Genomic DNA, 72,089 nt, shown 5'->3' with positions numbered 1-72,089 from the left:
CTAGTTTTATCAAGAAAAAACATTAATACAGAATAACTTATAAAATGTATTTTAAAAAAAGTCCCCATTTTTCATTTCTTTTTTTCTTTTATTTATTTTTTTTCCTTCTTTAATTTCACTTATCTTCAAGAGGAACTTATGACGCTTTGCTCACAAGAAAAATGAAGTAGAAACTTAATAGAAACCTAAGTTCAAAAGCAATCAAGAATGTCTCGAGGGCATATATTTCTATTAAGATTGAAAGGAGAAACATTTTTTCCCCTCAAATAGCTAGGGAAGGATGTAATTTTATGAGAATTCTTGTGGAAATTGAATTTATATATTTTACGAGTCTAAAAGGTATCTGTGCAGTTACTGTTCAGAAAACTCATTGCGACATATTCTTGGTTTGCACTTTCATTTAAACTGTCAGAATATTAGTTCTTAAAACATTAATTTTTTTTCTGATTGTTTCGAAGTTCCCGTTTTATGCGTGTTTTATTTCAGAGCGAAAAATTTCATCTGATTTTTTACTTTCCATTATTTTTTTAATGCAAATATGTAGTTAAAGTTAAAGAAAAAAACTAAATAAAAAACCAAAAATATTTCATTTTGGATTTTTTACACGTTTTTTTTTTTTTTTTCTCAACATGACCGAAAACTTTCACTATTATATTTTTTAATTACACTAATGGGAAACGTATACTTTTTCTCCCGGTTTTGCTCGTCATAGATTCATTTTATAAAGTACAAAAGTTTCCGCTATCAAATAGTTTACGTTATTTGTAGACGCATTTAACCCATTATTAGCTTTTAAACCACTTTTTAAGTGGATTTTTTTAAAGTACTGTTTTTACTTTTATTTTGCATTCCTACAGTATGTATTACCAATTGAGTTCCTACTAAAGAAGAAGAAACATAATAGTTAGTCAATTGTAGTTAAGTTTTTTGGTATTGCAGTTTAGAGGGGAGAAAAACAAAGAATATATTATCTTTCAAGAAAAAAACTTAAACGGATTAAAAGCTGTAATTCACTGTTGAAAAAACATAAAAAATATAGTTGAAAAGTTTTTTAGTAATTTCGTTCATCACGTTACTGTTCTTTGGTTACTCAGGTTAAGAGCTACATCTACTTTGATACTTTTGATTAATATTCCGTTTTCAAAAATGAAAATATTATATATTATACTCATGTACGTGCAAAATGTTTAGGAAAATATTTAGTTTTAACTTTTAATTAGCAGTTCTAGTTAAACTTTTTAGAGAATGATGCTAAGAATAAAATAGGCAGTGCCTGATCAATCTGCTACTTTTAAACGCTTAGTTTTCTTTAATTATTAGATTTTACATGTCCACAACTAAACCATGAAAAGTATAACAGTTCCATGAATTTAAAGAAGTACACTTTTAATAGTGCATACGTTAGGATACACAAAAAGTTAATAAAAATAAAACTGTATCATGTGTATTAAAATGCTCTTTTTGAAACATACAAACATGTAAAAACAACTCATAAGCCATAAACATAGAAGTATAACAATTTTCGCTTTCCGCAACTTCGCAGTTTTCTACCTAGGGGTATGTCCACTGTGACTGATGTTACAATTTGTCTATATTTTAAACTTATAAATTCAGCACTGTCTTGAAATTAAATTTATTTCTTCTGAAATTGATCTAAAATATCATGATATGGTACATCACTGCCCCTACACTGGTTTTCAGACTTGAGGAATGTTTTTAATGAAATTAAGAGGAATAAAAAAACGTGACTGATGTTACGCTGAAGAGACATTGAGAAAAGTGACTTATGTATAATTTAAAATTCTCTTCAAACTAATAACGTAAAACCTAAACAAATTTCTTCCCCTTAAAATAGAGATTTTAGGCTTGCTGAAAACACTTTGCGTTATTGAAATAACTTAAAAACTAAAAGTATAAAAATTATTTAACAACCGTGACTGATGATACAAAGATTTTGTGACATGTTACATTTTTAATGAATTGTTGTAATTATAAATTATTTCTCCTTGAAAATAAAATTAGCATTTATAATTGTAAAAGTGTATTTAAAATACTAGAAAAGTTTATTTATAAAGTTTTAAAAGTTATATTTTTGAAGTAGTTTATAAAATAAAAAGTCATCTTGCCTTTACTACATCTAGTGTGCTAAATATTTTATTCCTTTCTCATGTGAATAATAAGTTTCATCCACATTGACAGGCTATTTCCAATGTCTTACTGCTTGAATCTTGGCAGTTAATAAATACTCCTAGTTTTCAGTTTCAACGCATCTAACTTCTCGTGATACAATTGTTTGTTACATTCTTCAAGAACCCGTTCTCCAGTTGCAGTCAACAGTTTTGGAACATGTTCTTCTGGAAGTGATTCCATCCTTAACTAAAAAAAAGGATCTTTGCTAAACACCTATTACAGATTTTGAATTTAAAAAAAAAAGTATCACTCGAATATAACTCTTTATAACATGACTGCAAGTCGGATGGTGTTAGCTCTGAAATTTGCATAAAGCTGTGACATTTAGAAAATTCAAACGTAATGCATGAAGAACTAGGAGTATTTGTTTAACAAATTTCATGCTAGAAAATTTTTTACAGAAGCTGTTTTCTTTTGTGAAGATATAACAAAGAGCGCTTTGAATGACTAACAGATTTTACCAAGGTTTCATTATTTTAAAGTAGGGCAATTCAGCACCTAATTTAAACCTGGGACTTCAATACTTTAAATTTGTTATATGCTTGTTCTATTTCTTCACCTAATTTCCCTTTTTAATTTTATTCTAAACCAACTTTGGTAATTATACTAGATTTTTTAAAATTATTTGATTTATTTTTTATCATCCGCTCTTTTCAGTTTCTACTTTGTTTTACTTTTTGTGATTTTCATGTTTTCCTTTATTTTTTAATTTATATCGCCTCCTTTTTTGCCTTTATGTAGCAGTCAATACCATTTGTGCAAAATGTTTGGGGTTATTTTACGAAAAGAGAAATGTGACTGATGTTACATACTTTAAATAAGTTTTAAATAATTAAACTCAACTATTTCTAAATATTTAAGGGATTAATAGTAAAGATATCATCATAAATGAAGAGAATATGACAGTTGAAAAACTTGGGCCTGTTTTTGCTTAAGCAATGCAAACTTTTATACAATTTTGTGACTGATGTTACATTAGCATGAGCCCTGATTAAAAAACAATTGCTACAAGACAATTATAAAGTTATACAATTATAACAGACAATTATTAAGTTTCGTTGTTGATCTTATCTCTTCCTTATATAAACCACATTTCAATAAAATTAAGATTGTAGACATAGCAATTAATTTTCTAAGTGAAAAAAAAAAAAGAGTAACTTTTAGAATCGCTAATGCAACGACACATGGGCACTGAGTAGTGTTGTCGAAATTTGGCTATAAAACTTACAAAAAATGTGCTGATAATCTTTTTCGCATAGTCTTATGAAAATAAAGTCTTTTTTACCTCATATGAAAGAAAAAAAATTGCTGATACAAGGAAGGTTTTTTTTTGTTATTACTATTATTACTGTGATGTCCCTAGTTTCATGGAATTGCCCCTAGATTTTTATTACCTGCTACGCACAAGTTAGATAAAACAAAAATTGATTGGAAACTAACTTCAAAAGCAGCAAAGAAACTCTCAGGGGTATAAACTTTTATTGGTTGAGATGAAGGAACACATTTACTTCAATTTGTTGTAGACGGATGTAATTTTATGAGAATTCTTGTGGAAAACAAAGTCACCCATTTTACAATTATTGAAGTTGTGATTGAGCCCATATTGTTTCGGAGACCAGTTGCGGAAACTTTTTGATTTACTCTTTGATCAAGGATGTCAGGATATTAGTTCTTTTTTTACAATCACCATTCTTTTCTTTCTTTCTTTTCTTTTCCTTTTTTTTTTTTTTTTTTGGTAACATTTTCTTGTACTTGATATTTGTTATCTTGCTTTTCACTTCTGCTTGGAAGTTGGTAGTTTTGTTCAATAAATGAATTCTTTTCCTCTCTTGCAGAGGCGATACTCAATTCGAGGCCCATATCTTTACTTTTTTTTAATAACTGCAGGAAAACGAGGCTGTGAAATTAATGCTGGAGATTTAGCTTTTATTAGACTGATTAGAGCTTTAAATTTTAGTGTGCAATGAGTTTTAAATAAATAATGAGATATTTAACTGATCTTTCATTTTAATGATAAATTGAAAGTGCTGTACAAGGAAAGAAACTTTGACGAAGACTGCAAAAAAGAAAAAAAAAACAGACAGAAAAGCATTATAATGAGTACGGAAACAGTTAAATTTTTATTTACAAATCGGATTGGTGTTTTATGTCCGAATACTTGGTCACAGGGATTCAACCAAGTTGGTGAAATTGCGGAAAGCGAAGATTAGCATGACATCAATATGATAGTTCCTGCAACACTCTGCTCAACATGTTACTTTCAACCTTAGGAATAGCAGGTGTTTTCTTTGCATACTCGTTTTAAGCCTACTTTCAAAGTAAAAGCCAAAAAAAAAAATAGTATTAAAGAAGGCTTAATGCATCTTAAAAATATTGAAAAAAAACAAAAATAAGACAAAAATACGTAAAACAATTAAATAAATATCGAAAAATTAAAAAAATGGAAAACAATGAATTAGGAAGTACAATGTTTAATAGAACGATGTTTAGTCGAGTACGTTTCTTTTCCGAAATATTATTAATAATACTTGGTTTTAAAAGTTTGATTCGTTTTATTGTTACGCCAAGAAAAAAAAAACTATCGTGTTCTTCAGAAACGCCAAAAAAGGTACTTTTTGTATTGCTCATCGTTGATACAATTTTTACCTGAGTATTAAATTTCAAACTAATAAACATAATTGATAAAATTCGATTTATAAACCATTTCACTGTGAATTAAAAGAGAGATGATGTTTTCCTTTGCTTTGCCAAAAATTGTGTAACTTGTTTAAAAACTGATTATATTCTACATTTTAAAATAAAATAATTAGACTAAATTTACAGTTGAACGTACTAAAGTTTTCACGTTCTTGATTCCTTTGGCCAAATTTATATATTTGTATTCATAACAGATCAATATTCTTTTAGCAATGACTCTAAATTATTGATAGTTCGTACATCAAAAGTTGGTGACTCTACTAATTCCTTTGTCTAACAGCGCGAAACTAGTTTCTTTTCCCGTACAAATATTTACTTATATTGTGATTTTTAAGGTTCATTTTCTCGTCCAAGAGTGAAATTTTGTAGTCCCCCCCCCCCACACAAATGTAACTTATTCTCTAACAATTATCATTTCAGCATATTGATTCTACAATTATATTATGAAAATCGTTACCGACTTAAAAAGGAATACTCTTATTACAGAATAAATACAAACTAATCATGTTTTTGCCTTAAGTTGTTTCATTAATTCATTAATTCGAAAAAGCATCCATAGTTTTTTACAAAAGAAAAGAAGAATATTATATTGTTTTTTTTTCTAATATAAAGGAATTAACAAATTTGAAAGTAAGTTCTATTTTTCAAAACAAATTCATTTTATGATTAAAAGTGGTTGCACATAAAGAGTAAAAAATAGACGGATCTTTACTAAGTGAAAATATTTATTCATAGATTTTCTTATAATTATTTGAACTTTAATTTTCTAATAATAAATTGAAATAGTTTCTTAGTACTAAAGTTATGTCAGAAAAAACTCGCCAATAATACGGGATATTTTTAACAAAATATTTACCCTCCAGCATAAGCGTTAATTCTAGGGAATGATTTTCGGGGACACGGTTATTACGATTTAGATCAAATAAAATGTATTTTGCTCTCGTGTTTCGAGTTGACAGATCTAGTCACTACTTCCTCATAAAATCATAAAAAATTCAGTAATAATTTTTCACTTTAAACTTGTAGTCCGATATTTTGTTTGAGTTGTCTGAGGTCCTTTCTTTCTTTCTTTCTTTTTTTTTTTTTTTTTTTTTTTTCAAGGAATAAAAATATTCCAAAATACTCCTTGGTGTTTCTTAAAGGAGTGAATTTCGATTTGGGAACTTGAAAATATTAAAACGGTTAAGAGCATTATAATAGTGATCAGTTTCACATAAACTAGATTTCTAAAAATGGAATGACACAAATCAGTAGGGCGATATGTGGTAAAGTGTTAAGAGTTTGCTGCGCCACCTATCTGTTAGTATTTTAATTATGTTATTAAAAAGTATGTGATTTATTCCAGTCAAAAACAAGCAAAAATTAATTTCGTTATCATAACACGATAAAGTTCTTGTTATTAACATATCAGATACTAATTGAGATCGACTGATGTTTACCGCAGTATTTTTAAATTATATTTTGCGCTTGTTTTTTATTTTTAAACAGCTAAAGCAAAATGTCAAGTCGATTAGAGCAAATTGAATTAAGTCATCTGAAATAGTTTATTTTATTTATGTGTTTGTTTATTCATTAAATCAGTTACGTATTCATTAATTAACTACTATAATTTCATTCATCCATTTATTCGTTCCCTTATTTTCTTATCTATTCACTATTTTATTAACCCCATCATTTGCTCATTAATTAATTCATTGATTTAATTGCTCATTTTTTCCTTCAGTTAATTTTTAATTTGTTTGAAGAAAAACAATTTCAACAAATAAAAATAGCAAGAAAGAGTTTCGTTAGAAAAATATTTTAATTATCATTTCGCCCCATATTTGGGAAAAAGTGATAATAGTCCACTTTTATTTGAATGCACAAATATATCACCAAATATGGAAGATAACATTTCAATACAAAACTTATTCTAAAGTGCATTGTTCTTTTGAGAACTATGTTTTTCCATTCAAATTTATAATTTGCACGTTATGGAAAAATGAAAGGTAACAATTTAATACAAAATTTATAACAAAATGTACGAGTATTTATCTCTCTTTGAATAAATTTGACTAACGACGATAATTTTCAGAACAAGTTTATAATTTGCTAATTTGGAAATAAATGAAAGATAACGTTTCAAAACAAAATTTATTATAAAATGCATTATTCTCTCTTTGAGTACTATAATGTTCAAAGCAAGTTTTTAATTTTTTCATTTTGAAAAATGTAAGTTATCGTAACTATTTCACTTTACCCACATTTTCCTACTGCTTTGGTTTTCGACATTACAACGCCTGTTTTTTGAGCAATCACGACTGCTTATTGTTCTCATTTGACGGTCCTTGGCGTTGTAGTTCCTTTTTCAGCTTGGATCAGGGGCCTCTGCAGCACCACCGTCCACCAGCCTCCGGTCCTGAGCACCCCCCTTTAGTCGCTTCTCCTCGGCGGTGGCGTTCATGTGCTACACACACACACACACATCGTTACGCACATACACACTCCCACACACAAGCCGTTACACACATAGACACACGCCTAAGTGCATACACACAGGTCTACGCACACACACAAGCCTACACATACACACACAAGCCAATACATACACACACAGGCCTATACATACACGCACGTGCGCTTGCACACACAACTATACGCACGTAACAGCCCAGAAGGAGAGACAGGCTTGGAGGGACAGGAGCCGTTTCTAGAAACAATAACTCCAATGAGTAGGATCCTGTCGTGATTGCGAAAAACATAATTTGAATTCAAAATTTCAGAACTCAAATGAATTAATTTCATTCTTTTTTTTATAACAAAACTTTCAAAGGGAATATTTTTAAAAATCACTTTTTTTCCCCCGCTTATCCTACGATGCTATTTTTTTATTAAAACACAAAGTGTGAATGCAATGTGATCTAAATACAGCCGAAATTTTTACTTATAGAAAACAAAATAGGCTCATTAAGATGTTTTAAAGCTAATATTTATTCAAAATAAGATCCACTAAACTCAATAAAACGTTTTGAACGGTCAACCAATTTATTCATAGACATTTCAAACTTAGTTTCGTGACTGTTAGTTCCGGGAACATACAACAGATTTGTGTCCTCGATCACCCTCCGTAGTAGTCTGATCTATCAACGTGTGAATAGTGTTGCCGAAACTGTAAATTGCAAAGAAAGGAACTTTTTTGGATTGTGTTCCAATAAATCAAGCAGCCGTGTCACGGGCGATAAATAAAATCCCAAAACCGAGTTTAAAAAGGCTATAGATAAGTTAGTTGGCTGTTCAAAACGTTGTATTAAAATTAATAGATCCTAATTTGAATAAAGGTTAGCTTATAAACATATTGCCACGCTTATTTTATTACATCACTAAAACGTTTATTTATTTTTGGATTAAGCTATATAGAGGAATGTGGGCAAAGTGAACTTTTACTTTATTTCAAAACGAACAATTTGGAAATTTGTTCACAAACTTGTGGTAGATAAAGAAAGAACAATATACTTTTCAATAAAACGTGAATTGAAACATTATTTTAATATTTTTGGCAGTAATTTTGTACCTCAAAAAAAAAAAAAAAGAAAAAAATGACATTTTTCTTTTCTTTTCTTTTTTTTTCCATGGCGCAAAGTGAAAAATAAAGTATTTTTCTAAAGATGCATTTTCTATTGTATCATTTAAGATATTTTTGATCGAAGAAATAGGTAAATAAAGCAATGAATGAATAAAATGAAAAGGAAATGTAAGAAACAAAAAATATATAATTTAGTGAATGAAGAAGAAAATAAGTTAATGAATGAATAAATAAGGGAATTATGAAATGAAGGAATGTAAATGAACTAATTAATAAATGATTACTTTAGTAATTTGATAAAGGACTAAATAAGTAAATGAAATGAACTATATCACTTAGCCCCATCCACTTTACCCCGCATGGCTTAATTGTACAAAGCATTTACATTAAAACCAAGCTTAAAATTAAACAAATAAATACTACACTGAATATTAGTAGATGCTAATTAATATTTCAAATTTTAATAACAAGAGCTTTATGATGCAATAATACCAAAAAAAAAATTGAATAATAAAAACACTGTCACAACATGAGTATCAATTTTTTTTTTAAATTGCTTGTACAGTAAAACCTGTAAAGTTGACCACCTTTGTAAGTTGACCACCTGTCTAAGTTGACCGCTTTTGTCAGGAACGGAATTAGTCATATCTTATATAATGAAGGAAAACCTCTGTAACTTGACAACCTCTCTATCTTGACCACCTGTCTATCTTGACCACTAAATACACCAGCTTTGATTTGGAGTATTGTAAAAAACACTTTGTAAGTTGACCACTAGGCAAAATCATTAGATTGTACTAAAAGTTTCATCAGTTATGCCTCAAATAAGTAACAAGACATTTTAGAAAAACCTATGAATATTTGTTTCCATCGAAAAACATTGGGCTAAAGTTAAATCCCAGAAAATGAGCCAAACTTCAATAAAGAGTTATTTTGTTGAAAAGTAGATTATCATGGTTACAAATGGTCAAGAAAAAAAATCAAATGAAGATTTTGAATCACTTTTAACTTGTTATGAATGTTTAGGAATTGTTAATACCAAGTAAGTAGTTTTTCATAAGCAATGAGGCTTTTTTTTTTCATCAATTCACAGAAATTTTAAATTCGTATGATACTTTACACGTCATTCTGGTAAATAATCTCTAAAAATATTTAAGCAACATTTTCTCTTGTTGTTTTAAAGTAATGTTAAACAATGAAAGTGAGTTTAAAGTGTTCCAATTAGTTAAAAAATGAGTGCATAGGACAAGAAATGAATAAAAAAAAATAAATAAATAAATAAAGTTTTCATTATTACCCTCTATAAGTTGAACACCAAAGTACTGCACCGCAAGTGGTCAACTTACACAGGTTTCACTGTAGTTGTAAAAAAGCAGTCGAAAACTTTGTACTGTGGAATGAGTAAAACGACAACAACGTGCATAAAGTACAAATAAAGTAATAAAATCGAGTTATAAACTCAGCAAACAGCTGTTTCGGGGCTGTCAAATGCAAGTCCCTTCATCAGTGCATAAAAGAAGAACGAAAAGTTCACACAGTGTAGACCGAACGACAATTGTAGTATCATATTCTTTGGTTTCCAGGGCTAATTTTTTCTTGACTGAAATAGACTACGCGTATTATTACACGGTTAAAATATCACTAGATTGATTGCGATAAAAGGGAGAGTAAATATTTCACCATTTCACTTTACTCCACTATTTTACTTTGCCCCACATTCCTCTACTTGACTAAGTTTTTATATTTCGATTTTCAGTGAGTAAAATACTCTTGTTGTGATGGTAAAAATATCTCTGCTTACGGGTACTGTTTAAAAACCAATTAACCACCAATGCGAGATTTCTCAAGAATTGGCAATTTAAGTATGTTACAAGTAATGAATTATTGAACAAGCGTTTTACAAGAGATTTTTTCGCTCAAGAGAAAACTTGTTGACTAAGTCAGGATTGCAGCATTTCGAGAACTTTCAGAGACTTCTTTTGCGCAACATATGTTTCAGGATATTAGTTTTTCGACAAAGCTTTCTTGGGATTATTTCCGGAACCCAGATGTAATATACCTTTTAGAAGTTTCAACTCCAAGTGCCTTGCTCAACACGTGTTTCATTTCTCCTCTTCTAAAAGCGAGTAAAAAACTTTTGGAAAAGGAATACAGGAAATATGGTTCTAACTTTTTTCTTTTTATTATTTATGCAGAAAAAAGTTGGGTGTCTCTGACAGGATTTCAGAACAGGTTGCGAAGCTGAAAAGATCCCGCGTTTCTCAGAAGGGATCCCATAAAGTAAAGTCTAACAGTTTTTTGCAGGCCATATTCAACTGTACAACTTTTTAATGTTTTTTTGTTTTTCAAAAATGTATTGTAGTATGATACATTTTCTCAGAAATGATATTATGTAAAAAATTAGTTCAAAGGGTAAAAATAGTGAAACCTATAACGTTAACCATCTAGTATGTTGACCACTTTCATCACGCACGGAATTACTCCTTTTTGATATAATAAAGTTCAAATTTTGTAACTTGACCATCTTTCTATCTTGACCACCTTTCTATCTTGACCACCAGTTGGTCTTGATCACTCCATTACACCAAATTTGCTTTGAGTACTGCAAAACACCATTGTAACTTTAGCGATTGGTTAAGTTTTTTATGTACTTTTTTTATAAAGAAAAAAATCTCTTGGAATAATTAACCTTTGATATTTTTTATTTTTTTTTCTATAGCAGATATATAGGAAAAAGTATGGGATTTCTTACCATTTCCGAATTTTGAAGAAGGAAGGTGCTACTTTTTGTGAGGTGTGATGAAGTGATTTTGACCATTTTTAGAAAATGTGTGTGTGTGTGGGTCTGTATGTGTATCTGCGTGACTGGTTTTCTACGGCTGCCGCAGCACAAAAACTACTGCATGAACGCCAACGAAATTCGGTACACATATGTTCTTCCACGTGAATTGGTGCTGATTAGTTTTTTGGCCCCAAAAATTGGTGCACAGCTATACCTCAAAATGTCCGGACCCGCTTAAGGTATTGGGAGGCCCTAAGTCACAATTTTTCAGGGCCCCCTTCGGAATCAAACCTTTCAATTTTAGCCCTTGACTAAAGCAGTTTTAGCAATGCTTGGACCCCTTCAAAGTAGGGGCCTAGGCCACAGTCTAGTTTGCGTACTCAGTAATCAAGCCCTGCAAAAGGTAAAAATGCTTTTATGATTTTAATCTCAATGGATCAAAAGAGTATCAAAATTGAACGATTTTTCTCGTTTTTTGTGACTGTTATATCTTAAGAGGCAAAGCAAGTATTCAAATCAGTTTTGATATGCATGTAGGCTTTGAATGAGAGAGCTGATGATTAAATTTTGATTGCAAATAGCGCAAAGGAGAGGGGATGAAATATAACTTTCTGTTTTGTTCATCGTGACTTCTATGTCTCTTAAAGTAATATGGTAATTTAGATAAAATTTGGAATAAATGTAAACCTAGACGGAAAGAGGCACTGCTTCAGTTTTGACTACAATAGCTCCAAAGGGGCTGCTTTTTATAGTCAGCTTAATAAAATCATGGATGTGAAAGACTAATTAAATTAAAAGGTGTTTCCCTACGAATTCTTCAAAAAGGGTTAAATAACGAAGTAAATGTCAAAAATTTGGAAATTTGGCAAAGATTTTGTTGAGCCCAGAACTTTAACTGCCAGAAATATAAATTAAAAACAAAACTATCATTCTTTCATGATTTTCATGACGAAAACATGCTCGCACATTTAAAATATCGGTACCAGACATAAATAGCTGATTTATTTATTTATTATTTTTATTTATATTTATTCATTTTTTAATTTTAATTTTAATTTTTTTTATTTTTTTATTTATTTATTTTTTGTGTAGTCATAATGTTTACCTTTTTTAACATGCTTTTATTAGCTTCACCTGTATGTATGTATGTATGTATGTATGTATGTATGTGTATATGTATGTATGTATGTATGTATCTTGTAACGGAATCTTGCAGCTCAAATTTCGCCCACTTCCTGCAATCGGATTCTTTTGAAAGTTGGCACGCGACCTCAGACCCGATGACAATGCAATATTCTACAATCAAAGTAATTAATTAACTCTTTTAATTTTTAGTTTCCTCCAATTTTAATCAATATTTCGGCATAAATCCAACAATGTGAAAAAGGAAAAATTTAAAAAAAAAATTAAAAAATGCTCGCAAAAATTATTTAAAAATATCTACAAAAACCTTTAATTTTTCTGCATCAGACAAAATTTTTTCCAATGTTCCAAGGTAATTAGAACATGAAATATAATTCAGTAAGTTACCGCCCTATAGCCAGGGATAAGCAGAAATACATCGCCAGCTCAGTCAATTTCAGCCGAGGACTGCAGTTTCGTGCTTATTAGCACTCATCAGCCCGGCATAGGAGTGACTGAGCTGGAGGTGGAAAACCTCTTAAGGAAGCCAAGAGTGCCAAACAAACTGGTAGCTAATACAGAATTAGCACTGACCAGACGAGTGACCGAAACAATGGTTCGGTTCAACTCTAATTTTGAAGGCAAAGACAGGTATATTAGTTTGCTGACTGCAGTTTCTTTCTTTTGACTGCAGTTTCGTGCAGGACTGCACGAAACTGCAGTCCTCGGCTGGAATTGACTGAGCTGGAGGTGTATTTCATGTATTTCTGCCTTAGCCATGGCTATAGGGAGGTAACTTACTGAATGTACAGTCATAGAAAAAAAAAACGAAACACTCGATCGTATTCAAAGACTATTGATACTAGAGACACGTGTAAGGTGTCATTGTTTCAGGAATAAAAAGTTCTACATAATTATGGTAAAAAATTGTTGTTAAGGGGTCGTCTTCATATTAAAACGAGCATCAACTTCAAAATTTTCAATGAGAACCCCCTTTTTTTATCACATATTTGTAATCAGCATCTTTTTTTAACTTTGTATACAAAGTTTTGTTTAATTCGATCCAGCCGTTACTTCAGAATCGAGTTTTGAAAAATTCCTCTCGTAATGTTAAAACGTATTTTGATATTTTTACTCATAACACAAAAACTAGATTAGGCACGGCAAAGATTGTTTTTTTGTATCAAAATATGAATCGACCCAATAATAAAAACATCATTTATAACGCCCAAAATGTAATTTTAGTTTTTTTATGAATTATTTTAATATTTTTTGAAAAAAATATGATCTGAAACCATATTAAATTTTAACAGAAAAACAATCTAGAAGAGCTTTTATGAGGGAATCCAAAATTTGAGCTCAAAATATTCAGTAGTTTTTGCGCTATGCTTAAAAATTCCTTTTTTCCTACTTTAGGGGACCGTATACTTTTTTAAAACAGAAATTATGAAAGTTGGTTTCTTCGTAAAAAAAGAAAAAAATTGTTCAACAAACTAAGCAAACCAATTATAACGTGGTTTTTCTACATTAGAGTTACGCCTATGAATTTTTTAAATGCATAAATTTATTCGCTGTCTCTGCAGAAGAACAACACAATATTGCAACCGTCAGTTTTTTGTAGATATCGTTCAGACGTCAATGTGTAAATAATGCGAAACACTACTTCATTGTCTAATAAAAGAATATTTTATAGAACTTTTTAAATCAAAAGCTATACTTTAAATACTTCTGTTTTTTTTTTTTTTTATTTATTTATTTTTATTTTTTATTTTTTCTGAGTTTAGCCATTGCCTTTTGTAAAACAATAACTCAAATAATATATATATATATATATATATATATATATATATATATATATATATATATATATATATATATATATATATATATATATATATATATATATATATATATATATATATATATATATAAATTTGAATTTTTGGCATCTTGAACTCAAATAATGTTTTTCGCAATCACGAGCCGTGTATGTGTATGTATGCGCGTGTGTGTTTGTGCAAGCGCATGCGTGTGGGTGCGTGTGTGTGTATGTATGCATGTGCGTGCGTGTAGGCGTTCGTGTGTGTGTGTGTACGCGCGTGTGCGTGTAGGCGTTCGTATGTGTGAGTATACGCGCGTGTGTGTAGTAGGGTGTGTCTTATAATGCACTTTTTAAAAAAGTTTTGAATTTCTTATGGGGCACCCCTTTAATTGCTTCCTTTTGATGAAAAAATACACACATAAAAGTTTCATAGAATTTGAACATAATTTAGGGGGTGCTACCAGTGATTAAAATCACATTCATTGTGAAAAAATGGTGTAAAAACCAACTCCCCAATATATCTTGTCACATTTTTAATCAACATGAAATTAGATTGGTTGGGTTTAATATAACACAAATATCTATTTCATATATATACAAGAAAACAATAAGCATTTCATGGTTGTCATTTTATGTAATAATGTCAGAAAAGCATCCGAAAGTTCGGTAATGCCATTCATATCATAGGTTTACACTTTCGGTCTTTTACATTCAGGAATATTGTAATTTTTCTCTTTGTTACTTCCATGTGACAATACAAACTTTTCACTGATTGCTACTTACTATGCAGACTAAATAAATAAATTTAAAAAAAATAAAAAGAGAGAGAGTTGACAAATTTTGCAGCAGTGGTAGCACCCTCTAAATATTATTCAATTTTTATTTTTCAGGTATGAGATTTTTTTTTCGTCCAAAGGAACAAAATGAGAGGGTGCCTCATGAAAAAATAACACCTTTAAAAATAAGACGCACCCTAGTGTGTAGGCGTTCGTGTGTGTGTGTATGTAGGCATGAGTGTTTGTGTCTGTGCAGGCATGAGTGTGTGTATGTGTGTGTGTAGGAGTGCGTGTATGTGTGTGTGTAGGAGTGCGTGTATGTGTGTGTAGGAGTGCGTGTATGTGTGTGTGTAGGATATTGACGCGACCTGGAGACGGTTTTCGCCAGAGGAGCAGCATCGTGAGGCGGCCGGCCGACGATGGTGCTGCGGAGGGTGCTGGTGGGAAAATAAAATGATATCACATTAAAACAGTCAAATGAAAGCAATAAGCAATCGTGATTGCTCAAAAAAATTAACATGCACAACTTTTTCACAGAAACATACAACAAAACCCCAGTGTCTTGCCAGTCATGTTGCAATAGAGTGTAGAATTAGTGGCTCTTCCCGGTGATAATTTGCTAAAAGGAAAAATTATTGCCTTGTCTAATTCGGGAAAAAGTACTCGAAAAATTGCCGACAGTGTGAAGTTTCTCCTTTAACAGTATCCAAATGGGTCAAAAAATAATAATTGCTCTCAGATAAGTTTACTGGTTTTTAGGAATTATTTTTTTTTTGTATAGAGTTTGAATAATTTTCAATGTGTTAGGATCTAGGAGAGGAAATCTCAATCGCACTAGTGGGCCGCGTGCTTTGAGCTGTATTCAGCACAAAAGTAGTAGTTGTGGCTAATTGTGAACTTTTTTTTTTTTTGACTTCGTCACAGATTTAACAAAACATTAATTTGCGTGTTAGATTAAGTTGAGTTTTTGTCTATTCTTAATTATAATTTAAATACTATTTTTCTATTTACTTTCTCGGTCATTGGCGTGCATTTCACATTAGAATAATTCTCGCAAGACAATGATAAAATTTCAAAATATTTTCTTCTCTTTTGAACAACATGGAAAAATATCGTCAAAGAAAGAAAGTGAAAAAAAATATTGTTATCAACTAATGGGTGCCTATTTTATTAAATGTATCTTTTTCAGAATCCAATATCTGGATATTCGGCTCCAACTTTGTGACACTGGAACTAATTCCACTTCCTGTTCGTATTCTTTGAACACACAACGGGCCACATGGACCAACGTCGCGGGCTGAATGCGGCCCGCGTCTTCACTGCGAATTGGTTTTCCCATTCCATGGCTGCTGTGAGTCCTAATATTGAACACAACAGCCCTGAACGAGATTTAACCGAACAACGTAGCAGGTGTCATGTCATTGAAGCCGAGAGTGCCTAAAAACTGGTGGATGAAGAAAATTTATCTCACCAGTGAGATGCCGTAAACATACAGCAGATAAATTTACTTTGCCTACCAGTTTATTCGCACTCTCAGCTTCAATAAGATGACTTCCGCATCCCACACGCTTAGTTCCGATTCCAGTCTCCGAAATATGAAGCGAGGACGAAATCGTAGCTTCTGGATAGTTCAACCCGCCTGTCGGGTATGCTGCCTATAGAATTGCTATAGGTGCGCCAGCCTGATGCTGTAGACAATGCTAGTGTGCAAGTATATAGTGCGCGAAACAAGATCAAATAAAGCTAAGTTTTGTTTGTAATGTTAGAAAATCGGAGAAATGACAAGAAGTCAGATTTCCGTTCACCTTGGTTAAAATTAAAATGACTTTTTTTTTTTTTTAATTACGGGTTGAACCATCTCGAATCTCGTTGCTAGAAACAGCATTGGGAAATTACTTTCCTAAATTGGTTTTAAGAGATGTTACATGTTTAACTAAAACCGCCGATTGTGTTATGTCTTTTTAATAATACCACGCATTATGATCTTTCGCATAAATTAGGATTTGAAACAAATTCTCTTTTTTTGATCACAAAAAAACCTCTAGAACAATTACTGTGTTTGTCCACTGGGTTAATTCAAATAACCAAATTTTTCCTAAATAAAGTTCGAGTATAAAGGGTTTGCTCATTAACGGGTATTTATATTCTCCTGTTTCTGCTGTATTTTTTAGATTGATACTTCGTTCATTTTATGTATTTAGAGCAAGTTTTCACGGAATAAATGGACCTTGCTTCGCTCGAGTCTCCAATCTATTTAATGCTGCGTCTTCCCACGTTGTGCGGTATATTTTTTATATTTTTGTGTGCGATGGCTCAAACTTCTGCCGATGTTCTGCGAAATTAAAAACGCGCAATTCCATTTTACAATCAAAGACTTTTTATTCATTCCAAAATAAACCTGTAACATAGGTGCAACATTTATAAAACATATTCACATCATGTTTCTAGGTATGAAGTTGAATATTTACATTTCTATGAGGCTTGAATGGTTATATGAGCAATCCAATAGGTTTATATTAGGAAAAGTCAAAAAGTTCCATTACTTTTAATTTGTCATTATTCGGTTTACTAAAGAACGATCTATACGATGGACTAACCAAACCTCATCCGTCTTTCTTAGGTTAATGCAGATAGACAAAAATCAGTAAATATTTTTACTTTTTTTTTTCAAAAAAAAAAAAAAAAAAAAAAAAAAACGACCGTAAATCGCTTTTTGCCGCAACATAATCGGCTAAAAAGTATCGGATTACGGAAGAAAAGAGAACTTCAAAAAAGCATGAGTTGAGCTGGATAATCTCGATCTTTTCATTGTTCACCTTCCGTTACTTGATAAACCGTGACCTTGAAAGAAGCGTTTTCAATGTGGGGATGGTCCCTAAAACGTTTTTCGTTAATAACTCCTGTTCTACTGCACGGAATGCAGTGAAATTTCGTATCCTGGCTGTATTTTGCGGTCTAAACATAATTATGTAGCAAAAATTAGGGGTTCCCATTTGAAAATCAAGAGTTGGTGCTCATTTTGCTTTGTATATGGTCCCTTATCAAAATTTTACCTACGTAGTTTTAAAGAAGACTTTAAACTAAGTCGGATGACACCTTTTTTTCCTTTCTAGCATGAAAAATGGCCGAATAATTAAAAGTGTTTCGTTTTTTTTTTCTATGACTGTACCTGCCTTTGTCTTCAAAATTCGAGTTGAACCGAACAATTGTTTCGGTCACTCGTCTGGTCAGTGCTAATTCTGTATTAGCTACCAGTTTGCTTGGCACTCTTGCCTTCCTTAAGAGGTTTTTCCACCTCCAGCTCAGTCACTCCTATGTCGGGCTGATGATTGCTAATAAGCACGAAACTGCAGTCCTCGGCTGGAATTGACTGAGCTGGCGGTGTATTTCATGCATGAAATATAATTTTTTTAAACTAATTTCATGCCAAAATTTAGGTGAGTCTTCAATTGGAAATTCATTGCTGATCAGACCATTGTTGAACAAAACTTTTATTCAAATGCATCTCAAATTTTCAAAGTAATGTAGCTATGATTTCCGCACACATACATCGATGACTGAGATGGATTAGCTGGATTAGACAATTACTCCACAGGCAATTTATCAGCGAAGTTGAGTGTTTTTAGAGCTCGGCTATTACACTTTAATGGTTACAGTTGCTCTTTATGGAGTGCGAGAGACCATGTTTCGAATGCTACCCGAGACCTTTAGTCGCTTTTTTGGGGCAAATTTCATGAATATAAAAGATTTTGAACAATGTTGAAATGAATATTTTTTCGTAAAACAAGTTAAACCAAAAAGATGAAAATAAAATAATAGTTTAAAAAACTAAAAAACCATGCTTTCGTAGCAAAATGAATTAAAAAGTGAAAAATAATCTTTGGATGATAGTAGTTGACCAATCACTTAATTTTAATGTAGTACAAAAAAGCGTGGGGGGCTTTTTATCAGTTGTCTTGAATTTCTTCCATTTATTGTCCATGCAAAAATGTAAATAGACAGCACCTCACGGTTTTTCGTATTACATTAAAAATAAGTGATTGGTCAACTACTATCATCTAAAGATTATTTTTCACTTTTTAGTTCATTTTGCTACAAAAGCGTGTTTTTTTTAGTTTTTTAAACTAATTTTTTTCAACAAAATTTCAAATAAAATCTAAACTTTTTAAGTAAATTAATTTTTGGCAGACGATACGATCGAAGAAATAGCAACAATTTAAAATTTTTACCTGTTGCCACCATCTATTTGTAAATGCATAAAATGCTCATACTTAACAAGAAAGTCTTTAAAAATGATTTTAAAATTTCACTCATGATCCGTCTCTTAGAAACATCTACATCTGCAAATGTTACGATTCACGCTTTATATATCTATGGTCTGCTTTTGTTAATGCTAATGGAAACCCTTTTTAAAATAAAAAAAATTAAAAAAAAGGCATTTTCGAGGGTTTATAAAAAATATGTGTGATAGTTAAGGCCCACAGAGATGAGATCAATCAAAATTAATTCCCCTAATTACCTCACAGGTGAAAACTCATTCGTGAAAAGATATCCATACATAGCTGGAAGTATAAGGGCCTTCTTTGATTTAAAAAGTGGGGGTAAAAAGCCTTTAAAATGATTACTAATATTACGTCAAAAACACTAAGATTTTTCTCACTATTGCTCTACATACTTTTCTGCTCCTGCAATAGGTACTTCGTTTTATCTGAAAGTACTAGTGAAGTATACTGCCGTGGGCAAATAAAGGGCAGTAACTGCATTTATTTATTTATTTATTTATTTATTTTTTTTTTTTTTGTCACCTGTTGTCCGTTAGCTTTATAGTGAAAGCTTGCTTATTTGGTTTCAGCTAAAAAAAAGGCTCGAAAGAAACGTTTAATTCCAACATTTCCCTATTGTTAGTATTGAAACTAACACACATTTCTTCAAATATCTCGAAGACTCATTTTTGTCAAACACTGCCGTTTACCTGCCCACGGCAGTATATCTGTGAAATAGTTATGAGATATATTCAAATGAAGCACATCATGTTTCTTTTGAAGATCATATAGCTGAAAGAAATTGCAACTAACTTAATTTCAAAACTTTTGAAATTAGTATCAGTTTATGGCAAAAAAAATATCGTGAAGTTTAATCATTGGTTTTACCATGTACCGCTGATTTTAAACAAGAATTTCTTTAAATATATGATAATTGTTTTCTTCCGGGTGACCAAGTTCAACTCCCGCTTTCAAACTTTGACAACAGTTTTTAAAATCTTCCACTAAGTTGTGGTCAACAGTATGTGTGCGAATGATATAGTGTATGATATATATATATATATATATATATATATACCAGACATAAAGAGACACAAACAGATGTAAAACAGGTGATTTAATCTATTATTTAACTTAGTTTATATTTTTGATTTAGTAATGAAATTTTGCTTTTTATTCAGGATCCTAAAATTTATTAGATTTTGTTCTTTTGATAGAATTTTGAAGAACTTCACAGAATGAATTTTTGAAATGCTATTTTTTATTTATTAGTTTTTTTCACATATTCTCCAAAAAAATCAGCATTTTGAAGTTATCCGAATACACACATTACATAAAACTTCAAGACAGTTTATTTTTATTGGACTTTTCGCTGCGCATCTACTGCCTGACCACAGATCTGCTCATCCGAATAGCCGTCTATCACGTCACAGATGCAATTCTAGATGATAAAAATATAATAAAAAAAACATAATATGAAATTAATTTCAAAGGTTAAAAATTACACAATTGGGTTACTTGCCATTTTTCAAAATTTGATTCTTCTGAATGGATATGGTCGAAAACATGCGGGGAAGTTACTTTTTTTCTTAATTCTTTAATCTTACTTTTTACTCTCTTGATGAAATAACCTTAAAAGACGTTTAGTCGTTGTGTTTTCATCTCCTCTGCTGACGTAAGAAGTGAAATTGTCGCTGAGGTTACCAGCATAAAGTTTCAGCACATTACCAAATTTCGTCAAATGAATATTTTATTAAATTAGTAATTCTTGTCCGACTAATAATAATTGCTCGCAGTGAAAAATGACCGAAAGGCAATATCTTGCCAGAAAAGACAACTACGCCCTCCAATTCAAGATGGCTTTCTTCACCTGTGACGTCACACGATGAAACATTTTATTTTAGAAATCTGACATTTTAAACAATAAATTAAAAATTAAACGTTGAAAAAATAATTGTTTTTTTTTTTTTTTTGCCTTTTTTTTTTTCGTTTTATTGCTTATTCTATCGGTTTCAGTTTCTAAAAGTAGTACTTTTCACTGAAACTGAAAAAATAATTCCCGTTCTTAATCCTGTTGTTCATTTTAACCTTATAATGAGGTTTCTACTTCAAATAGCTATGACGTTCAGCTCAAGATAGTTGGCGCTCAGCCTTGGACGAGTGTTTATTATAATGAGGCCGAAAACAAGTTGAATAAGTATTGCTTTTTAATCAAGCGTTGGCTTAACCAAGTTTTGTTTTTGATAAAGCACCATAGTTTGTTCACAATAAGAAATTAACTATAGTTGAACACTGGAACCTGACTTTTAGGAAGTTTCAGATTGTTGAAGTTTTGATTTCCTAATCATTTTTACAGCCTCATCAATGCCGTTTCACAATATTTTAAATACAAAACATACACAATTTATGTAAGTACACTCCACTCCTAAAAATTATGGTCAACAGCTTTTTTGCCAGTATGAAAACGATAGATCAACGAGGTGGAAGATACAATCCGTTTTAAATTCTAAAACTCATTTATTTCTGAATAACTTCGTTTCTTTTCTTCTAACCTCATTGCTTAACATTTTATAAGATTTTTATCATTTCAATGTACACATTTGCATTATATTTATACAGGGTGTCTCAGTTTAATGTTTCAAAACTCCTAAAAGAAATAGGATGCATTCTGACGACTCGAAACCATTTTGCAATGCGAGGTCGGAAATTCTTCCCCGATCCGAGAAATTTGAGATATGGCAGGAGTATTCAGTAAAGATACCTATAGCCAGGGCTAACGCAGAAATACATGAAATACACGCCAGCTCAGTCATTCCAACCGAGGACTGCAGTTTCGTGTTTATTAGCACTCATCAGCCCGGCATAGGAAGTGACTGAGTTGGAGGTGAAATACCAATTAAGGAAGCCAAGAGTGCCAAACAAACTGCTAGCTAATATAGAATTGGCACTGACCCAGTCGAGTGCTGAATATACCATGCCTTGCCTCAATCTTCTAGTTGAACTCAATAATTTCTTCGGTTACTCATCTGGTCAGTGCTAATTCTACATTAGCTATCAGTTTGTTTGGCACTTTTGGCTTCTTTAAGTTGGTTTTCCACTTCCAGCTCAGTCACTTCTTATGCCAGGCTGATGAGTGCTAATAAACACAAAACTGCAGTCCTCTGCTCGAATTGACTGATCTGGCGGTGTATTTCATGTATGCCAGGAATATTCGATCCAGGAGCATTGGGATATTCCAGGAGAAGTTCGAAGTTCCATGGACCGAAACTGTGAGGTTTGCATTGTATCCGGTTGAAAAAAACTTGGAACACGGACTTGAACTTATGTGCCCTTTGCTTTTTAACGTGTAATTACTAAAAAGATTTTTCACTTCTGGTCTCTTTTCTTCATGGTACTTCAGTGCACTTCAGGAAAGCATTTCTGACCCCACTATATGATTTCAAGTCGCCAGAATGCACTCTATCCCTCTTAGGAATTCTGAAACGTTTAACTGAGGCACCCTGTATATTGGTCTTCTTACGAAATTACGTCATAACGTCAGTATGATGTAAACTTTGATTTACACATTCAGTACAGTAGACTCTCGTGCATTGGGAATAACTGGGACTACAAGGTTCGATTAATCAAAAATTTGGATATAAAGGGGTATAAATAACAATAGAAACAAATTTATAAATAAGCAGAATAGTGTTTTCTTATCATAAAAAAGAAATTTTGTATCAAAATTACGCAAAAATCTTTACTATAAAGAATATGAAAATGCTGGTTACTTATCAGCGATTCCTATGAAGCATGTATGAGAAAGTAAGCATCTGACCATTTTTTCTTTTCTTTTGTTTTTGACGCCTATATGCTTATGATTCAAGCGCGCTTGCATGAGCTGACATTTAACTTTTGTGACTATGACTGATTATTTTTCCCGTCTGATAACAGCGTCAGTCGTTGTCAATAAGAGTTTGACAGAGTTAGTCTGCAGTGCTCTCGTCAGGAATTTTAATTTCAAGAAAAATGACTGAACGGTAGGAACAGAGCTACATATTCATCGCATAAAATTTTGCAATAAACCTTGTTACAGTAAAATGGAAACCAATCCAAAGTTGCAGACGGCTTTCAATCGCTATTACTCAGCGCATTTTTCGCACATGATTTCGGCGTTTTTGACGCAAAAATAGGCTCCTGTAGTTCAATAGGCTCCTTATTCTCTTAATATGGTTCCTTGAGACATCTTGCTCTTCTCCACAAATTCAAAGATCAGTGTCTTCAGCCATTTCTTCACTTTAATTGAAAATTTAAAAAATCCGATGTGAGCACTTTCTGTTTGCCAGAGACTAACGCTAATGACAGAAGAAAAAAACATACAAGCATGCGCAGAATGGTTCAAAGTCGGTCCATTCTAGCACGCTTGTTTCATATTCTTTAGGTTTTCGAACAAAAAATAACACCGGATTCTTTTCAAACAGACCTTGTAGAATTAGTTATACAGCCTAATCGAGGAATACGCTTTATCAAATAACATGGGATCAAACCGCTGATATTCTGGGACCGAAAAGCCTCTACAACTACTAGTTGGTTAAATACCGTAGAGGAAACACAGGTAATAAATATGTACAAATATTGCAAATTATTCCGTTGTGTGAAACAAGATAAAACTCACCGTCATTCCCCTCCATTGATCACAAATTTCTTGATCATTACTGTTACATACGACCTAAAACAGGAAAAAAAAACCTTTCATTCTATGCAGCTTGCAAGTTAGGAAAAAAAAGTAAAGCTTAGTTGGTATGATGGTAAACAGAATTTGAATGGTTCAACTTCAATCCTTTCCTGTATTTTGGAGGTGATTTTCAAAGTCCATTCTTTTTCGAACAGTTAAATCATAGAGTAACATTGTAAGTTAAAAAAAAAAAAACAATTTGCTAATAAAGATTTCTGTATACGGTTTACCTCCAGTTTCATCGACAGTTAAAATTTCCTCTCCCCGTAAATACATCAAAAGGCATGATTGAAACTGAAATCCAGGGGGGAAGGAAATTTCGTGTCGGCGAAATTGTGGAAAAACCCTGTAAACTTTCCCTGTTAAAAGCAGATGTTCATAATTAAACGACCATTCTTTTACGTCTAATGGAGAAATTCTTGCTCAGAAATTAACGAAATTCTCTGTCCAACACAATGCTGGGATGCAAATTTGTTTGAGCAAAAAAAAAAAAAAAAAAAAAACAAAACAAAAAAAAACAACAACACTTCAAACTTTCACTTCCAGAGGGCGCATTTTTATTAGCTACACATTTATTACAAGGTTTATGATGGTTTTCAAAAAAATCTTGCATTTAAACATGTTCTATTTAACGGCTATCATTTTCGTCTACCTTCTGTAACACATGTTCTACATTTGACCGCTCGTATGCTCTTTGAAATGCTACGATGATGTCGTGGTATGCTGCATTTAAGATCAGGCAAAGTTCTATGATTATTACGATTTACTACATATGTTTCAAATGCCTGCAAAGCTGAGAGTCAAATTGATTGAGGTCTAATGATCGGGAAGTCGTGCATTTCGTTAAAAAAGTCCTCTGGTGGGGAAATTTCTCATTATTTTTCCTTTATCCGATCAAAGAAATATAGTATACGTTATACGTTCTTCATTCGCCGATATTTTAGTTTCAAAAGTTACCACAAGTGTGATAGTAGCCTAATGTTTCAATTTACCACACGTTTCATTTTACCACAACTTATATTACTAAGAGTTTTATTACGAAACTAGCGGTACCCGCACGGCTTTGTCCGTTGTAGAAAATTAAAAAGACATTTGGTCTGCCTGTATATTTACAAATAATGGATGATGAATTTCTTCTTTGCGCCAAATTTCATGAAAATCGGCCGAACGGTTTAGGCGCTTTGCGCGTAACAGACTTCTAGAGACACTTTCAGCTTTATTATTATTAAAGAAGCGATATCGCAAGAGGGCAATATATTCACATAATGATTATTCAACCTTTAGTGGCACCTTGCAGATTGAAAGTTGTATGTTATTAGTGAAAAAAAGCGGAGGAAGATAGATATATACTTAGCTCTTTATTATCCTACCTATATTGTTAATGGGTCATTCCGCCGAAAATGGTACATTTCATGTCCGGCACTTTTGGATTTTTTACAGAAAATTTGATAGTGAATATGAATCAATCATATTTTTTTCTTTGTTCTTCATGCAATTTTGTATCATGAGGTATTTTTTGTTTTTAATATTTTGATTTAGGAATTTTTTAAAAAAAGATTATGTTAGTCAAAAAGACAAAATCTTGATGTCCCAGCTCTAAAACAGTGACAGTTAAAAAATGATTTAAGTAATTGCTTGGATGCAATAACAAAAAAAAAATCCAATTATATTGCAACATCTTTATTGTAACAATTTAAACAATATATATTTTTTAGAAAAATATTTTTTCAATGAAAATGCAGGGAATTTACAATTGTCCCTACAGTTTACAAATTTTGAAATGTCTACTCTGTTAGTCATTAAAGAATGAAAAATATATTTTTACAAAAAAAACTAGCAATACTTTTGAGGTGACCAGATGGTAAAAACTCCATGTTTAGCTAACCCTAGCGGATTGAACAATCAAAAACCAAGGAAAGACTCATTCTTTGTCTCTGATAGTAAATTTGAGTAACAAAAAGTCCACTATGTTACATTAATTTTGCTAATTAAAATTTAAAAATAAAATCTAAATTAAATATAAAGTAGTAATTTTAGAGTTACTCTTACCTTTAGTATTACTATTTTAACTGCTACTTTATGTTTAGGTTTAGAAAAAAAAAATTTAACTACTTATTTGTCCACTCTGTTACATGTCCACTCTGTTACACTTCTTGTCTTTACAGAGTGGACAATATTTATGAAAATAGTAAACAAGTCCCATATGCTATTGATGTTTTTCAAAAAGCGTAGCTTAACAAATTTATAGAAAAATTGAATCAAATACAAAATTTTAAAAAATGAAACATTGTCTATTTTTTCTGCTTAAACATAGAGATTACTTTTACCTTGAATAATAGTGTCCACTCTGTTACAGGTATGTCCACTCTGTTACAGGAATATTTTAACTGATTTGATTGTAATTTTTTTTAAACATTTAATTTAAAGGTTAATTTGCATAGAACTACACAATTACTAACTAGAATAATCCAATTTCAATCTTTTTTCAAGTTTGTTTCTTGTAATAATTTAACTTTTGCAAATGATTTTTTAAATTTTTGTATTTTTGAGTAAGATAATTAGCAATAAAACTTAAATGTGCCTTTTACAATGACATTTTAAGCATTTGTATGAAAGATATATTCCATTTGTTTATATTAAATTTAAAAAAATCAAAAAATAATTGCAAATTTTGAATTTGTGGTTGTTTTTAAATGTGTAATAGAGTGGACAAAATCTTTCATTTCTGATAAAAGAACTGAGAAAATTAAATATTAATAATAAGTTGAGCTAATTAATTTTTATAGTTCAAATAAATTAAACCTTTTTGAAATCATTTGACATTAATTTTTGTTGGATTAGATTACTTTGAAAAAAAAAAATTTTTTTTGAAAACTGAAATGTACCATGTTCACCGGAATGACCCTAATATAAAATAATCCGGAACACAACTCACAGTTATTTTCTACTATTTATAATATTACCGCAACAACTGAATGTGGCAATTTTTTTTATGGGGTTCGGGGGCTTAATTGCAAAACTGATAGTTATGCATTACAATATTTTATTCCAAATTTTTACCTATTCCATATTTATCTTCCTAATGTTTTTATGTATTTCTAAAATCCTGAAAGAAAGTACCTCATTCTCATAATTTGATCATAATAAAAATAGAAAAAGCTGCACTAGAGCCTGCAACAATTATAGGCCTTCTGTACAAGTCTCCTCCAACGGAACCGATTATGAGAATCTCAAAATATATTTACTAATATAATAAATAAAACAAAGTACAAACGGACATGTATTTGTTTAAAAAATATATCTAATTAAAGACTTGTATTTCCAGAAATAAACTTGAAGCATAGTTCTTATAAACATGGTGTTCCGGTTTAACCTGCAAGACCTTTATTTTCGCAACCATTAATCCTAGATGCATACTTACACTAGCAAAAATGTTCAAAATCAGATGTAGAGTCAAGATATTGAATTTTGAAGTAAAAATAAAAATGAGTCAAAAGGATAAAATTTAACTTTTTATACGAGCCTTAAATCCCCTGACTTAGATTTAGAAAAGTTATCTCCATCGGAAAATAATTCTCACACAAAAGTTTGACATTAGTCCAATCAATATTCACCGAGATATGAAACGCAGCGATTTGTGACCTACACCACTTTACACTCAACGTCAATAACAACTTTTGGTGGAAAATATAACGGTTAACAAGTGTTTGAAACCATATGTGTGCATAGAGGGTGGTTTTTCAAATTGCTTTAGATTTTGTAGTATGTTTTTGAATATCATGGCAAAACATTTTCATTTGTTTTTGAATAATAAGGAAAAAATATAAATACCTTTTTATTTTTTACTTCGACAACCTTTCATTCTTCTGAAAGGGCGATAAGTTCCAATCTCATTTTCTGTATAATCTTCTGTATCCTTTAAAACTTTGAACTCAAATATTTACTTAAGCTTTGGTCCGACAAATTTCAATTGTTTTGTGTTAGTAATACTCTTTCATGGAGATTATTTCTCTAAACATAAGTTAGTGGTCCTAGGGCCCGTAAAAAAATAAATTTTGTATTATTATTATTATTTTTATTATTATTATTTTTATTATTATTATTATTTTTATTATTATTATTATTATTATTTTTATTATTATTATTATTATTATTATTATTATTATTATTTGCTTTAAACTTTCAAAATCTGCATCTAATTTTGAACATTTTTGCAATTGGAAGTATGCATCTAGGACTAACTGTTTCAAAATAAAGATCTTGCAGGTTAAATCGGAAAACACTGTTCCGGACTCTGAATTAAATGGTTGGATTTTAGTTTTTTGCAATTTTCCCGATTTCGAAATATACGCGATTGAAGTATAATAGCATATGAATGTGTATTTCAATGGCATAAGTCTCGCTATGTAACGTTTATGGGATTTTTCTGTAGTCATTGATTATTCTCTTGAATAGCGTATTAGTTTTCCATTCTCATGTTAAATTCGGTGTCAATGTAAGAAGTAGTTCACATTTAGTTCTAATATTTAAAAGGTGCATGGAAAATTTCCTGATCCTGCCCGATACACATTGCTTGCGTTCGTCGAACCTCACCGGTCGACCGGTGAGTAACTGGTTACTAACGCAGCGTTCTTGAGAGCTACCGGTTAACTGGTTGCTTATGATGTCGTTCTATGAGCCTCACCGGTTGATCTATTGGTCAACCGCAACTTAAGCTGGTTGATTGGTTGAGGGAAACACGTGACATTTTTGACCAATTATAAGTTATTTTCACCTGCGTGTTATTCGCCTGCGCCATGTCTACGCAAGTAACTGGAGATCAACTGAAAACGTTCGATGAAGCATTGGTTCGTGAATAACCGGGAAGTAACCACTGACGTCATTGCTGTCACGTGATTAACGAACGGTCGTGCTTGTCGAACGTAAGCTAAGAGTTTTGCTATGAAAACATACCATTATTTGCAATAATTCAATCTCGGATATCGAAAAAATAAAAAATTGCTGAAAATTAAACCCCGCAGTATCGAATTCAGTTCCCCTAAAATATATTCGAATCATGTTGTTCTGTGTTGAACTTTTTACACGGATGAAGAGGATCTATTGTAGCCTCAAAATAGCTATTTATTGATAACTCGTTCTTCTTATATGTTAGTTTTTACATTTCAATCATGTTTTAAATCATTTTCCAAAATAAAGTTCCTACCGTCCCTTCGTATATTTCATTTCACAATATTTGCCTTAAAATGTCCTCTACGTAACACTAAATCTCGAAATATTTATCTATTTATTTACGTAAAATGTAGATAAGGATCTTTTCAATAATTTCTACTCTTTGTATTTTTAGCATAAAAAATTACTAGGCTAAATTATTCGGGACACTACTCAAATTCTCGTATTTTCAAGTTTACACTCATATTTTTAAGAAATAAACCCTGAACCACATTTTTTTTTAGGTATCATTATTATTGTTTTTTTGGACTGGCAAGAATACCAGACTGCGTCAGTTTACAAATATTAGAGGTTATTCCAGTTTTAATCTCTAGTGAGAAAAACTGCTGTGTGTGTTGCCTTGATGTTATAATAAGTATTCTAGAATTTTTTCTTCGAAAGTTTTGGTTTCTGCTATACTTAATACGTAATTAACGCTTAAAAGCAATGTTGCTAGTTTGTGATTAAATTAAAATTTCTGATTTACGTTATTTTTTGATATTGTCAAAACATTTTTTTCAGAATGGGCAAGGCTTTGGACACGTCCCCTAGAAAATGTAAGGAAACAAAAGCATTACTACTCCTCTGATTACATTTCTAGAAAGCTATTACAAATTTAACAGGTGTTTCTAAGTCAGTAGTTGCAGGTATCAAAAGCTTAAAATTAACCAAAACAAGTCACTGAAAGCAGATCGCGTAGACAAATGTGATAGAAAACGTATTAGTGCTCGTGTACTGGCTTTCGAATCATGATCATGTGCTTTTTCGGCTATTTAACACGCTCCAAAAAACATTGAATAGCTTCCCCAGGTGGAGTCGCATGTCGCGTTGGAGGCACTGGCAAAAGAAACTTTTTGGGAACCAAAATGATAAAGGTGGAATCTTCGAAGAGCATGCTTATAAAACATTAAACTAATCAAAATAATAACAATCTTTGTTAATATCACTTCTTACAAATAGTAGGGGAAGCGGCTGTACCCACGGACAGAATTTACTTTTCAATTTTTAGTATTCTCTGTAAATGAATAATCTATCGGTAAAATTTTTAGACAGAATTAACCACTTATCATCTAACTTGGTAATTTTTGTCAGGTGAAAATCTCAAAACTTTCAACTGCAAAATTTTTTTCTTTAAAATCACTTTTTTTGTCCGTGGGTACAACACCCCGTTCACGCCACGGACAGAGGCCTTTGTACCCATGGATATATAAAAAATAATAAATATATATGTCCGAGGAACTAAATTATACTCAATACATATTTGTAAGTCATTTTATATTGAAATACTTCAATAATTCATTAAAAATAGCATTAAACAAAAATATCCAACAGAAATCAAACTTTGAAAATTTACCGAATACTTGAGGTTTTTTCCATTTGTTTTTAAATTATCCTTAACTTTTAACATCAGTGAACTGTTTAAAAAATATATTATTTTTAAGAGAGCCTAATATGTTTTTAAACAAAAAAATTAGCTAGATACATGACTAGTATGGCTCTCTATGAAGGGTAAGGTCGTTTAGTATCGGACAGCGGGTAGTATCGGACAAGGGCTGTTCTTAATTCCTCCGCCAGGGGCAGCATGTACTGGGTCAACATAGTGTGCCGTATTGGGGAAGAAAGCCACAGATGCCATATTGGTTCAAATCAACCGTTCGTTCTGGTGTGCAAAGCTAGTTGTTTGTTTGTTGAGAGAATTTCAGTGCACGAACTTAACTTCTGAGGCATATATTTACACATAGAGTAAGTTATATTGTTTCATTGCTGTACCTTTAGACTGATAGTATATTAATCTAAGTATTATGCGATATAAAAGTGCTTAAGTAATAACCTAGTGTTGGTTAAACAACTGTAGCTTTACTGTCCGGTTGTATCGGACAAAGTTACTGGAACCAAAATAAAATACAGACGGTGTTTTTCTCTGTCCAACAGGTTGAAATGGAAAAATCACGACATAAATCGGATGAGAGACACAAATATAAAAGAAGCCATTGAAAAAGTTGGACTTGTTGGAAAAAGTTTTAAAATTTAGCAGAGGAGAAAAAAAGATTGAGAGAAGAGAAGCGCCAAAAAAAAAAAAAAAAGAGAGAGAGAGAGAGAAAGGGGGTAAACCCAAACCGAAGAAACAAAAAATAGTTCAACCAAAAATGAAAAACAAAGAAAACACTAAAAGAAAGTTCAAGTATGATGATGAGTCGCAGGAAAACGAAGAGCTGACTCACTGCATAATTTGTAATGAGACATTTGAAGAAGATTGGATCCAATGCCAAACGTGTAAGGGTTGGGCACATGAAAAATGTACTGAGCTACAACTAGACAGTCTTTACTACACATCTGATTTGTATTCCAAAGTTTAAAATGAATTTGTTTCAGTTAGGGGTGCCTAAACCAACCATAGGCTATATTTTCAACTTTTATTAAAAAAATATTACTTATTTTCATTTTTAGACTTAAAGTAAACCAACCTAAGTAACCAACTACTTAGTTTGTTTCATTTTTATGCACATTAAAATGTTATTTCTGAACTATTTTTTTTATTCCAACATTTTAATGTTTTGTCCGATACAACACTCCAAAATTTAAAATTGGCCAAAAATAGAGTTTGACAAAAACTTGTTTAAAAAATACGACTCCATGTTTTTTTAATTAAAGTTTACAATTTATGTTAGGTAACTTAGTACAGCATAATTTAGTGTAAAAACTAATTCTTTACAAGTAAAACAAAAAGCGTTATGATTGAAATAGCTTAGGTGTCCGATACTATCCGACCTTCCCCTACCTATAAAATGATTTCAATTTATATGAAAATTGAAACCTTTAACAAAATTCACCCATTACAAAAAACGCAGTTTAGATTACCCAACCAAACCCCAGAAAAGTCTACTTCAAATGAAAACAGCTGGGATTGACGGTCTGTAGACCCATCAGCAGGTGGGGGTTACTTCAACTCTATATCTGCAAGCCTTTCTTCAAGTTCATCATTATTTTTGAACGCAAAATTCGGACGTTTATGACCAGACACCATTTTGAGGTACTTCACATTGTAAGAAGACTCAGGTGTGACCCAAGGACACATAAAATTCCCGTCAATGGGTACACATGGTTATGTATCCTTGGGTACAAAGGCACGCCATTTTGGTTTTGCAAACCAGTCACATCGACAGGACCACATGACATTAAAAATCAGAAGCAGATCTTCAAAACATAGCGAGACATGATACCCACAGCAAAAATGAATCATACAAGCCACGACGTACAAAAAAAAGAGAAATTTTACATGTTTTTTTTAAACTTAGATCCGACTAAAACAAATGTTCGTTTGATGGCGTTGAAACCTTCTGATATACTGGAGAGGGCTGAGACACACACGTTGATCCCCTCCCCCTCCGATTTTTCGCGACAATACCCGATATTTCCCGACCAACGTCCGTAGGTACACCCGTTCGTGGGTACAGCAGCATCCCCTACTTACACGACTCCAGTCCTCAACAGTCTTTTTTTTGTTGTTGTTTTGCCCTCTGTATAAGCTTTTTCTTAGCCTCGGTGCGTCATGGTTTTTTTACTCTTTGACCAATCGCCTCCGGACAGTCCTGGCGGAAATTTCAATGTCCTGTTCATTCATAAGTAAGAAGGACTACACTCCTTTTGCGATTTTTGCGGGAAATATCACTATCTGTGGCCGGTAAGAGCATTGATGATGTGCTTTCTGTCGCATTTTCCTAAGTGATCCAATTCCATTGGCATGTTTTGAGCAATTTTAATTCTGATATATCCAACTATTGACTTAAAAGCATCTCTTATACTTGCTATAACTCTCTGAGTATGTGTAGATGGACGTAACAATGCTTGTATTTTCCTACACTTTCTAGGAGACTTGAAGCCTTGTCCATTCTTAAAAAAAACAGGTTTGACAATATCAAGCAACAATATAAATAAAATATTGAAATGTATTCACAAACTGTTGCAACGTTGCTTTTTCAATAAGTGTTAATTACGTATTAAGTACTAGCTGTACCCGACGCGCGTTGCTACGCCAACAAAAAAATACATCATTATACTGATTTTCATGAGAATCGGTTGAACGGACCAGAAGTTGCTACTCTGCAGTGCCACCTGGTGGCGAGTGGCTTCAATGAGCATATTATGCACCTTCTCCGTGGAAAATACATATATATAGCAAGTTTCATAATAATTGGTCCAGGTATCAAGTGAAGCCGTGACTATACTCAAATTTTGTACTCACGCAGTTTGCAAGATCAATCAATCGCTAAAAATATCAAATAGAAAAAGTTTTAAATCCCCTCGTTGCATGAAAAGCCATAAAACAATAAAGAAAGAATTTATTTGTTCAAACTCAAGGAAAATGGCAACAGCTAACTTCTTATCAATGAGATCTTTCACACGAATTAATTTCTGCAGCCGATAATTTTATTCGTATTTATCCAATGGATTGTGACTTAAATTGGAATAAAAAAGGAACTATCGATCGGATTTTTTTGAACTGGTCTATAAACATTCCCAGTACCAAAAATAACAAACGGTGAAAGTTTCAGCCAAATCTGCCGGGTAGTTTTTGAGTTCATGGATGACATACAGACAAACATTCATTTATATATATAGATAGCAGACACCAAAACTCTCGAAGAAATAATTATAGAATACTTGATATAACCTCACGACGACGGCAGTTTTTTCTCACTGGAGACTAAAATTGGAATAACCTCAAATATTTGTAAACTGACGCAGCCTGGTATTGTTGCCAATTCTTAAAAACAATAATAATGATACCAGCTGCTATGCAGAGTAAAAAAAAAAAGGAGGGGGGGGGTTCGTGGTTTATTTCTTCAAAAAGTGAGCCTAAACTTGAAAATAAGAGAATTTGAGAGGTATCCCTAATAATTTGGCCACCCACTGTATTTTAAGATTCGGCGTTTATGAACGGGAAACTCCACATTTAAATACTATGGAATGATGTCCAAGGGTTGATATTTAGAACATTATCTATAAAAACAAATTATAAACGAAACATTACATTCTCTTAAAATATAAACATTTATTAAGTAAATGTCATAGTGATGGAAAAGTTTACATATTTTTTTTACCAGAAAAATAATAACAATTGCTTGGGATCATTTCTCAGAATTGATAATGTATCTTTGTGATTTCATTAATGAAAGAGTATCACAACGATCAACGTTTTGTTTTAGTAAAATGAGTTTACTAAATTCCAAAACGAGAGAAAGAGAGCGTATGTATACTCAGGTTATGTGTTAGAATTTACAAAATCTACTAATAATCGTCTCGGTTTTTAAATATAATATCTGATGAAAATAGTGAAGTATTTACTTTTACTTACCGCTAATCGATCCATGAGTTTGTTGGCTAAATAAGTGTGCACTGCTTGCTGAAATCAATTCATAAATAAAATTAGAAGAGTAAGATCTTCAGTTTTCATTGCATATCAAATATTAAAATTTTTTTTTTATTCTTGCTAAGAAGTCCAAATTTCTACTAGCGCATCTATCCATAAACAAATGATAAGCAATAAAGCATTTCGCGATTGAAGCGGAGGTAAAAGACAATTAACTATTCTTCCGGCATAAATCTCTATAGTTATTATCAATTTTATAAACGTTCATATTTTAAAACGTAAAATACGAGAAATACACAGAAACAAAATTAAATATGGGAATGAAAAAAGCGTTAAATACGGGGAAAAAGTAGATTCGGGGGACGTAAAATCGAAGTTTCACTGTATCAGTTTCGCAATGTTTATTCAAGTTATGCACTTTTAATGCTACGGTAGTATCATTTCAACATGAAACCGAAGATACGTATATAAAATAACTACACCATAAACAAAAAGGAATTCCAAACACATTTTTAACCTTTAATTACCTATTATTAAAATTCGGATACCCATCTATGGCATCTTTATACAGATAATTTTCGCATCATTTTCTTCAATACAGCTGTTTTCGATTAATGTGCCAAATTTAAAAAAAAAATCCAACCAGAACTAAACGAGTCTACTTTCCCTTTAAATTTCTAATATTCGCTTATTTAATTAAGACTGTACAACTATGTCTAACCTACCGTTCTAACATTTAAAGCTGATTTCTTCAAATTAAATATGTCTCTCTCATAGGATGAAATTGTTACGTAAAATAAAAATAAACGAACAAATAAAGTGATAGAAATTTTGCTTTTAAAATTTGCAAGCAATGTTTATTTCCCCCCCCCCCATAAAACAAAGATTTAATTGTTTAAAAAAATGAATAAATAAAAATATGTTATCCAAAAAGAGATATAGTACATCAAAAAAGTACGTCCTTTCAAACAAAAAAAATAAACAAAACAACAATCGCGTGCTCACTATTAGAAAATGAATAAATAAGTAATGCAAAGTCCTCTTGAGAATAGTACAATTTTCATCAATAACAAAATCGTCTGCACACTTCTTTCCTTCTGTTATGGGGTCTTAGTGCTCTACCTGCTTTGATAAGAATGCGAAAACAGCTCGGTTCTGATTAAGGAGCCATTTTGGCAGGTTGATTTTTTAATGACTACAAATACACATATGACTGCGTAATGTAGTACATTAAACTGCTTTTTCATTCAAAATAGCTAAGATTATATTGCAATACTTAATATACCTTTCCTCTAAATAGCGAAAAATTAATATTTTTCTCCGTGCATAATTCTGAATTATGACTTATATTCTCCAAATTTGGCCTTAAATTACAGCTAAGTGTCTCAGTGAGATGCTGTACAGGTTTCATTAAGCTAATAAAGTGATTAATATTTTTATAGCTATACATGTTAAAATTTTGTATAACAATAATAATTGTGACGTAAAATCTCTCCTAAAAATTTTCTGCTAGTGTTACTTAATTGATGTATAAGTCTTAGAATAGGTAATACAAAATATGTACAAAAATATTCAAACAATAGATCAATATTGTTTTTCTTTTTTTTTTAATTGACGCAAGTAAATCGTAAATTTTTACGTTTTGAGAACGCATTTAAAGTTAACAGTCACGTGTGATCATTTTTTTTAATAACTTCGGATGTATTTTGACGTTTATTAAAAGTTTGGTACTAAATTGTTCAAAAAAGCAGGGACAATTACATAGGGGAGGGTGGCCCGAAGCGGCCTTCGTACGCCTCTATGGTGTGTAAGCGGCGATGCATACGTATGTCGTGTTTACGTGAACATCCCTGAGCTTTTATGAGTCCCATCGAAGCAGCAGTGAAGCGGCATGAATGGGACCAGGCTTGAGTTTAAAAAAAAAAGATACATTTCTATTTAAAAAAAATGAAGTTTTGTAACTTGTGATTAGTCTCGAAGACCAGCTTATTTTTTTCATTGTCAATAATATTACGTTATTCTGACACCATCCACCTACAAACTACTATATCCATTTCGTTTGTTTCTTTTTAAGATTTCAGGTTATCTTAATCTTTACTAATAATAAAGCTGAAAGTCTCTCTGTCCGGAGGATGTCTGGCTGTCTGTAGGATGTCTGTGACGCATATAGCGCCTAAACCGTTCGACCGATTTTCATGAAATTTGGCACAAAGTTAGTATGTAGCATGGGGGTGTGCACCTAGAAGCGATTTTTCGAAAATTGGATGTGGTTCTTTTTCTATTCCAATTTTAAGAAAAAAAAATAAGATGGACGAGTAAATTACGAAATTATCATAACGTGGAACCGTAACATGGGCACAAGCCAGTTGGCGAGATACGAAATTATCATAACGTAGAACCGTAACATGGGTACAAGCCAACTGGCGAGAAAATTCACCATACGTTATTTGTAAATATACAGACGAACCAAAAGAACTTTTAATTTTTCTATTACGGGCAAAGCCGTGCGGGTATCACTAGTTATAGAAATAAAAATCGTGCCTTTGGGCAAAGGCGGGTAAAGATTTAATCTTATATTTATTTATAATTTCTTGACTTGTGTGCTGACTTAGATTTTGTATTTCAATAGGATAAGTATAACTTTAAAAATTTATTTTTTAGGATGGCAATTAATTAGTCTATTAATTTAATCAGTTATTTCTTTATGTTTTATAAACAACTGTGCTGACTTTAAATTGGATAAGTACAACTGTTTTATATTTTTTTATATGATGGCAGGTAGCTAGTCAATTTTTTAAATCGTTTATAACTTCATATTTGATTGGCCAATTAGTTAAGCTTACCCGCTTTGGGTTTCCTGGCCGGGCAAAGCGGATATTTCAAATGTTTGTAAAAATTCATAATAAATAAATATTGGGTCTGAAATATTACAAAAATCACTTTTTATTTTGAAGTTCAAGAACCCTACCTGGAAAAAAAACCGAAATTGTTGCGATAAAAGTCCAAAAACTACAATTTTCGAGCGTTCTTCAAAAACATATCCGCTATGGGCCACAATCGCCTATACATTTTTCCCCCCTAAAAAAATCAAGTATTTCGAATTTATTTTATTACCCGTTTTTAAAAAGAAGAAAAAAAAATCATCTGAACAATAATATCACCGAAAAAACAGGGTTGTGGATTCGAAGCCGGACTGATTTTGGGGTAAAAGAGTCGGACTTGCAGTTGGTCACTTTTTCTCCGAATCTGTGTTTCTGGGAAGTCTGCGGAGAATTGGAGTCGGACTCGTTTTGCGGTCAAGGACTGCAAGTTTGGAGTTGGTCATTTTCCCCCGACTCCGAAGCTCTGGTAAAGATATTCACGCTTTGATTGGATCATATTTATCTCTAGTTTGCGTCATTGTTACGTCAATGTCTACGAGACATGGCATTTCGATCTTTATCAATAACTTTTTCTATAATTCTTGAAAAATTTATTTAGAATCTTCACAACTTTTTCACTTATTTTTAATGTCAAAATAACAGTCTTTCGTGCTGTTGTTAATGACAAAAACATTTGAACTGTTAAATTTACATACATAAAATTTGGATTGTTGAAAAATACTCTTAAAATCTCTATATACAAAAAAAAAAATGTTTCTATACAAGCTCTTTATCAAGATGCATTTCCAACGCAGTTTGTTTGCCGCAAATCGGTCTTTAAGTTTGGGATCTATATTGATCTTAAGTCTCGCCGCGGGCACTAAGCTAAATTTTTTCGAAGTGTCCAAAACTTACCTTCTGCCTGAACCTATTCAAGCAAAAGGTGTGCAAGCACATGGTATGAGGTGTACTCGCTGAGATCTTTTGAACATTTTTTTTTTCAAACGGTCTATTCACTCAAAAGTTATTGGAGAAGGAGGGAGGGGGGAAACAGACTGGTCGCAACAGACTTACAGACAAACCAACAGACAGATCGACAAACAAACATTTTTACGACCTCAAAACCCTGGTTTAAAATTTTTAATCTTTCAATATCAACTTGATTATTTTTTTTTTAATTTTGAGGGGGGGGTTGTCTTCAGTGATATTTTTGGGTTGCATTAGGCCATTTTTTCATGCTTTTTAAAAAATCTTTCCCTGACTTTCACGGGAAAGTAGGCTATAACTGATTTAAACAGATCGTCAGCTAGTGAACGACTCTCAGTTAAACTGAACGCTAACTTCAAATTAATACCTTATCATCCTCTACGAGATCACAGTATTTGTCCAAGGCTCTATCCAATTCCTTCTCCTTGATGAAACCCTTTGAACCCTCTTCCATCCATTTTAATGCCAATTCCATTTCCTGCAAGTTCAAGAGTTAGACAAACCACTCAAATTTTCCTTTTTTTTTAAATTCATATTACGTATGTCCAAAAATAAGCATATCAATTAACGCACTATATGTTAAAATATTTTACATTAGCTCGAAGATAAAATTAAAAAATATTTCAAGCATTGTGTTCATTCACTTGTTTTAGTGTTGTCAATTTACTCAACCTCGTTTATCTGTCCGTGAAACTGATTTACAGTAGCATTCTGATTCTATTTTTAATTAAAAACCTGTAGCCAACTACAGGTTTTTAGAAAGACAATGAAAATGAAAAACAGCCACGAAATAATCGACAGATTAGTGTTAGGGGAAAACAGTTCAGTCGTTAAAAGCTACAGTTGAGGCAAATGTAACCTGGCAGCGTTGTAATGCTGTTATTAGTATCTATGTAGCCTTCACAATGCAGCCAAGTTAGGTTTGCCCTGTATATATATATATATATATATATATATATATATATATATATATATATATATATATATATATATATATAGGGTGGTCCTTATTTATATGGGAAAAAAATGGGAAAAAAAAATTTCGGAATTCAACAAGTGACGCCCCCTAGTTTTGTGACACTATAATAAAAAGTAACGTGTGCAAAATTTGAACTCGATCGGTCAATAATAACACGTGCCCCTAGGCCGTTGAACTTTAACACTTTTGATAATTTTCCCACAAATCTTCGAGTTTTTACTTCAGACTCCGTACATCGTTTCTCCTATGTTTGCAAAATATTTTTACAGCGAGGTAGCACTAAAATTAATCTTTTAAATTACTTTATATCGTCTAAAGATTTTTCATTGAATAAAAATGAAATATTGTTTTCGAAACTATACCTTAATCGTACGCTTTTCTCAATGTATCTTAATCATGTGCATTTTTATTCTGAAAGTCTTTGAGTGTCTGTAAAATACTAAATTGCTTTTGTGACTGATATTTGATAAATTGATTGTGAAATTCTTCGATTAATTGTGCTCCTCTTTCAGTTGTATCATTCACAACTTTCAGTATTTTAACGATATCTCTTCCCTTTAAATAGCTTCCTTCATTTTGCCATGAATCAGGATCAAATAGGAAAACATCTTTTGGTGTTTGTAACTTATCAAACAGTTTTATTGACTTGTAATTGATTCTATAAAGAGGAAGATCTTTACTAAGAAAGTATTCCAAATCATCTACTGTTATTTGAAATTTTTTATACAGTCATCAGATACGTCTTCCTATTCAGCAAGCATTTTTTTGAAGTAGTCTTTTCCTATCTTCAAAGTTAATTCCTTTATTCAATGCGGACAAAGCTACTAGTTCATCCCCTAAGTACCATAAGTGATTTATGAATTTTTCATTCACTGCTTATGCTGCATGTTTGTCATCATTTTGTACGCTGCAGGTTTTTTAGACACTAGACTTTATATTAATTTAAAAGGCCTGGAAAGGGTTGCTGCGAAAAACTATATTTCATACAACATTTAACTGTAAAACAGTAGCTGTTCAACATTGGAACCTGAAGCTATCATGGTAAGCCTATCGGCCGTTTTTTTTTCAGTTACATCTGGATGTAGCTTAGTATCCCAGGGAATAAATAAAAAACCTAGATTTAAATTCATGAAATCTGATTTTACCTCTCAAAGATTTTCTCTTGCTCTCCTAAGGGATGTACGATTGATCATAAGGTTATTTGGATTTAAATTCACGGCATCTACATAGGCTGTTAATAAATGAGCGGCATCTTTGTCCCTAATATGGCATTTGTCTAACATTGATGAAATGCGAGCAGATCTCAATAGTTGTCAAGCTTTTTTGCGTTGTGGTAGACCAAATATGGAAAAAAAGGTTCAACAGGTTAGGATAGATACCCATTTCGGTTTCTAAATCTTGTGAAATGCAAGAGGAATTTAATGATAATATAGGACTATGTACTGAAATAGAAGACAGTTTAAAGTATAGATTTTTACATTATTCCAATCTGGATTTTTTTTTAATTTATATTTTAGATATGGAAAATAGAGTTTATTTTTATGGTAGGGTAATCGAGGATTTTTCAAAATTTAAATTATAAGAATGTAGAAACATTTAAGTATATAAATAAAGAACAGCGAATTAAAATATAATTGTCATTACTTATATTTATAGCATGGAAACCTAGTGACCCTATTTGCCACACCTATTACATACACAGAAAATTCTCTAAATCAACACACCCAAAGCCTGGAGGAGGCAATTTGTTGTTGTCAAAAATTATTCATAAATGGCCTAGGCCATTCATTAATGGCCTTTAGAATCCCTTGTGTCCATCTTGGTAGAAAGAAATGTTCCAATGCCGCTTGGTTTGAAACGAACGCGAATAGCGATATGCTTGTCCAAAGACCATTTGTGTACTTGTACCCTATGTAATATGTAAAATTTGAAAGAATGAAAGTGAGAGAATGGTTGGTCTGGAAGTAGCATCATCTATTGATGTTCAAAATTACTTTAAATATGAAACCTAGGAATATTTTTACATAAAAATAAGAAAATCCGCAATTTTTTCTTCAAAACTCAAAAAAGGGGGCCCTCGGGGCACGTGTTAATATTCATGGATTGACTTAAAATTTTGCATGGATCATTTATTTTTATAATGGAACAAATTGAGAGGCGTCGTATAAAATATCAACAACTTCAAAAATAAGGACCACCCTAATATATATATATATATTTACATACATACAGTAGAACCTCCCAATAAGGGACACTAAGGGGATCTTACAATCTGTCCCTTGTTCAGAGGTATATGAAACAATGCTTGCATAAGTCAGAGTAATTTCGCAATAAACATAAACTAATAACACTTAAGATTAATTATGGAAAGTGTTTTTTATATACACACTAAGTAAAATTGAGAATTATTCAATCTGAAAAAAGAAAATAATAATGGTGAAAAGGTGAAACCGTAGCAAAAATCTTTTGTAGAGACAAAGTTTTGTAATTGATTTTCATTAATAATTCAATGAAAGAAATTATTGAAACTGAAATTTCAAAATAAAAGCAATAACTTTAAAAAAATATATTTGCATAAAAAATATGCTTAAAAGATTGCAGGTCGCGCTTCTTGAATGCTTTATAGTTAAAATTTAAACGTTGTTCCTGAAGATCTTCAAGCAGTAATTATTCTACGCACGGCATACATCTTGAAAAATGTTTTATCAGATTCGAAAATTAAGAATGTTATGTTTAGAATGATGTAAAACACATTAATATTGATTGAGTTTGAAAATTCCATTTTTTAAGAACGCATTTTCTACGAAGATCACTCGCTCAAGTGAAACCTAGTTGAATTTTTTTCCCGTTATATAATTTTTTTCAACTAGAGGAGTAAGTGATAATCGGAGGTTGTAAGATTTGGGAAGTATGGTGAGCGGGCGGCGAATTTCAATAGGATATGGTTAAACAGTATCATGACAGTAAAAATTCAAACTCAGCTCTGGCTAAAAATCAGAAAAGATCTGGACCTGAATACTTTTGCATTTATCCTTACTCCCCAAACCTTACACATCTTCTTCAGCTACTAAGAATGTTCTAATCAACGTTTCGGGACGATGATTTAAATTATCTGGTTAAGACGGCAGTTGATATTCCACTATGTGGTTAATTGCTAGAGCACAAAAAGTTTGAAAATGTCTCCAAAATCATTTTTGAAAAAAATGCAGTATATTATTCTGAAAGTTTAATCCCTATTTAGAATCAAGTTTTAACTTTTTTTTTTCTTTTCTTCACACCACCCACTACCTCTTAGTCTTAAAATTGACACATAGTTCTTACTGTAAGGCACGGGATAGATGACCGCCCACCGGTAGAATCCTAAACACTGTTTTAAAAAAGATTTTTTGGTTATTTAACTGTTCATCAGAGAAGCTATAGTACAGTTCTATAGCAAACGTATCTTTTGTAGCTATGCTTAGGATGATCACCAAGACAATTTTTCCTCTTACTAAATTTCGTGTAATGCTTACTATCCTTGCAGTAGTATCAGTGTTACTGAGTAATCTTTGCTTCTCATATGGCTTCGCTAACTGGCAAAATTAGGGAATTGTCTTCAGCAGACGAGAAGAGACTTTAAATACTATTACCTCAAAATACTTCATTTTATGTTGTATTAGCCACTGTACTAATACAATGTGCCAACCCTACAAAGGTTCCAACAAGTTAAAAAGTTAAGACAGTGAATTTGCAAACATGCATTTTCGAAACATCGACGGATGTCATTCACGGTTGCGAGTTCTGGCCTGCACCCGACTTCGTGAACCCTAAAGGCGAATTGTAAATGTTGAATTTGTTAGGGCTACAAAGTCCTTCAGGCAGCTGAAGGTCCTCGGAGGTGCTGACACCTATTAACAAGCCCTTGGGTGGCTCATTTTTAAATTTTATGGGCAGTAAAAAAGTGCAACCTCCCGTAGTCTTAACCATGGCATCCCTTCATAGTGTTAACTATCGACACATTAATAATGACATGTCAGTAAATATTACCATAAAGCGCATTTTGAGTTCACCGACTCTATTCCTAACACAGTGTTAATACCTTATTTGTCGGTCTCAGAACCCAGTCATACAGAGGCCCGCTTTGCGGACCCATCATGTGGTACAGCCCAAGGTTACAAGCTAAAAGGTGAGGAATAGTGTTATTTAATGTCTAAAATGTAAGGACAGTAGAAATGACCAATATCTTACGGTAATTTCATCTCTGTAGTGTTAACTATCCAAATGTCATTCAAAACAACACATCAGGAAATATTTAAATAAAGCTCGTTTTGGGTTCACCGACTCTATTCCTAACACGGTTTTACTTTATTTGTCGGCCTCAGAACCCAGTCATACAGAGGCTCGCTTTGCGGACCCCTCATGTGGTACAGCGCAAGGTTACAAGCTAAAAGGTGAGGAATAGTGTTATTTAATGTCTAAAATGTAAGGACAGTAGAAATGACCAATATCTTAGGGTAATTTCATCTCTGTAGTGTTAACTATCCAAATGTCATTCAAAACAACACATCAGGAAATATTTAAATAAAGCTCGTTTTGGGTATTCCTAACACGGTTTTACTTTATTTGTCGGCCTCAGAACCCAGCTATACGAGGACCCGCTTTGTGGACCCTTCGTATGGTACAAAATAAAGCTATACGCTAAAAGATGGTGTGAGGTGGAGAATAGTGTTATCTTATGCTAAATTGCGAGGGCAGTAAACAAGTCCAATATCCCACGGTACTCGTATCGCTTCGTAGTGTTATCGCTTCGTAGTTAGAGAAACGTCGTTACCAATAATACGTCTGGAAATATTACCATAAAACGCGTTGTGGGCTTACCGAAGATGAGTTATTAAAATATTTGAAATTTTCTACCTACAATCGGGAACATTCTGTGCAGCTGTATTAACAAAAAGACTGCTCCTGACACAGTGTTACTTTATGTGTGAGGCCAGTAAAGAAGTCCCATCTCCCACGGCAATGGCATCTCCCCGTAGTGCTGACTATCGACACGCCATTAACGAAAACATGTCAGTAAGTATTACCATGAAAAAAGATTCAGATTTGCGGAAGTTGATTTGTTAAAATATTTGAAGTTTTTAATCTACGATTGAGAGAGCTCTGTCATATGAACAAAAAGGCTCTATTCCTAACACAGATTTACTCTTCTATAAAGTTATTTTGCTTTATGAAACGCATTTTGAAAAAATAACGAGAAACGACTGTGTTTCAAGTTAGTAACTAAGGCTAAAACTGTGAAGGCATTTTACCCGTGAAGGCATTTCCCTGTGAAGGCATTTTGTGAAGGCACCTTTCTTGCTACTACATTCTGTAAGCGCATGGAAATGATTCAGGAACAATATGATCCCAAGGGATATAAATAAATCATACCTTATCAGTAAGTAAATCATAGCACGGATTAATTTCCTCTTCAGCTTCATCCCCTGCAACAGAATTTAAAATGTTATTTACCTATTTCCTACAAAGAGTTTCTTGAAGCGTCTATGCATTCGACACTCTACTACACTTAAACATTTTCATCAGCCCTGTTATTCAGAGGAGTCAGAAGGGCAGGGGCTGGGGAGCAATTGACCATTCCCGGAGGTTTTGGGAAATTAATGCAACAAGACCTCATTCTAGCCTCGAACATCTTGGAATAAAGCTACCTTGCATATTAGTTAAAATAAATTATATTTATTAACTATGTAACACAACAAATGTAAACTGAAAGAATTAAAGTGATGCATTGTGCAGATAAGCAACAGAAAATGAGTACTCAATCGACAACTCAGTGGATAAACATTTGAGAAAATAAAAATATGAGTAATTGTAACTCGAATGCATAAGAAAAGCAAAAACCTCTACAAATATATTTACACATAAATTGAAGTGTATTTTGTTATTTTCGAAATAATTGTATTAACTATGTATTCTTTGTCCCCCTCTCTCAGAAAATATTCTCATAGCTGTAAAAGATCAAGGAAAATTCTTTGGTCTCACTCTTGATAAAAAACTTAAATTTTTACTGCACATACAAGATATAAGAAAACATGCTTATTGAAATTAAGTATCCTTAAAGTCTTAGCGAACTCTTCTTGGGGGGCTGACTCAGAAACTCTTATAAGAATTTACAAGGCTCTGAAACGCTCAAAACTACAAAATCAGGTACTGCGCATCTGTACAGGAGCCTTCAGAACCTCGCCTATCAGCAATCATTATATTCTTGCACATGAACAATCTTTAAACAATAGACGCCACAAACTGTTCTTAAATTTTTACTTCAAAACAAAACCTAATACTAATCGCCCTTTACACCGCCATATTTTTAATCCATCTAATGTTTTCTTATTTCTGCATCGTTCATCGGTAACCCCAACATTTGGGATTCGAATGCGACGGGTGCTCTCTGACCTGCAGCTATCAAATTTCAATACTCTCAACACAATAGATCCAAAATTAAACCATGGTGTGAAGTAAGTGCCTCTGCAATAAAAGATCTCTATATATTTCCTAAAGAATCTACCTCCAATACAGTTTACCAACAAATCTTTCATGATAGTAAAACCAAATATTCTGAATATAAAGACATTTTCACTGATGGATCAAAAGGAAACGATCACGCTGGCTTTTCTACAATAATTAATGGTCAAGATGTTTGAAAAATTAAAATCATCTACCTCAGTATGTACTTTCAGCTATCTTTGAAAAAATTCTTAATGGGATGGTTGTGGAGCAAAGAAGTTCTAATGATGGCTCAAATGTTTTGTCTCACATTTTCAGTCTTAAATTAGGTTCAACATTTAATTTCCTTCTGCTTTTACCTCTATGTGCTGAAATTCATTTCTCCCATAGAAAAAGGCATAATAAAATTTAAAATGTTTTTTTCTGACACCTCAGTACATTTATTTGTAACGCTAAATCAATCAATTAAAATCAATCTTTAAAAGCACTTTTTTAGAGAAAATGTCTCAGGTTAACAAAATGATCTGTTTTCCTCCAGTAAAATTTGAAAGTTCTCTAAATTTACATCTTCTTGAAAAGGAGTACGAAACTAGTTATTTGATAAGGATATACTGCGTACATTAATCGTTTGAGTGCTTTTTTATCGTTATGCTAAAAGTAAATAATAAAATCCGTAGTTTTTTTTTTTTTTTTTTTTTTTGTTCATTTCACATTTAAAAAATAATAGAGACGCCTACAATTAACCTTAATTTTTACATAAACGGTAAATTTTGCGAACAAAAATATTTTAATGCTCACTTATTACAAGAGATTTTTTTTTTTTTTTTTGAGTAAATTTCATCAGTTTCTTTTTTACATACAACGAAAATTAAGTTTATTTTTGAGTTCCGTAAATTTTTTTAATGATGCACCTCATAGCATCGCAAACTTCACGCTTCACCCAATATTTTTTTTTTACTTTTTCACACTTTCTATTGTATTTTTTCGGGTTGCTAACCATTCCTTTTTTTTTTCATCAATAAAGCACTAAGTACATTTTAGTCTAAAGTAGTGTGAAAACTACAGCAACAAACAGCAGCGCTATTGCACTAATTACGTCACTCACATTTTCGGCGAAGCGCGATAGCTCTTCGTCGCACTCAAACGGTAAGGAAACTAAACAAAAATTGACGCAAGATGTTTCAGACGCTCTAATATGTTCCATATAATGTTTCCAACAAGTTCAATGAAATTTTCAATCAAACAAAAGCATTCGTATGCTTTCATTGAAACTTGAACTTTTTTGGAACGGATTCAAGTCTACCATGCTCAGCGAAAACGGTAAAAAGCCGTGTCTTGTAATGACAAACTTATTTCTTTAATTTTACAAAATAGAATGGCAACACGTGTGCCAAAATTTGTATCAAAAGAGCTTCGAATGCTCAAGAGAAAACTGAATAAATGATGAACGAAAACTGCTTGACCATAAGACTTCATTTCAAACGAATATGTTAAAATTCCGCTATTACAATATTATTTTCGCGAACCCCCCTTTGTACCTTTCACGAACCCCCAGGGGTTCACGAACCACCGAATAGAAACCGATGCTCTAGGAGATTCGTTTCTATTTTTTAATTTACTGTTTGTTCGTCATTATGTGGTTTTGTGAATTTCTTATTTTATCAAGGTTCATTGTCGAGACGTTGTTTCATCCATTTTTTCTAAATGTAAACTTTGTTTAACTGCTTTTTTTTTACATGTTTTTAACGACATTTTAATTCAAACTACTTGGAGTTTTATGCCTTTTAGATCAAAATACGTTTAACTTTTCCTCATTTATACTTAAATGAAAAATAAATACTAAAAATAAAGAATTGTTTGCCGAAATATAGCTCTCAAGGGTTCTTGCTCCATTAAAATCAAATAAACCACAAAACCCCGCAAAAATTCAAAATGATGGCCCTGCTATTCTTAACTGTATGAACACAACGATCCTCACAACGATTAAACAAAATTTTATAACTGGTAAAAGAGAAAAGTTTTTACCTGCTCAAGTTCTTGATTTTCTCTGCACAGGCATTAAAATTTATATTTAAAAGAGCTGATGTGTGCATCGCATGACTTCCTTTTACTCCAATTTTAATGTCATTTTCCCATTATTTGCAATTTTAATGTGATTCGACACTTTACTCTCTAAATATCACCACCAGTGGCCAAATTGGAACCAGATTTTTAAAAAAATCACCAAATTTGTCGCCAAGTTGGCGACAAAACTCATCGATCTAAAAACTGGCGATATATCGCCAAGTGTCCGCCAAATTATAACACCACTTGAGTATACTGTGAAATTAACAATGATTTCCCCACAAAAAGGGGCGAAAGACCTCTTTAAAAAACCCCGAATGCAACCAAAAGGGGAGGTGCAGAACTAAACCATACTAGGAGTCTACGTACCGAATTTCAGCTTTCTAGGACATACCGTTCTTGAGTTATGTGACATACGCACATACGCACATCCGCACGTAAGCACATATACATACATACGTACATACGGACATCACGAGAAAATTCGTTGTAACTAACTCGGGGAAAGTAAAACGGATATTTCGGGTGTTTATACGTTCTTAGGCACTTATCCGCATGTGGTTGGGTTGAAAAAAAAACTCAACATTAATTCGGGGGTGAGCAAAATGGAAATTAAGGCCGAAATTTGAGTGAAATTTTTTTCGTGAATACAATACTTCCTTTTTTGTAAAAGGAAGTAAAAAAAACGCCATGTTTCTAAGCAATGCAGTTAACTGCATTTCTAGGTAAAAGCTGTGGTTTGAAATCTGTGAGAGAGTGTATTTATTAAACTTAAGATTATTTAAGATTCCCAAATATTTTAACTTTTAATAATGTAACGAAAGTACCTTAAACTAATTGAAATCGACTATGAATTTCCCTTAACATGTATGCTTTAATAGTATTACATGTAAATTTAAGAAGGAAAAAATTTTTAAGTTATAGTTTTTGTTAAATTGTGTGGATTTTTTATTTATGTGTTTAAGGGCGTTATTTGCTGTATAGGCTCAGATAGTTTTTTAAGGTCAATAAAATTCGGATACAAATAATTCATATTGAGGGTAGAAATAAAAGTACACTGAATTATTTGTTTGAATTATCTGACTCAATTTCTCACAGTTATGAAATTTCTTTCAGTTCCTCCCCACCCCTTTTTTGTTAATATTGCTGTTATATACAGAAAAATTGAAAATCACCAGTCAAGGTTCACAAGTGAAATTTGCTTCCACATTTGAACGAAGCATTTGCCTGTTTGAGGATATTTTTATTGTTGAAAGTTTAACCCCTACTCCAGTGGATTAACCCTAAACTCCAGTAGATAGCGTTCATTGACCATTTTATCGTTTCTTCATTCCCCTGAAATGACAGTCATACCAGTAAAACAGTTCAGTTACCGGATCCAGTTCAGCCTTGTCAAAACAAAGCATTTCCCTGCATGTCAAACATTACCAAAAGTATTACCAAATTATCACGCAAAGGCGCGAGTTTCATTGTTGATGACGTTAGAGCGTTACTCGATCAAAGAGTTCGTTATTATATATATGAGGACTATTGGCTGTTTAAAAGAATCCTTGGCTGGTAATATTTCTAAAAGCTCCCACCCATGGTTATTATTGCTTTTTCTCTCATGCAACCTTATTTCTCTTGATAATATAATTAATTAAATAATACCTTTTCAAAATACCTCTTAAAATTTTTTTCAAAAACGGAATAAATTTTTATACTTTTACTTATGACTAAATTAAATCTTGATAAAGAGGTTTGACTATTGCACTAGTATTCAAAAACACTTCACTATTAAACATGCAAAGAAGCACAAAGGTATTTATTTATCTTATGCAAAGAGTTACTTGTAAAATTTTTCTTTTTTTCAAGAAGTATGAATACTGAGACGTATGCGAACGTTTAGAAACATAGGAGAGGGTGGCCATAAACGGGTAGGCCATTGTATGCCCCCCCCACCCCCATGGTGTGTAAGCGACGGCGCATACATATGTCGTGTTTGCATGTACAACCCGAATTATAATCAGTACTAGCGAAGCAGCAGTGAAACGGCATGGCGCAACTAGGCTTAAAATTAAAAAAAATGATACATTTCTATAAAAAAATGAAGTTTCGTAACTTGTGATTAGTCGAAGATCAACTCATTTTTTTAATTGTCAATAATATTACGTTATTTTGACACCATCCACCTACAAACTACAATAGTCATTTCGTTTGTTTCTTTTTTAAATTTAAGGTCATAATTATTGTAATAAAAAACACGCCTTCGTGCAAAGCGGGTCGGGCTAAGCGGATATAGGATTTAATCATATATTTATTTATTATTTCTTCACTCGTGTGCTGACTTAGAATTTCTATTTCAATAGGGTAAATATAACTATAAATGTTATTTCTTAGGATGTCAATTAATTAGTCTATTAGTTTAATAAGTTATTTCATTATGTTTTATAAACAAATGTGCTGACTTTAAATTTTGGATAAGTACAACCGTTTTCTATTTTTTATATAATGGGAAGTATCTTGTCAACTATTTTAATCATTTATAGCTTCATATTTGATTGGTAAATGTACCAAACCACAATTAGTTAAGCTTACCCGCTTTGGGCTTCCTGGCAGGGAAAAGCGGATTTTTCGAGTGTTTGTAATAATTGTTTATAAATAAATATTGGGTTTGAAAAAATACAAAAATCACGTTTTATATTGAAGTTCAAGAGAACCCTGCTAGGAAATAAAAACGAAATTGTTACGGTAAAAAATCCAAAAAAACTACAATTTTCGAGCCTTCTATAAAAACCTACCCGCTTTGGACCACCCTTCCCCATATTTAAAATTCAGTTGCAGTAGAACTTTGATTAATCAAGGTTTCTGTTAACCGGGTGGATAATGAAGTTTTTAGAATATACACTGCTTGACAATTGCTAAGGAACAATTCCTTTTTTTGGAATAGTTAAGAATAGATAAAGATTAAAGAAACAGAACGAAATATATAGTTAGTAGGGAGGATGTGCCTTTATTATATGTACAAAATAATACAGTTATTACTGCATCAATGAAGTGAAAACTTATAAATAAAAAAAAAATCCTACTTAGATGATTTTCATACAACCACAAAAAAAAAAAAGGATCTAGGTCAGAATGATGGAGACATGAGTGCCTTAATATGATGTATGATTACCAGGGACACCGATGCACAATTCACATCTGTTTTCCATACTACCCACTAATTATTGAGGAGTGCTTGGGGGATGTTTTCCCACTCCTCTCTCAATGCGGATTTTAGTTCTTGTACTGATCTAGGAAGGACGGTTCTTCGAGCAACACGTCTGCCAAGAGCCTCCCAAGCAAGTTCAATTGGATTTTAGTCGGGAAAGTTAGAAGGCCACTACATACGGAGAGTGTTTTCACTTTTTCATGTGTCTGACACTTCAATGCTCCAGTGTGACCGTGTATCGTCGTCCGTAAAGAGAAACTCTGGACCTACAGCCCCCCTAAAAAGACGAACATGGTCCAGCATAACATATCTGCAATACATTTGCGACGTATCGCTTTCTTATTCAAAAATGTGAAGCAGTGTTCAGTCATTGTGCATGATGCCTGCCCACACCATGACGCTAGGCCGTACCGATCACGTTCGGAAACAAATTTTTGTGCATAACGTGTTCCACGCTCTCTCCTTAGTAGTTGGTGACCAGAATCACGTGTCACACTGAAACGAGATTCGCCAGGGAACATCACTCTAGAACAATTTTGATAATCCCACCAATATGTTCCTTACACCAGCTTAATCTGTCTCGGCGATGGCGTGGTTTAATTTGGATGCAACGTACGGGCTTTCTTGCACACAAACCAGCATTATTTACTCGCCGTGAGATGGTTCTTGCAGAAACATGCGTACCGGTAACGGTTGTTAGATTTGCAGCTATCTGTTCAAGAGTGAAATTTCTGTCCCTTTTTGCTACGAGGGCTATATAGCGATCCTCTGAAGGTGTGGTGTTCCTACCACGACCCCCGGCATGCTTTTGCAAAACATTTCCAACTTCAGCGACCGTCTTTAATCGGGAGATGGCATTTTTTTATACACCCAATTCAGTAGTCACAGTGGTGACACTTTGACCTGCTTCCAGTAGTTCAACTGCTCGTCTACGATCGTAGATACTCAAATGATGTCTTGCTGACATTTTACTCTTAAGTATTTCAAGAACCAAACAGAATTTCAGAGACAAACCTTTTTTAACATCCAGCACTATTTTTGTATAAAACCAAACAGCTTGAATTTTCGTACGAATCTTGAGCGTGTATGCACTGTCTTTTATACAGTCTTGGTCTACCACGCCATCTGAACTTGAATTTATTTCCATTGGCCAGGTGGTTGAGGTACAAATTTGTATAAATCACTTGTTCCTTAGCAATTGTCAAGCAGTGTATAAATAGGTAACCCCGGGGAAATACTAGTTGATTTATTTCTCTGTTTTTCTGGTGTTTTGTTTTTTTTTTTTTTTTTTTTAATAAATGATGAATTTTCAATTTGAAAATAAAAATATTTCTGAAATTTGCTTTTTTTTATTGCATCTTTTAATATTTACCTTGGCATTGTAGACAATTTAATCACTTTTTTAAAACTTACTTCAAGTTATTTTCCTTTTTTAGTTATTTTAACTCTAACTCTAACTTTTTATATGTTTATTTTTATCTTTTAAAAATATTTATTACATTTTTAATTAAGGCAATCAATTTACTAAAATTTGCGATCCTGACATGTTTCTATAGAAAGTTTCTATTAGCCAAGATTTCCGACACCCGTGGCACTAGAAGTCCCAATTAGCTCGAATAAGAGAGCTTCTACTGTACCTAAAAATCTTTTAACTATTATTTAAATTGTAGAGAGGGTAAACTCCGTAATTGGATTACTGTAAAATGTGTGCGCCGAATAAGAATTAGTGGAATAATAAGGGCACCCCCTCCCAACTCCTTTTTTTCCCGTGTAGGATAGCAAAATTAAAATTCACTATTTCGTGATTTTAGTGTCATTGGAAAGCCTAACTGAGTGATTAATGGTTATCAACAAGCAGTCTATTATCAACAAGCAAAAGTGTAGCAATAGTTATAACGAAAGAGTCTTGTCCAAATTACTTAACCTTATTTTACAGTAAATTTAGTTTCTTTATGGTTCATTGTAGATTACAATCATGAAAAAAGTTGTTAATAGTTATAGAAAGCCTAATTTAAGTAGTTGAAAAATTCAAAAAGTAAAATGTCGCTGCGTATCGTGATTTTTTCCTGTGATTTGAAAAAATTAGACAAATAGGCTGGCAAAAAAATAAATAAGGCAGAACAGAAAATATCGACTTATTAGGGCTTCGAATTGGACGATCAATCTTTATTTTTCCCATTGAAGTTTGAATTTTTTGATAATGTTTCTATGTATAGCAAATGTAGTTTAATATGTTTTCCTATTGACAATATTGAACTTTTCTTTTTCTTAACTTTTAGCTTTATAGTACATCTTTTCGCTTTTTCAGGGTTTACTTTACTGGGGATCCATGTAAGGTCAATTCTCCATTTTAGTTAAACTGCTGAGACGCATAATTTAAACTTAAATTTTCAGACGGAATGATCTTTTTCATTTTTTTTTAAATCATTTCTTGAATGTCATGAATTCCAGCCAATTGAATCATTAATGAGAGAGATGTTAATCCATGATCCTTAGGTTGACCTCATTTTTTGCACTTCACTTATACTAAAATTTTTGCCGTTAATTTTACTTACCTAAGACACATGTTATGTCTCTCCAACATGGGTAAATATCAGCTTCGTTGCTTTCTGGGGGTGGTGTGGAAGGACTTAATCCATTTGGGGCCAAAGACACAACAATCTTAAAATATACAAGCGTAAAAAGCAACAATCCAGGAAACATTATCATTTGCTCAAGGTACGTTATCAGACGAAAGGGTTTTTAATACTTTACCGGAGCGAATTTTGAATAAAGAATAAAACTCTGTTATAATTTCTTTCTGAAAAAAAAAGCGAGAAAGCTGAGTAAATAGCAATCGTGCTAATACCAATGTAACATGATAGTTCGCAAACAAGTATAATACAAGTCAGAAAGAATGATTCAAAAAACGTATAATTTTGTTAAGGGCTTTCATTCACGCTAATAGCATTTAGGATGAATTCGTGTTTTTATCACGAAATCGTCTATCCATTTTTTTTTTCAAAATTCAAAGCTATCTGCATAATTTTAAACAAAATGTAAGTACAAATAGTTCGTGCACATTAGCAGAATTAAATACAATGTTGTTTTTAACTGCACACATTGAAGATAATGTATATTTTCCTCGTTTAAAGTTTCATAACGTTCATAAAAACATTCATCCACATACTTTATTAAGTTTTTATTGTTAGCAGCTTATTAAATACTCGTTTTAAATCTGCTTTTAAAGTCATCTATAGGAAAAAACAGGGCTGCAGAGAGCCAAGGCGGACCCCTTGTCAATTATGTCGTTGCCCCCCCCCCCCCCAAAAAAAGGAAAAAAGGTGAAAAAAAAGAAAAGAAAAGGGGGAGAAGAAGAAGAAAAAAGGTGAAAAAAGAAAAAAAGGCGAAAAACAAGAAAAGAATAGGGGAAATAGAAAAAAAAAGTTGGGGGAGGGGGGAATAAAGAAATCAACTGTTTACTAGAAAACAACTAACTCTATTTTAAGTGCCACAACAGTAAATATTAAAAGGCTAAATTTTACTTAATCTTTAAGTTTTCTCTTATTCGGAGTTTTTCCGCCCCTTTTTGTTTCTTCCTTTTTTTTCTTCTTTCTTTTTTTCCTCCTTTTTTTCTTTTTTTTTTCATCATGAAAAAAAAAAAAACCCGGCGACACCCGTGCCCCCCCCCCTCCAAATAGTACAGTAAAATTAGGCCAAAAAATGGCCAAACCAAAACATCCAAAAAAAAAAAGATGAAACCTGTTGCAAATTACTTCTTACCCTTCCAGCAAGAAGAGGTAAAAAGTCCCAGCACTTTGCGCGTCGGGTTTTGGGGGGAAGGGGGGGACGAAATAATCCTCTATTTAAGTAAAAATAATTTCTATTACTTAAAAAAAATTCTCAAACCTCGCAGAAACCACTCTATAATAGTAAAATAATAAACTCTCAAAAAAAAAATAATAATTCTAGTTAACAGGGGTGCACAGGCCGGGGGGGGATGGGGGGGTTCATGGAGCAGCTTTGCGTCATTTGAATTTTTAAGGCAGTTTTTCGAAGGGGTATTTTTTTCTTTTTTGAGGGCTTTTATTCTGGATGGATACTCCGTCACACTTAAGGGGTGCGCCATCGCTTTTTTTTGGGGGGGACCCTGAATTTACATTCTAAAATCAACAATTGCAGTGAAGTTCACGAAAAAATTTCCCTGATTTAAACTTTTTCGAAGTACAAAATGCCACACAATGATATGGTGATGTCAGAATGATAATTCTAAAAGATCTAAGCGAGCTCAGTAACCAAATGACTATTTGTGACTGGCGTTATTAAACTGTTTAGAGCGCTGGAAAACTAAATTCCTGTGCAGCATAAAAAAAGTCCAAATTGACCAAAGTTTCCCGACTTCTTGATTAACAAACTTCAACTATTCTACAATCTTTTGCCATCACCGTAAGGGGGGACAAACCGAAATTGCCAACAGTGAAACTGGCATTGCTGCAATTCTGCACCCTCTAAGTCGGTGGGGGTTCTCATTTGCAAACACCGAGATACCTCTCTTTTACGCAGCTGGTTATGTGAATTATGCTAAATATGCAGACATATACTTTCAACACTATCTCAAATTTTTGAGTACATTATGCGATAAAAAAAACTTGATGACATCAGCTAAAACATCAGCTATCCAACGATCTAACGCAGTGACAAATTCATGTGGTCTAGAACCTGTAGTGATTCAACGATAGAACAAGTCTTGATGAGAGCAATGAGTAATACAACAATAGAATGCTAAATATTTACACCTTTTTTGTCTCTCAGTTTGGAAATCCCAATCCGTTTCTAAAGCCCCAGAAGATTCTTTCCTCTTAAGTTGGTTATGGTATTGCTCGCTGATGATAAGGTGAGTTGCGATGAGACCTTTAACGTTCGGGTAGTAACATCAAAGGATATTGAAGGCAAACATTTTTGTGGCATTTCTTTGTAAAGGAGGTAAACAGTTAAGTCTTTAGCTTCTGTTACGAGAGTAGTTACTATCTGTAAAGATGTGTAAGCCCAAACCATCTTTTACACTTAATGGTATGAACAGTAAAGATGGAATAACAAATTGTTAGAAACTTCTGGTACGAGTTATGCGCTGATCCTCCATCAGTATTCGATGAATCTGGTTTCAGAAGGAAAGAAATCTTGTATCGTTAAAGTGCTATTATCTGAAGCAAGGTTCATCCACCATCACAGAACGAACAGCTGGTGTCATATATGAGGCAGTGAGAAGCAAAGGGATGTAAGTGGACATTTTCAAGCTTTGAATAAAACGCGTTTAAAGATAAGATCCTAGGTAGGCTTTCATCAATTTTCTTTTCTAAATCACGCTGTACAGAAGCAACTACCAGGTCTACTAGTACCATCTCTTGCCTCAAGATAGAGGAGAGGTTCACCAACCATTTGTACTGGTTATCTTCAAATTTTTAATTTTGCCACTTGCATCCCTTTGTTTCTCACTGTCTCATATGTAATAGATAGAAGATACGTGCTTGATCATATTTTTGGTAATGATCTGTAAGCTTCAAGGAAATATGTCAGCAATTCAGTGTATAGGTAATTTGTAAGTATGGGAAAGCTAGTGTCATATTTGATGGGTGCAAAGAAAGCACCACAGAAATATAATCTGCGTCCTATTAAAACAGCCAAGCCTTCTGCTCTAGAAGACTTTCTGCGTCCCAAACCTTGTGCTTGCTCTGAGGAGCTCATTGGATGTTGTGAATGTTTGAAAAGTCTGAAAGTGGACTGAAGTGCTGAATTATGTGCACAAACTCTATTAGACATAGCTGCAACAATAACGATTTTTGCTGAGGATCTAGATTCCAAAAAACATCTTGATAACGAAAACTTTTTGTTACAAGCTTAGGAGAAATCATTTGAAAGCAAAAAACAGTTCAGCTTAATTTTTCTGGCATTTAATCAAATGTGTACCATTAGAGGGGGTGAGGGGGAAAGATAATATTTTAGTACATAATTTCGTTTTGAGAGGTGAGCTACTGTTCTTATGGGGTGGACAGTCCCGATTTAATGCATTTTTGATTTGCATGAAATAATACTTCTACTTGAAATAAAGGGGGGGGGGGTGAGGAATTATTTTATTTGGCGAAGGGGGGGGGGTGCTGTAGCTCTGAGAGGAGGTGCACCATCGATCTTGGAAGATGGACACACTCGAGTTCTAACTTTAACTTAGCATAAAATAATGTTTCCATATGAAATGTATGGAGGGGGATTCGGGGGTACTGTTTCATTTTACGGGGATAGGGGGGCTCTGTAGCATTGGTGGGTTATGTCATCCTTCTTGGGGGTCAAACACCTCTAATTTCATGCTTTTTAATTTAGTAAAACATAATATTCTCACTTTAAATTTGCTCTAAAAATTCAGGAAAAATACCCAAAACAGCAGTTTTTAGATGCCCCCCATTCCAAAACCCGACGCACAATGGGGTGGGACTTTTTACCTGTTCTTATTGGGAGGGTAATAAACAATTTGCACCAGGTTTAGCTTTTTTTTTTTTTTGGATGTTTGGGTCCGACCCCTATTTTTACTGTACTAAAAGCCCGGCCCCTAGTTTCCGACTAGACTGATATGGCTTCTCGTCGGGCCTGGGGGAGGGATACCATGTAGCATAAATTATCATTCGTATAAACATCAATAAATGAAAATTAAATTATCAATGCAAATCCGCTGTTCTAGTTATGTTTTAAGACTGGAATATTTTGTTACAGAAATTATTTTCCGTAGAATTTGTAGCATCTATAAACAAATATCTGTAAACAAGCAGTGATGTTATAAGGCTAGAATATTTTGTTACAGAACGTTTCTTACGTAGAATTTGAAGCATCAATTAACAAATAATTGATCTATAAACAAAGTTATGTAATAAGGCTAAAATATTTTACTACAGAAATTATCTTCCGTTAAAAATTATATCATCTTTCAACAAATAATGCTCATCATACTTTGAAAAACCAAACTTTAACTTATCTTTTTTGCAGCCCATATATAAATATTCCTCCGGGCTGTCGATATATTGCACGTAGTTCTGCGTTAGCCCTGGCTTTAAAGCGATAACTAACTGCGACGGAACACTTAGTTTAACATTTACCATTTACATTATTTCCTAAAGATTTAAAACAATTCCTGCGCAGAAAGATGACTATGTAAATGTATTTGTTACCATAAAAGACCAAAATTAGAGAATGTCGACCTTCACCGGAAATATTTGAGTTTTCACCTATATCTTATGTTGTGAATGTTGATAATTACTGGCTAATATCGACACTGGACTTTCAGAGTAACATATACATGCGCGTATTTGCGACTTAAACGAGTCAATTATTTTACAGCATCATTGCCCATGCTATGGCGTGCAGGTTATACAAAAATTCGCCGTTCTGTTCAATGTTACGAAACGAGATATATATATATTGAAATTCTCGAAAACAACTGATCATCTTCATTCGGTGTTATGAATGATAGTTGCAATTTTGAATCCAAGTAGTCATAAATTGGTTTCTAAAAGAGGCAGATGCAATCTTTGTATTACTAAAATAAGTATGTAAAAATGATGACAGCAAATTTTGGTTTGTATCTGCTTTATTTTCCTTGTTTTTCTTTGCTATCTAGGAACAAATTAAATAATGAAATTAAATTTTATTTTTGCTCTGGCTCGCGAGATTCATCTTATGTGTGGTGTAGCCCGCGGGTAAAAAAAAAGGTTTGGCACCACTGATTTAAAGGGCTAAAATAAGAAAAATGTTGTTTTGCGTATATAGTAAAATGCCCAACAATTTATTGTCACTGAACAAATCGTGTGAAAAAATTTCTCGAAATGCGTTTCACCTTTTGCAGCTGCGAGAAACAGTGATGAATCTGAAGATTGTTCCAAAAACCAATTGTGGAAACTTTTTGGATTTAGTTTTGACCAAAAGACCATGTCGGGATATTAGTTTTTGACAAGGGCATACTTGGATTGATTTTTCTTCTCCACTACCCAGAAATCTCATAACTTCTTTCTAGTTTCAGAGTTGAGCGATTTGTTCCATACATGTTCTATACTGCTGTAGAGAAAAATAAACAAAGAGGAGGAGGAAGTGAAAGCATCTCCAACAAGTTTTTTCTTTCGTAATTGAAGGCAGAAGAATGTGTCTGTTGCATTTTTGTTTTGTACAATAAATATCCGTGTAATTCGTTTAAAACTAATGGTTTCAATTGTGCAACACATATATAGTAAAACTTGATCAACACTATTAATTCTTACACTTAACACTTAAGTTACATTAAAATGATCAAAACTTACTATTATATAATTTGAAAATATCAGGTTAGTTTTTAAAAAACAAAAAGAATATTCATCTTTAAAAATAGAACTATCTTTTGGGGAACATATAGATGCCTTTAAATAGTTTTTCTTTTATTTTTCCTTTATTTAGTTAAGAAATTTGCGGAATAGAAAAAAGCCTTTTTAACTCATCAGATATCTTAGAAGCATTATGTGAACATTTACGTAAAAGGTTAAAATCTTTAAGTTGGAGAGTTTTTTAAAATTTTCTCGTGTATTTAATGCTATTTAAAGCATTATAATGTTATAAATACGTATCATTTTAGTATTTTTTATGAGTACTGATGTATTAGTTACTTTAGTTTTAAACGTCTGCTTACATAAGGTTTCCATTTCTATAGTTTTTTACATTACTCAATAATTAAAAAATTAATATACAGTGGACTCGTGCTACAGTACGCTTTATCTTTCGAGAAGTGGATGTTACGCAAGTTTTTGACAAGGAACGTAGAGACTATTGATCACATGCTAAAAAGATTATGTCAGTATACAGGAAAGCAGCCCCAATTAGCAGGCACTGACACGAAATTTCTTTTCCCTCTGTTTTACAGTTTCAAACTCACCTTTTGATATATTTAATGAAGTTTAAATTTAGCAAAGAATATGAGCGAGATACAGATTCGAATCACATTTCAGAGCACTTTTTTTTTCTTTACGGAGAACATTCGGAACAATTTTTAGTGCACATTCAGCAAACTGGAGCAGTTTTTCTGAACTGAAGTGTACCGAACATATTTTCAATGCGTACTGAGGTTTTTCAGTGTGCATATGAGTCGGTATAAATTATATTCCGGATTCATATAGCGAAAATATTATTCAATTTTATTCCGACTTACATGCACACTCCATATACTGCCGTGGGCGGGTAAATGACAGTATCTGCAGAAATAAATTTACAAGAAACTTGAAGAAATGCGTTTTGGATTCCATACTTACAATAGGGAAATGTTTGGTTAGCTTTTTTTTTCATTGGGATTCAAATCAGCAAGCATGTACAATACATGCAGGTAACGTACAATACATGACAAGAATGCCAAAAAATTAAAATTTCGTTGTTACTGCCCTTTACCTACCCACTGCAATATTTTCCTCAATACAGACAATACAAGACATAACAAAAATTTAGTAGACATTAGAAGAGCAACTTTTATGACTAAGCATAATAATCTACTTTCAATACGTTTTAAATTAGAAACAGTGGAAGCACTGCATGTGTAGTTAGAAAATGCAATTCCTCATTGTAAACAAATGTTTTTAAATTCTCTGAAACAAAGAACACTAGCTTAATCTGTAATCCGTACTTCTTTGCCAGTTGCGCAAAAAAACTTAGAAAGCAAGAACAAAGCACATCACTTTTGCTTGCTATAAATGAAATGCTATTTTATGGAAATCTGAGTAGGAACGGATGGAGCACTAATTAAATTTTTGAAAGCAAATGACAGAATTTGTTTCTTTTTTCGCTAGAAAAAGGTTCTTGTTCCTGAGTAAACCCTGACATTCATTAAAGAAAAGGGAGAGAATACATTTCGTTGGGAGCATATTGAAATAGTGAAGCTCGGAAATTTAAATCTTTACGGTAGACAGTATTATCATTGAAGAAAAGAATAAAAGGGAATCAGAGAATGTTATAAGTTACTCAATGAATGCTTACATATAGAATATATTTTAAAGTTTTTCTTTTATTAAAACGATTACTCTTTTGGTGTTTCTCTAATTTTGTATAATTTATTTCATACACTTATCATTTTTTTTATCGTCTGCATTTATTTAATACTCAAAACCGTATTTTTAACAGCTTTTGCTTAAACTTGGCTATTATTATTTCCTTTACATAAAACAAACACTAAAATAACATAAGTTACTCGACTTGAATGGAATATCATTGTCAGGACTGTATCACATTAGTGTCTTAAAAGTTGCGAATATAAAAAGCCACAACAATTAGGAGACACGAATCCTGGTGTTTGAATCAGAGAGAAAATGCATATAAAAGAGATTTGAGATGAAAAAAGCATTCACATGTGAATGTTTATGTTTCTTAAGTTACTTTCTCTGTCACAATATAAATTTTTAATTATTGCCAAAAACAGTTAAAAATTGTAGTCAACTTTGTGAATAAAGTTGGCAAGCTTATTTCAAGACTATAACTTAACTAAACATAGATTTGTGACTTATAGATATTTGAAACTTTTAAAGTAATACAGGTTTTCGAAGCTTTTTTTTTAAATCAAGGCAAGTCATTAGTTTAGTTTTGAAAAGACTTTTTTTTTCTCTCCATGTTTGATCAAAATTGTTTCAAACTCGAAACTGAAAACTTGCAATACGTAAAGCAAATTAGCTATAAGTATGCTATCCCCTCTCTATGCGCAATAGATTTACAATGCAACGGCAGTGAATACCGGTTTTCTTTCTGGTTGTTCGCTTTTCAGAAGGAAAGGTAACAAGTAAGTTATTAATGGAAAAGTTTCAGCTCAGATAAATTTCTTTTTTTTAAGAATAGGGAGAGTGACCCAAAGTCGGTAGGTCGCACAAAGCGGGTAGGCCTTCGTATGCCCCCCCCCCCACATGCCCCATGGTGAGTAAGCGGTGAAGCATACGTATGTCGTGTTTAAATGAACACCCCCGAGTTTTAATAAATCCCAGCGAAGCAGCAGTGAAGCGGCATGGCGCAACTAGGATTAAAATTTTTAAAAAAAATGATATATTTCTTTTAAAAAATGATATTTCGTAACTTGTGATTAGTCGAACACCAGCTTTTTTTTTCTTTTTTTTTTATTGTCAATGAAATTACGTTATTCTGACACCATCCACTTACAAACTACGATGGTCATTTCGCTTGTTTCTTTTTTAAATTTGAGGTTATAATTATTGAAATAAAAAATGTGCCTTTGAGCCAAGTGGGTCGGGCAAAACGGTTATAGGATTGAATCATATATTTATTCATAATTTCTAGACTCATATGCTGACTTAAATTTTCTATTTAAATAGGATTAGCATAACTTTTAAAAGTTATTTTTTAGGATGACAATTAATTAGTCTATTAATTTAATCAGTTATTTATTCATGTTGAATAAACAAATGTGCTGACCTTAAACTAGATAAGTACAACTGTTTTATATTTTTTTTACATAATAGCAGGTAGCTAGTCAACTATTTTAATCATTTATAACTTCATATTTGATTGGCCACAATGTACGAAACCACAATTAGTTAAGCTTACCCGCTTTGGGCTCCCTGGTAGGGCAAAGCGAGTTTTTCATACGTTTGTAAAGTTTAATAATAAATAAATATTGGGTTGGAAAAAATACAAAAATCACTTTTTATTTTGAAGTTCAAGAGGAAATAAACCGAAGTTGTTAAAAGTCCAAAAAACTACAATTTTCGAGCGTTCTTCAAAAATCTACCCACTTTGGGCCACCCTCCCTTATGTCTATAAACTTGATTCGTAATAAAAATTATCAAATAAAAAGAATAGTGTAAACCAAGCTTGTAGAAACAGTTTTTGGATTACAAAACATTTTGATATTCTATTTTGTTCGTTTAGTTGTAATATTTTCTATGTTTTTCCTAAAACAATAACTACTAGTTTTAATTTTAAAATCGAAACTATGTTTTAAAAACAACAGTTTTATGATTGCCCTGAGCAGAGTTACTTGTTACAAGTAAACAAACTTCATCATTACAGACATCTTACGTTAGTAAATTAACTCTACATCAATAACACTCGTAAATGTACTGTAACGTGGTATGCATACTGATGACGGTGTTACAGGTGTAGAATTGACTTAGCTAAAACGTATATGGAGTTTTTTTTATGAACACCATTACAATGAATATACTCAAAGTCAACAACTAGAAATTAGAAAGCAAAAAAATAACTGTGATCAAAGCATTTAGTAACGTTGAGAGTTTCATGTCAAACGCTCGGGAATAATTCAAGCAATAGATACATGTGTGCTGAAATTTTATAGCTATAATTAAGTACTAGAGCTACCTTTAACTCAATGAATGCTTATATATAGAATACATTTTAAAGTTTTTCTTTTATTAAAACCATTACTCTTATAGTGTTTCTCTAATTTTGTATATTTTTTTTCATACACTTATCTTTTTGTTTTATCGTCTGCACTTATTAAATACTCAAAAGCGTACTTTGAACAGCTTCTGCTTAAACTTGGCTATTATTATTTCCTTTACATAAAACAAACAATATAATAATATAAGTTACTCTACTTGTATAGAATATCTTTGTCGAGACTGTATCACATTAGTGTCTTAAAAGTTGCGACTATAAAAAGCCACAAAAAGTAGGAGACACGAAGTTTGGTGTTTGAATCAGTACAGTATTTAGTTGGGTTTGAATAGGTGCAAAATGTTCTGCATTTAGTTAAACAAGCTATCCTAACGTCGGTTTGAGCATGTAAAGCTGCTGCTTTAGGGAAATACAACTATTCTTCGCTCTGCAGTCAAAATCATGATTACTTTACTCGCAGTCAAAGCATTCTGGTCGATTCTTACACACCTCGGGTTAACTTGGATATCGTTTAATTTCGTTTCATGTGGTGAATTCGATATAAATTAGAAGACATTTCGTCGACAGGAATGGTCAAAAACGACGGGGAGAGAAGTTTGACCGGTACAAAAATCAATCTGATTGTTTTGTTTGAGAAATATCGAAATTAGATAGGTGAGGCCGAGTCGTTCCTTTTTTTTTATTAATCTCTTGCATTATTGGGTATAAAACAATTTCAAGGAACTTAATCATATGTAGTCGAATTTAGTAATGGATATCTATAAGCAACGAGATAGGTAAATGACGTGCCTTTTTCGTATAGGCAACCAAAAAATAGTAGGTGCGATCATAAGATATATAATTGATCTATGCGTAAAACTTTATGCGTTAACTTAAGGCCTACTTTTTCTATGAGCAAACTTTGGAACCAACCACCTCGTTTTTAATCCCTCATTGCAACAAACAACGGCAACTTATTTGTAATCACGTGCTATTGCCAATCTCAAAAATGAATCGTTTTAAATTAAAACGTTTCTTGCTAGAACTTTCCATAAATAATATTTTAAGCTAGTAATAGAACCATGAAATGTAACAGGAAGTACAATGTCAGATTTTTTTTTCAACTTTACACTAGACGGTTCTAAGGACGGAGTGAGTTTACTTTGGATGATGCAGTGCTCGCCAGCACGTGTAGCAAGTAAGGCGAATCAAATATTTTTAACTTGATATTTCCAAGTAAAGACAAGAAAGTAGTTAGGTATGAGGCAAGCATACACCTGTTTCAATAAAAGAAAAGAAAATCTAGGAGAAACTGTGAATAGAATTTTGTTCAGTGTACTTATATGCAAAAGAAAGAGAAAAGTAAAGTACCGCATATGTAATTCGAGTATTAAATTAACTAATTTATAAGTGGTCCCCTTAGCTTTTTTAGGTGGAAGATTGGAAAAGATTTTTCGTGTATAAGTAAAATTGCATTTATCTGATTAGATCGTTTTTCGAAATTCTGATGAACCATCACTAATAAGCATCGAACTAGCTGATTAAGAAGCACTAAGATCACTTGAGTGATTTTTATGAATATTCTAATTCTCAACAGATGTTTTAGATTTTAAAAAGTTTCAGAGATAAATTATAATACTGAAAAAATGGCAGATACGTACTAGTTTATTTTAAATATCTTGAACATTTATGATTAGGTAGGTGCTTTTTGTTTTTTTACTAACCATGTATGAATTTGCACGACTCTTTCTCAACCTCAAAACTTTATTAGAAATTCTTCACCTTCTATACAAGTATTAACGGCGCTAATTTATTTCATATCTCAGACAAAATTTTATTTCATCTACAAAATGTACAAAAATTGCATGCTCTCGAAAAAATACAACTTTTATGAAATAATTCCTTTTTTTTTATTCCGTGAATATGACTCGCCATTTTCTCATAAAATCCGTCGCCTTCATAGAATCCAATTTCCAGCGAATCAAAAATACAGTACTAAGCAAAATGAGTGGGAACTTCTTGAGAAAATCTATGAGAGCACTTCAATCCTTCCAACACGCTTTCTCGGAAGCTATATAAAACACATATTGGACAAATCACTTAAACCATAAAAAAAAAAAGAAAAGAGACTTCGCATTCAAAGAAACCCAATAAAAATATCAAAAACCTGATATATTGAGCTCTCCTAAAAAGCAAATATGAAACTTTCGTCAATTGGTTTTCGGCAATATAGTGGCAATTTCCTACGATGCGAGAGGACAGATTTCGCCCACATTTCTGCGCCATAATTCTTTCAAAATTACATCTTTCAGCGCCAAATTGGAGCAAATAAGTTTTCTCTTTTCACCTCTGAGTAAATTTATGTCTCGAAGGGATTGTTTTGTGGGTTATCTATGGGTATTTTCATTTCGTATTTATTTAGTTGTCAGCCCTCTTTTGTGTCATTGCTAAATAAAATGTACTTTACTTGAAGACAAAATAAACTTAATAGGGTATGTCTCGAACCATACGATGCGATACAAAAACAAGTTCGAAGAAATAATAGCAAAAGAAAATGTTCAATTCGAAAGAAAGTTCCATAAAAACAATCTTAAACAGTGTATTTGTTGGGTGAAAAAAAATCAAACGATAATTTTGTCACCAGAGGTGAGATTTTTTCCTCAATAATTTTCTTTAAATGAATTTCATTAGGTGTGGCGCACTATCAAGAAATGTAAATGAGATCAGCCGCTATAACACGATATCGCCTGACAGTCCTCAAATAATTAGTTAAATTAATATTATACAAACAAACAAAATAACATAAAATAAATTTAAAAAATATATAAAATATCAAAAGTTTTAGTCTATTGAAAATATTTATTGAGGAAATTAGTTTCAACCACTTTTTTTAGAGTATATTAACCTTTTAAGCGCAGTTGTTCACAAATAGGAACATCAACATTAAAAAAATCGTAAAAAAATAAAGTTTTGCTTCTGAGGACTTAATTTGTTTTCTATTTATTGCCAAAATAGACCTGAATTTTCGAAAGAAAAACTAGTTCTAATTTGCAATTACTGCTTTCTACAAAAATTCGCAAAAATTGTGTTTTTTACCGATTTTCACAGAGACAGACTAAAAAATTTAAAATAATTTCAAAAAAAAATGCTCAACTGTTTTGACATTCTAGATTAACAACTAACAGGGATTTTTTTGTCGACCAAACATAGCCGATAATAATTTCCAACTAAAATGTAGATCCTATAAGCAAACAAACCTCATTTTTCCCGATCGGGAACATTGGCGTAATCCGCTATACAAAACTGCGCAACTTACGCCGCTAGTGAATTCTGTTATGTGATTAGTACAAGCTTCAGAATTAAAAACAACCTCTATTGATGCGTCTAAAAGCAGGTGGGTAACGTTTCGACCTTTCACTATCCCCCCTTTCCGCCCTCTCTCCTCCCCTTCGTCTCCAGTTTTTGGGTGGGAGTGATATCGAAAAATCGTTTTGTATGTAGAAATGAAGATGTTTACAGCTTTTCTCTAGTACCCGACTGAGGCTTCCAACTGTTAGCAACAAATTCCCCTCCCTGGTCACATGAAACTTTCCAGAGATTCGGCCCACAATAACTTATTTTATTTTTTGGCCTACTTTGTCACTAAAAGTCAGATAAAGCAAAGAAAAAAAACGCGCGAAAGAAGACAAATGCATCAGTAAAATATCGCTGAAAACCAAGAAAAAGTCGAAAATTAATTTAAGATCTGAATAAATTTTGGAAAAATAAAATGTGAAAATAGGGTATTGAGATGGGAAAAAAGGAGTCTGTCGGTCTGTCCCCCTTAAGCACCTTTTGAGTAAATAGTCTAATTCAAACATTTGTTTTTTGTTCGAATGATCTCGGCAACACACCTTATTCCCATATTTCATTTTTTGATTTGAAAAATTTTTTGTTCAATTTTGAACAGTTCAAAAAAACTTAACATTAGCGCCCATGCAAAAATTCAACGCAACTATAAATCTCTAACTTAGAGGCAAAATTGCATCAAATTTTGTAGAAAAAAGCTTTTGAAGAAGAACATGTATAGAAAACAACTTTTGATTTGAACAATCTTCGTTCAACTATGAACAATTCAAATCTTTTAACAATAGCACTTATGAGAAAAATAAAAGTCAATCTTGATCCCAACTAAAAGGCAAACTTACTTCAAACACATTTTGTTGGAACTAGCTCTTGTTGACTAACTCCAGACTCCGACTCTTTCTCCTAGAATTTTAGAGCAGTCGACTCCAACTCCTGTACTTGAAAATTAGTGAAACTCCGACTCTGACTCCGTAGCTTTAGAAAAACTTTAGATGTTGAGAAAAAAAACACTGACTCCGACTCTTGGATTTCATGTAATTGGTTTTACATTTTGAATAAATTTGCTTATAAATACGTATTGATTTTTTTTTTTTTTTTTTCAAATTTTATATGTTCTGAATGTTTATCGTTTAAAACTGAAATGAATACACGCAAATAGTACACTGTATATCAAACGTTTCCGCATAAATACAAAACTGAAGCCATAGCAAACGTAAAGCATAATCGATTAAAAGCCTTAGTAAAAAACTATTTTAACATGTCACTGTTCCTAACGAAACATGCCAAAATTTTAGATTTTTGTTTCGAAAATGTCTTCTTGCATTGTGTAAAGAGATGCCTAAGAGTCCTATTTTTTTTGAAGCAATTCAATATTTTACACTTGAAATATAGAGCGGCGTTTGACTGGTTAACCAAGACGAAACGCATGAGAAATTTTTAGGTGTAAATCTAATTGATAATAATAATTAAAAAAAAATTGGTAAACAATTTAAAACATTTTCTTTTTTTCCACATTTAAAATTTAAATCCTGTTTTAAAAAAGTTATAGTTTGTATTAGGAATTATTGCTCTTCCAGTTCGATTTTATGTTCATGAAACAATTTCAAACTATAATTAGAAGGTAACGAAAAAAAATGCGGATGGAGTTAAAGCTTATTTAAAGGAAATTAAAAGCTGTTGGTCATGTTTGAGAATATAGTAAAAATCTGAAATGTAACTACACGATAAAAAATCGACAAAATACAGAAAAATTGAAGAATTAAAGATTACACGTAGAACTTGAAATATACTCATTTTTTCAAGAATATAGATATTTTATAACATTCAAAAGTATGCAATGTGGGGCTCTTTTTTCCACTATTCAGCTTGATACCTAGAAGGAATAAAATGAATTTTTATATGCAATGCTACAGTGAAAGTTCGAAATCGGATATGTGTCGACATTCACCGTCAAATATCAACATTCAACTATCAAAGTCATCGACGAAAGACCGACTATTTCCGGTGAATCACCGCTAAAAACTCTGCATTTTCCATCAGATTCGGTCTTTACGGCATCTTATATAATGCGGCATTCAGCTGCAAACCTAAAACCTTCTGTATATAAAAACTACGTATTTTTATCGCATAGTTCTCCTAAATCAAAATTTTACGCACCAATTTTATCCTGAAACATATTAAACAACCGACCCTCTATGCGTAATGGTTCAGTACGTAACTGGATGAAACTTTAAAACTGAATTTAGTCTCAAAAATAATTTTTGAGTAAATTTCCAATGAACGATTTTTTTTCAACTATAATAACTTCATATTTAAAAAAAAGTTTGCATATAGCAGCAATAAATGTCGGTTAATTGTTACGGTTTATTTCTTACAGTGCATATTATTCCAAAGCAAGGAAACGGGAGAAAACGAGCGAAAGAATATAACTTCATTTATTGTTTCACTAAAGAATTTATGAGCCGCCGTACGACTCGGTTGATGGTATAAACGCCTATACAAAGCAATAAAGGAAAGAATTTTACTAGTTAAAGAAAAGTGGACTTTCCTGGTGTTAGTTTCTTAGATTGAGTTTTTATGTAACAAACACCACGGAACGATAAATTTTTATGAGATAATACTGACTTCATCCATTGGAAGATTTGTTTTCTAGCTCGTGTAATCATTCTGCCGTTTTACCTTTGCAAAGGATCGTGACAAACATGGTTAGATAAAATTATAAAGCTTGATGTGGACACCAAACTGCTTCCTTGTACGCCAATTAAATAATTTGATGGTGTTTAAACTCAAAAGAGTTACGCAATCTCATTTTTGGCATTAAATTTGTCTCCAAATCTCTTACTGAGCATCCAACTGAACCTATAAAACGATGGTTAACCAATTAGATTCTATACAAACCATACAAACAAATTTTATCCCTTGAAAGCATTGGGTGTTATGTGTGATAAATTCGTATATTTACACAAAAATAAGCACATAAGCACTCTTACATACATTACCATATGCCTGCTGGTATATACCCTATACCAGCAAGGGGAGGTACTTACAAAATTATTAAATGGGACATACATCACCGTTTTTTGTATGGGGTATGAAATCCCCCCCCCTCCGCATTTCCCACAAAAAAATGTAGAGTGTCCAGAAAATTTGTAGATTTATGTACTTTGAAGGTGTCTACCCTTAAATGGGGCATACATCATCGTTTTTTGTATGGGGTATGAAGTCCCCCCTCCCCGCTTTTGCCACAGAAAAATGTAGAGAGTGTCCAGAAATTTGTAGATTTATGTACTTTGAAGGTGTCTACCCTTCTTGCCTGGTCTACCTTAAAAATAAAAATTGTGTCAAGTGACGCAAAAGTATATTCAACAATCAGGCTTAAATAAATAAATATAAAAAAAGATCATGCAAAATTTCCCTTCCGAACAATGACGACAGATATTTAAATACTTTTAAAAAATTCATTCGAGAAAGATGGATTCAAAAGGCGTAACCATGGAAACACAAAAAGAAATAAGTTTTAAGAAATTAAAATGTGAAAGAAAATGGATAACAATTTGAACGGACATGAGATTTTTTGAACTTGATTTAAAAAGGCTTGTAACTTTTTTCCTTTGGAAACAGAAGCTCAGTTTTTCGACCATAGGTCACGATAGGTCTGGAGTACAAAATGTCGCTTTTTCTAATGGTGTCAAAAATAAATTTGTGAGACAGTTATTTCACTTTTTGTTGATATATTTAATGAAGAAAGTAGTGCCCAAATTTTAACAAAGTCTAAAAAAAATCCAGCTAAAAACGCAAATAACTCCCGCCGTATATAAGTTAGAGCATTGAGACAAATTGCGTAGAACACGGAAAACTCTATCCTTCCCAACGGAATGTAATATCAATATGTGCAAGTAATTTTTAACAGCCATATTCGGGAATTTTATGTGAAAATTGGGCCTAATATGGAATAAAAAAAGAACTACTTGTCGATTTTTTTTTCGAACTGATCGGCAAACCTTTCCGGTGCTAAAAGAAAGATACTGTGAAACTTTCAGCGAAATCGGCCGGGGTAGTTCTCGAGTTTTGCTTGTTCAAAAAAAACAACAGACACTTTTTGGAGAATTTATTTTATACTATGTATAGAAGAGATTGCACAAAATTGCCAGTGAGCTTATAGAAGAAAAGACATCCAACAAAAGACAAACGTTTTGGCTTTTGCCGGATGAAGATTGAATATGAAGTTAAACATTATTGTTTTTTATTTTACTTATTTTACGCTTATTATTTTTAAGTTCCGACACTAAAATATAATTCAGTAAATAAACCTTTACTGCTAAGATAAGGTGGTATGCACCCCAGCCGAATTACAACTATGAATACAAACATTTTGGATTGTCTTCATTTATGACTATACAATAAATGGGCATGCCCCTTAACAGTACTGTTTGAGTTGTATTTATGTAAATAAACAATTAAAAAATCATTGGACATTTTATTACTTTGAATTGATGCACAATACATGAGCAAGGACTACAGTTCTGGTTTACATGCACGCTACTTTACCACTTACATTATAAAAAAAATCATCTAAGCAGCAAACAGTTAACAAAATAAAAAAAGTACAATGCAAAACTTACCATTTCCACAAAAGAAACTCAACTTACATTCTTAGCTATAAATTTATTTCTTACTTATTACACAAAAGAAGCTAGCTTGTTTAGTTTTGCATCAACATGTAGCGTGTGTGTGTGTTTTGAACAATAGAAACATTTTCCTCGCCTCAAATGAAACGTCAAGTTTACAATTGTCCATTTTTAAATTAAACATCAGTTTATACACATTGAGCACTACGGTAATATTTAAAGCAATGCCTGATTTAAAATGAAGAACGTTTAAATCATATTTCAGTTTTATTTTATGATTAAAATATTTTATTCCACAAATACTTAAGCAATGTCCTTTTTTACTGTCTTTTTGTTCATCTTTTTCTTTTCGAAATACTTAACAGAAGAATGAGGTGTAAGATAACAAGAGAAATACTTAGCTGAGAGCGATGAAAGCTTCGATCTCCTTTTTAGAATATCATAAATCTTTCACGATCCAAGATACATTTCAGGTTTGAGAAACTCAAAGCGAAATATTTCTTTTGTAAATAGATATCACTTTTTCAATGTGTCTCTGGAGGTCAAATACAAATACAGCTGACACTTACAGTATAAAAGACGACTTTTCCAACATTTATTTATCTTATCCCCTTCTTCATTTTTCATGTTTTTCTTCCTCTCTTTTTTTTTTCGAGAATTGTTATATGATTTAAATTTAT

At 32.4% G+C, this 72,089-nt stretch overlaps 1 protein-coding gene across 1 annotated transcript; it reads right to left on the bottom strand.

Moving 5' to 3' along the window:
- Window positions 1–20,514: 20,514 nt before the first annotated feature.
- LOC129230701 (uncharacterized) lies at window positions 20,515–53,808 on the bottom strand. Its single transcript, XM_054865121.1, has 6 exons — window positions 53,626–53,808; window positions 44,743–44,795; window positions 38,722–38,832; window positions 34,492–34,539; window positions 23,868–23,921; window positions 20,515–20,654 (listed from the first exon to the last, which is right to left on the bottom strand). The coding sequence occupies exons 1-6, from the start codon at window positions 53,777–53,779 to the stop codon at window positions 20,571–20,573; spliced, it is 504 nt and encodes a 167-aa protein (XP_054721096.1). The 5' UTR covers window positions 53,780–53,808; the 3' UTR covers window positions 20,515–20,570.
- Between the last annotated feature and the right edge of the window lie 18,281 nt (window positions 53,809–72,089).

This window comes from Uloborus diversus, chromosome 9 (genome assembly GCF_026930045.1).
Source record: "Uloborus diversus isolate 005 chromosome 9, Udiv.v.3.1, whole genome shotgun sequence".
NCBI lineage: Eukaryota > Metazoa > Arthropoda > Arachnida > Araneae > Uloboridae > Uloborus > Uloborus diversus.
This window is presented reverse-complemented; position numbering and strand designations above follow the sequence as displayed.

Excerpts from the sequence above, each read along its gene's own strand:
- LOC129230701 (XM_054865121.1), bottom strand. The coding sequence starts at position 53,779 with ATGATAATGTTTCCTGGATTGTTGCTTTTTACGCTTGTATATTTTAAG. Across the intron at positions 44,796-53,625 it reads AGACATAACATGTGTCTTAG|GGGATGAAGCTGAAGAGGAA; the intron begins GTAAGTAAAATT and ends ATTCTGTTGCAG. Across the intron at positions 38,833-44,742 it reads ATGATTTACTTACTGATAAG|GAAATGGAATTGGCATTAAA; the intron begins GTATGATTTATT and ends TTGAACTTGCAG.